Raw genomic sequence first — 72,089 nt, 5'->3', positions numbered from 1 at the left:
GGTTCGGTAGCCCAAGAGAGAAGCATGTTGACCTTCCATTGGCCGTGCCCTTCCAATGGGATATTATTCAAGGCAAGGGTTTGCAAGTGATGAATTTCGGCATGTGCCTCTGCAATCAAGGTTTCTTTGCGGAGGAGGAGCTCTTGGTAGGCCGCTTCCCTCTAGCATTTGCCATGGGTATCGTACACCCCCTGGTAATAGCCAAGGAACTCTTGGGTACCCATGCTTTCTTAGTGATCTTCCTTAAGGGTTGCTAAGGTTGAGGTTTGGGAGGTGGTATTCATCTTCGTCGATGAGGTTTTGGATCTCCATAATGGTTTGAGGGGGTAGCTATGTGACGAGCGAGAGGGTGGTTACATGAGGTGGTGGTTTGTAAGTGGAGGTTTTTGAGTGGAGGACGAGGCTTGGGATGTCGCGATACGTTCAGGGTGCCCTTATCCACCAAGGGTTGTTTAGTGCTAGTGGGTACATGAGGTGGTGCGGATGAGGCTTGGGATGTTGATAGGTTTAGGGTGTCCTCATCCAGTTTGGTAACCATTTCAAAGGGGAGCTCGAGCGTCGTGGTCTGGCGAGAACGCTTTGCCTAATGGGATGAGTCTTTGGTTTATCTTCAAGGAGTGGTTACTCTTGCGTATGTAAATGTTTCCCAATCATAAATCAGCCTTGCATCTCTCATGCAACAAGGCCTTCCGAGGATCATGGTGTATGATCCTCTTCTCTAAAAATATATCACTATAAATGTGTGGTGGAAGCTTAGCCCAAAGGTCATAATATTTGTATCCGGAAGGATGCCCAAATATTTAGCTGTGTGCCTATTGGCAAGCTTGACCATGACGCTTATGCCTAACAAGTGGCGGGCTTCCCCAGGCCTCCCAACAATTCTTGGTGATTATGCTAACACCAACATAATCACCAACAATTCTTGGTGATTATGATAACACAATCACCATGATCCAAGATCGTGGAGACCGTCATTCCTTTATAAACGACAGGTAACACGACGTTCATTTCATTGCTTTTGAAGTAGTGTCCCATCTTGTTCATGGGTACTTTTGGTTGTCCTTTTATCTTGGGTATGGAAGCAGAGTGCTCACTATGGCTCCTCTTCAGGCTGAGGTTCAACTGTGTGGCTCTTAAATTCCCATTCATCCAGTGTCGATGACTGTGATGAACAAGGGAAGGCCAACTTTCATCTCCCACTGAGTCCTCCTTCATTAAATCTAGCAATGCATTATTTGGTCACATAGGTTCTAGAGGCAGGCTCTTTTTGTGGGGTTATAGCCTCGATCAAGGCCTTAGGGGAAAACACTGAGGGTCTCTTATTTGTTCTATGATTGGATCTGGGATGGGATCATGGAGGATAAGCTCAGGCAGGGTCAGTGGTTCATACTCAACCACTTGCTTAAGTACAGCAGCCTATACCTTTCTCACAAGCTCTTGGGCTTGTTTCATTCTCTCTTTCTTCAACATATGGGGTTGGGATACTCTTTGAGTTTCTTTGGGAGGTTTTTGTAGTCAATCGATTTCTTCTCCTTGGGAAGAGTGGATTTGAGCAGGAGATCACTGGCTGTCTCTGCAAGGAATGTAGCTTCGGAGCTATCGTCTAAACCACTTTCAATGGTCATTGTTGGAATTAGGGTTGCAGGAATGCACACACAACTTCAAGAAGATGAGGAAGCTTGAGCACAACACAGTAGTGTATTATGAGTGCCAAAAATGAAAGATAACCAGCCCTAGAAGATAATGGGCGTATATACAATGCACGGGGGAAAAAACCTCCTAGTGAGGGAAAAAGTGCCCCGGCGGTCCTAAGTGTGTTCACACACATCACTACTATAATATGGTAACAAATCCCCCCTGGAGTGATGCGGTGAACAAGAGCTAGCACTCATGTATAGGGAAGTGTCTAGCTATGTGGACGAATCCACAAAAGGGAGTAAGCCCAAAGCTTTGCGAAAAGCTTCGAACTTCTCACGAGGCAGAGCCTTTGTGAAAAGGTCTGCAAGGTTATCCTGTGTTGGCACATAAGCCAAACTGATCTCTCCTGCAGAGAGTCTCTCCCTGACATAATGGTAGTGCACCTCAATGTGCTTCGTACGAGCATGGAACACTGGGTTCCGCGCAACTGCCAATGCGCTCTGACTGTCAGTGAAGAAGGTGGTGGCAGATGGTTGCCCAACACCCAAATCAGCCATAAGGCGTCTGAGCCACACACACTCAACCGTAGCTGTGAAAGCTGCCCTGTACTCAGCTTCACAACTAGAAGTGGCCACAGTAGGCTGCTTCTTGCTCAACCATGATATGCATGAGCTTCCAAGCATGAAGCAAAAACCACTCGTGGACACGCGTGTGTCATAACAACCAGCCCAGTCAGAATCTGAAAAAGCATGTAAATCTGGCGGCAATGATCCCCCCTTGGGATAAAACAACCCAAGATGCCGAGTACCACTCAAATAGCGAAAGATACGCTTCACTGCCTGCCAATGTTTAATGCCTGGGCTATGCATAAATCTGCTCACCTGTGAGACTGCAAACTGAATGTCTGGCCTCGTAATGCATACATAAATGAGGCAACCAACAGCTGTCTGATAGAGTGTGACATCAAAGTGATCTCCAGCATCATGAAGACTCAACTTCAAACCTGTCTCCATTGGAGTAGCAATAGGCTTGCAGTCTTCAAGGCCAAATCTCCGCAACAATGTTTCAATATACTTTGTCTGACACAAAGCAATACCTCCATCACACTGCTTAAATTGTATCCCCAAATAATGATGCAAATGCCCCAAATCTGACATTTCAAAAGAGGCATTCAAATCAGCCTTAAAATCAGCAATATGACTCTCATTTGGTCCTGTGAGCAGCATGTCATCGACATAGAGAGCAATGATTAGATGTACACCATCCACACGTTTAACATACAAAGTGCTTTCTGTTGGACTATTCTGAAACCCATGTGCAGTCAAATATGCATGTATTTTTTCATACCAAGCTCGTGGAGCTTGCTTTAAACCATATAAAGCCTTTTTTAACCTGCACACTTTGTTTTCCTGCCCTCTTTGAACAAAACCACGAGGCTGCGATACATACACCTCCTCATGCAAATCTCCATTTAAGAACGCAGTCTTTATGTCCAGCTGATGTACATTCCAACCATTATGAGCTGCTAATGCACAGATGCTACGAACAGTGGTCATACGACATGTGGGAGCAAAAGTCTCATCAAAATCAATGCCCTTCTCTTGAGCATAACCTTTTGCAACAAGCCTAGCCTTATGGCGATCCACTGTGCCATCAGGCTTACGCTTCAATTTGTATACCCACTTAGTGCCAATGGCCTTCTTGCCAGGGGGCAAGTCACATAAAGACCATGTACCATTCTTCATAATAGCATCGTATTCTGCTTGCATAGCAGCCATCCAATTTTCTGAACTTTGTGCCTCATCAAATGAAACAGGCTCACTTTCATCGCACATACTAGAAACAGCCAATGCATAACAATCTGACGCATAAGAGGCACCATGAGAGCCAGAACGAGTGCGACTAGACAAAGGGGCATCCAACTTGCTGTCACGCAAAGTCTGCACCAGCCATCTAGGCATGTTCCTAGAGCCCTCAATCTCTTGTCTCTCATCCTCAAGTGCATCATGCACATCTGCATCAGATATAGGCTGATCTGTGCCATCATTTAAAACCTGCATAGGCTGAAAAACTGCCTCATGAGGTATTGCACTTGACTGTGCACCACTGAAAAGAGGCAACAATGTATCATAGACATCACGTGAGCTGATATCTGTCTCCTTAGTACATGAGACCAAGGGCTGAACTGCATCTTCCACAAATACAACATCACGGCTAACCAAAATGCGCTTTGTCTGTGGATGATACAAACGATAGCCTTTGCTCTCAGCACTATATCCAACAAAAATACATTTGACAGCTTTGTCATCCAATTTTCTGCGATGTTGCACAGGCACTAATGCATATGCCAGGCAACCAAAAACACGTAAATGGCCAACAGATGGCTTGCGGCCATGCCAAGCCTCATATGGAGTGACAACCTGTAATGCTTTGGTGGGACACCTGTTTAGTACATAAGTGGCACACATGACAGCCTCAAGCCAAAAACCATGTGGTAGACTTTGACTCTTAACCATACATCTTGCCATTTCCATGAGAGACCTGTTTTTTCTCTCAGCCACACCATTTTGCTGTGGTGTATACGGCACTGTACATTGGTGTTTTATCCCACGCTCAGCCAGAAATGCATTAAATTCTGAAGACATATACTCCCCCCCTCGATCTGAACGGAGGGTGCCCATCTTACTTTCTGACACATTTTCAGCCATAACCAAAAACTGTTTGAAGCACAAAAACACTTCGGACTTTGCCTTCAAAGGATATACCCATGCATGCCTGGTAAAATCATCAATGAAAGTCACGAAGTAAAGGTAGTTTCCAAATGATGGAGTTTGCATGGGACCACAAACATCACTGTGAACAAGCTGCAATCTGCGTTCAGCTCTCACTGATCCATCTTTGGGAAAGGAAGCACGCTGCATTTTACCCAATATACAGCCCTCACAAACATGCTTGACAGGTGCCTCAATTTTAGGCAAAGAAGACACCATTTCAGATTTCTGCAGGCGCAGCAAACTTGCAAAATTCAGATGACCAAAACGTGCATGCCACAGTTTTGCATTTGAAATAGCCTGCGTATCCATAATAGCACATGCTGAATCCTCTACACATTTGCCATCCATATTGAGCTTATACAGCCCTCGACATAGTGAACCAGATGCTACAATGATGTCACCACAAGAGAGATCATGAACAGTACATCTGTCATCCACAAATTTTACAACCAAACCTGTTTTGGCAAATGCGGAGACTGACAGCAGATTCTTTTTGATCCCTGGCACATACAATGCATCAAAAAGTGTAAAGGTGTTGCCATTTGCAACATTCAGCACAATCTGTCCAACTCCTTTAACGGGATAAGAGGAGTTATTGGCACAAGTGACAGTATTCCCTGTGGGAGCAGACTCAAGGAAAGTGAATAAACTGCGCTGCGAGGTGATATGCTTAGTGGCACCACTGTCAAAGTACCATACATCTGAATCTACTGCAGACATACATGTGTCATGCAAAGATGGGTCATAACTGCACTGCGCATTGAATGCCCATTCTGTATCTAGCACAACATTAGCAGATTCATTGTTAGAAGGAGAGGCATCTGCAACAGCCATACCAGCCTCTTTCTTCTTAGCCTCTTTCGCAGCCAGCTTAGGACACGCTTTGATGACATGATCATTTCCCTTACAGTACTTGCAAAATGTCTTCTGTTTGTCACCCTTCTTCTCATCTTTGTCTTCCTTCTTTGGTTGCGCAGCATTTGCAGATTTCTGCTTACTAGAAGAAAAGCCAGCTTTACCTTTCCCGCTTCTCTGATTAGCAACGAAAGCTTGATCTGCGACACGCATAATATTCCTGTTTTGCCTTGACTGGTCTTCTTGCAGCAAAACAGAAACTAACTCCTCAAATGATAAGGCATTGGGATTGCCTTTCATCATCAAGCGAAGAGTGGAAGCAAAACCCTGATAAGAATCTGGTAGACCATTCAAAACAGTCTGCACAAGTGAACTGTCTGACAGGATTTCATCTGCAGAAATGAGCTGCTCTTTGAAATCCTTGATCTTTGTCAAAAAGCTATCCATAGAATCACCTTCGTTCATATGCTCATTCTCCAACTGTTTTCGGAGATAAGCAACACGAGCCTCATTTCTTGCCTGATACAATGTGGCAAGTACATCCCAAGCATCCTTAGAAGTCCTGCAGGAGCGAATATGTGGGATAATGGTACGTTTGACAGACAGCGCAATCAAGGCATGAGCCTGCGCATCTCTACCATCCCAACGAATCTGCTCTGCTGAAAGTGGTGGTTCTCGAACAGCTGCAACAGCACTTGTGCCTGCACCATCATCAACAGTACCTGTTTCTGATGTGTTTGCAGCATTCCCAGCCACAATAGGACGTGCATCAATACCCTGCACAATGTTCCATAACCCCTTTGCTACCAATACATGTCGCATCATATATGCCCACAATGGATAGTTGGTGCCATCCAACTTATCCTCAGCAGCCAACATGCGGAATACATCATTGTTGTCAGCCATGGCCAATGACTGTACTACTAGATGTAAATGCTGTCTGTAAGAGGTAAACCTGTATAAAATCGACCTGTGCTATGTAGCACAGCCCAAAACAGACGAATGGGCACCTGTCCTGCAGATTTTAATCTTGACAGAAAATCTGCACAGTAGGACGATTTTGCCTGCGCAGTACTTGGAATGCAAAAACGGAGGGCGAAATGACTTCAGATCAAAATTCTGAAACGACCGAGCCCTTGGGGCTCACCCACGGCATATACTAACCTGCAGACGCTCGTGAAACCTCGTCGCAATCGGAGGAGATGAAGCGGCAGGTGCCGGTGATGCTGCCCGGGAGGAGGAAGCCTGCTCTGATACCAATTGTTGGAATTAGGGTTGCAGGAATGCACACACAACTTCAAGAAGATGAGGAAGCTTGAGCACAACACAGTAGTGTATTATGAGTGCCAAAAATGAAAGATAACCAGCCCTAGAAGATAATGGGCGTATATACAATGCACGAGGGAAAAAACCTCCTAGTGAGGGAAAAAGTGCCCCGGCGGTCCTAAGTGTGTTCACACACATCACTACTATAATATGGTAACAGTCATGATGTCGTTGATCGTACATTGCGTTTTTGTGAGCTTTGTGAGGTCTTCTTCTGTACCTGTGGGTCTAGTTCATTAGCCTTTTTAGGGGCTGATGCAGCCTTTTTTGGGGGTTGCACATGTGGCTTTTGGGCTACTGGCTTTAAGGTCAAAGCTTGAGCTTTCTTCTACTTTGTTTCCTTGGATGGCAACTGCTCTTGACTTGTGGAGCCTTGTTATAGCATTAAGGGGGAATCTATGAATAAGTCCTCCTTGTACACTTGACAAGTTGAGGCTCGTTAATGTGGCTAATTCTTTGGCCACTTGGGTGATTGTCACTTTGTTGGGACAATCCTTAAAAGCATGTTTAAATTCACACTTGTAAACATGTGCCTCCATATGGAATGACATCAGGGTTTAGCACTGGATTCGGGAATGGAGTTGGGGCACTAGTAGTGCGATGGTTCTATGAGGACACTTGGCAACACGGTGCGGCCCTACAATGGAAACACTGAAGAGGTGGCTTATGTGCCATATTGTTGAGGTCCCTTGCTTTGGGTATTCATATAAATCATATTTTTCATATGACTCATTAGGTCTGGTATTTTGGGCTCTCTCAGTTTGCTAGCAAAGTCACCAAGTAGTGTTGTATTGGTGTGGCTCCAAGAGAAATCGATTGGGGTGGTAATACTGGAGGTGGGTATGGCATTGGTGGTGGTCTGTACATACCTCTCGACATAGGGTTGTGATGAATGGGTGTTGGATCATGCACCGAGATTGAAAAGCATTTAGTATGGGCATTAGGGCTACTTGTTGGGAGTAAAGATGTGGTGCTAGGCTTCCCTGGTACCAATAATGAGCTGTGTGATGGTTCTCATGGCATTGGCAAATGAGCACAATATTGTTGGTGTTTAGGAATCATCAATGGATATTCTATACTTGTATGATTCTTAAGGTGAATTGCATAACAAACCATATCTCTTTGTAGGAATAAATGTGGGTGTCCTACTTGAGGTGATGGCTGGGGTTGGCCTTGAGGTTACCCTTGGGGCTGGCCCTACCACACTACTAGAATAAATGGTTAAGCAGATTCTCTGATAACTCGTCCATGCTCATGTCCTTGACTAGGACTCTAGCTTGTGCTGTGATTGAGCGGATTCTTTGTTAACTTGTCCATGCTCATGTCCTTGACTAGGAATCTGGCCAGAGCGCATTGGGTACCCTTGGTCAACGATGAGACTTTGGATGATGTTCCCTATCTTGGGTGGATGACTTCGACATCCTTATCTTGCATGGTTTCCACTAGATCTATTGCCTCGTTTGCAACACTCATCAAAGATGCAGTGTCTTGACTTATAGAGATGGTCACGAGGCCTCTTGCTCTATTGCCTTGTTGGCAACACTCATCAAAGATGCAGTGTCTCAACCTATAGAGATGGTCATGAGGCCTCTTGCTCTTAAGATTGGTAGTAAGTGGAGTAGGTTTGGAAGAAGTCGTACCATGATTTCAGATATGGGGGGATCTTTGAAAGGCCTTGTAGCTTGTGCAAAAGGCCATCTCCATCATATCTTCAAAGGTCTTGAGATGCCAAGCGGGCATCCATTGGATGTGCTTGTAGTAGCCAAAGAGATTCTTGAAGGTGGGGCCTTTGTTGAGGTCAAAGGAGAGGCCTTGAGGTCCCTCTTGGCACTGTTCCCACTATGGAAAGGTGTTTAGGAGTGTGATGATGAGGTTAAAAAATTTGATGGTTGCCCCATGATTGTTGGATCGGGAACCTAATCATATCTAGTGATGAAGGTATTAATCTTCATTATCATTGTGGCCTTCGTGGAGCCTCTGTGCATGAGCTCTGGGACATAGGTGGAGCAAATGATGGGAAGTTGGGGTTCTCCTTTTTCTCTATGTTCGGAACAGGTCCCAAGCCTAGGGTCTATGAATGGGGAGGTACATGGGATTGATTTGGAGTATGCAAAGGGCCTTGCAGTACTCCACCCAGATGTACGGCTTGAGGAGGAAGGGCCATCTCTAGATGGTTGGTCACCCATGATCTTGAATGTGATGGGCCGAGCATCTGATTTAGAGTGCACGAGGGGCCTTGTAGTACTCTACCGAGTTGTATGGCTTGAGGAGGAAGGGGCCTTGCCAGATTGGTTGCTCACCCACCATGAGCTCGAATGTGATGGGCCAAGTGTCATATTGTTGCCGTCTATACTTGCCGCATTGTTTGTGTGGGTGCTAGCACTACCATGCATCATGTTTGGTGTTGAGTTAGGGCCGAAGGACATGGATGTCCATGCAGTTTGTGAGCCTGGTGATGGGTGCTTGCTAGAGTTATTGGCCGAGTAGGATTTGGATGGCCGATTTGAGCTCCGTGCAATCCAAAGGGTCATGCCAATTGAGGGGGTTGAGGGGTGGATCCACCTCTTTGTGCTCTTGCGGTTGTTGTGAGGGGATCTCACCTTCCTCCGATGGGGTGGGTGAAGGAATGTCAGTTGGAGGCGCAATAGTTGACAAGGAGATAACTATGCCGAGAGAGGCATTGAAAAAAGAAGGGTGCTGTGTTGATGAAGAGGGTAGATCCATGGGAGGTACAGTTAGTCCCAATTCGAGATTGAGGGATGAAGGGGGTGATGGTGGATTGGGTGAGGGGGGTGGGGAAGGTACATGAGGGGGATTCGTCTCAAAGGTGAAGGAAAAAGGGGTAACATGGTGGTTGGAGGGGAGGAAGGAGGAAACCTCGTGCTTGAGAGAATTTTGGTGTGGAGGGTGGGAAGTTCCAAGGCGTGGTGGTGGGCACTAGTGGGGTGGCGGGTGGGGGGGGGGGTTGGAGGTCAAGGATTTGTGGAGGGTTTTACGGTGGAGTGGAGAGGGTGGGAAACCCTATTGCTGTGTCCACATGAGCGCGTCCACCTTCTACTGCATGGTGCTTGGTATTGGTTCTGGGATAGATAGCTTTTTCTTTGGCTTCTTGCAGAGCTAGGAGTCCTTCTGAGAGAGTGCCTTCTCAGCCATCTGTTTGTAATTGCCGAATTGGAGGTGGAGGCAATTGCAATTGTGTGTGTGGGCTCTATGGTGGCTGAGTGCCTGGGCTTCATCGTGTGCGATAGAGAGGGCATACTTTGCGTGGCAGGCTTCTTCTTGGGCTGCTTGGAGTTTTGGTGTTGGAGATTGATGATGGTGACAAGGGCAGTTGCAACGGTAGCTTCACAATCCTCTAGGGAATTGGCGAGGGTAGCATCCTGGAGGTGCTCTTAGGTTTGCTGTTGGTCAGCTTTGGCCATGAGCATGGGGCCTACTGGGCCAGCTGTCCATGTTGGTGCTCCATATAATTTATCATGGAGGTAACGAGCTCTCTAGAAAGGTTTGAAAAACCTCCCCCACAAAATATCTGATGGCACTGTGGGTGGCCCGAATGACCTCGGAGTAGGCTTGTTGGGAGTGGAAGCGCTCGGCATGGACCCATTGTCTTGCAAGGTGTCCATGGTGTGGAATCGGGAAGAAGAGGGTGAGGATGAGGCCCTTCATCTCAGGAAAAATGGGAGGTGGCAACAAGGGCTTGGGGTTTAAATGAAGTTCTCTTCTAAAAATTGGGCAGTCTGGCAAAGGACTTCCCCCTCTTTTGCTTTGCGTTGGGCTTCCTCCTCTTTGTGTTGTGGGCGGGGATCCACCTGGAGGGTGAAGAGGTTGGGGAGCGTTTGGGGTCTAGGAGAGGAGGCGAAATGGAGGGGGTGCCCTGTAGATGGATGGGGGCGATCGGTAGGTCCTCCCAGTCCGTAGCATGATAGATAACTTTGGTGAGGAGGGATGGAGATTTCCCTAGGGGTTTGAGCATATTGCATGGAGTTCCTTATGCAAATACTTGGCCCAATTAACCTGTACTCCTTGGTGGACGTGGGCTAAAGTGGACAAGTTGCATCTGTTGAATTTATCTGTCCCAGGTGGTAAGGAGAAAAGTCAGTGCCCGGGCAGGCATGATGAGTTGGGGGTGAGTAATAATTTACCATTTGACCCCATCCTTAGTAGTCGGCCCCTGGAAAGCATCGCACATGTGGTGCATCACATTGCTGTCGGACGTAAGGTTTCTCAACTCCTGGGAGATGGAGTGAATCCCGAACAAGATTAAGGGAGAGATGGATGGTTTGGAGATTGCCCTCGTTGTCTAGCACATGCCCTTGGCATCGTAAGTCTCGAGGAAATATAAACAGTTCAGCAAGTCGGGCCCCCAAGGCTGCAGTGTGGGTAAGCTGCCAAGCCCTATCTGCTCCAAGCGGTTGTGATGATGATGGGGTGGTCGGTTATGGCCCGATAGCAGGGTTCTGTATAGTAGAGCAATTTTTGCTCAGCCTTGTGGGTATTCTTCAAGAAGCTCTGTATGGTGTGGCCCTCGACTTGCTTCATCAGCGCCTCGCCAAAGTGAGAAAGCTGTGTCGGATGTTTCCCATATTCCTCAAAGTGGTGGCCAGCATGCTTGTGTTTTTTTTGTGGGGTATGAGTGAGTACCTCATAAGACGAGTCTGATTATGTGGGGGTAGCCATGAGAGCTAGGGTTGAGAACTGATGCAAGAATCTGAGAAATTGGCAGGGGGGATGGCAAGAGTTTAGCTAGAGAGCAAGGAGAAAAGTGAGTGAAATGAATGTGGGCGGGCCCTTTTATATAGATTTTCCAGGAAGGTGCGGTCATGGCTTCATAGAGGTACAACCATGGCTACAGAAAGAGTACGGGCATGGCTTCAATGAATGAACAAGTGTAGATGTACAAGTGAATGGTCGTGGCTTGACTGGGGAACGGCCATGGCTTCATGAGGAAATGGCCGTGGTTTGGGCAAGGGAATGTCTATGGCTCTTTGAAGTGAACAGTTGTATGTTTGCCTGGGGAATGGCCATGGCTCTTTGGCCATACGTTTGACTAGGGAACAGCCATGGCTCTTTGAAGTAAACGGTCATGGATTGACCAAGGAATGACCGTACATTTGGACTTGGATTTGTTTTTTGAGAGCACCCTATGAACAGGTTTTGTACCCTAAGACTAAATTGTTAGCACCCCATTATGGGTTTTGTACTGACACCGTGCCCAATTAGCAATAGTGAGAAGATGGGTCCAATGAGGTTTGGGCAAGGTCGGCAACTCATCAAGTTGTGGTGCTTTTCACAGAAGGGAGCCGCTCGAGGAGAAGGGGTGGGAGAGTTAAGAGGTTGAGTAGGGGGTGAAGAGAGAGTCGGATGATAAGGGTGAGTGGGGTAGCCAAGGTTGATGTGATGTCAGTCGTGGAGACAATGGACAGGGGTTTCATAGCCTTGGCTACTGCTGGATTTTTGCTTTTCCTTTATCCTACAGAGGGGCAGTGGGGGCAATGGCTGGGTTTTTCTTTGGCAGCCACCATTAAACTTGTTTCAATGTAGGGATTTTGGAAAGAGGGGGTGTGGGAGTTGGTTGTCGCGCGGCAATAACCTGATTTATTGGTTGCCCTCATAGAATTTTTTGGCAGTGAGAAGAGGTTTAGGCACCCACATGTAGGTAGTTGGGGGAAAAGGGTGAGGTGGGAGGGGATGAATTCTTTGCATGTGCAAGGTTCTTTTTGGATGTTCTCTTGGTTTTTGTGGGTGTGGGATGCCTTATCGAAGGCCACCGTGAGAGTCGGCCCTTATGATGAGGAATTGGAGCATTGGGGTTTGTCGAAACTTTGGGTCTTGCCAAGGTTCGAGGGGAGAGATTGGCTCTTCGGGGGATCCATAGAGTTGACACACCCTCATAATAACCCTAGGCAATGAGGATTTTCTTGGGCACCCAATAGTAGTGAGGGTAAGTGGATTGGGTGCAACGGGGGTGAGTGGGTGCCTACTGGTGGAGGTTGGGGGTGTCAGTGGAGTGAGTAGTGTTAGTGGGCTTGGTTGTCAAGGGTTGAGTTGCTGCTATGGAGTCTGGTGCAAATGAGGCCTTTGGAGTAGATGGGGTGTATTGGCAAAGGAGAGGCCTCTTTTTGGGTGGCATAGTTTTATGTTAGTTAGGAAGTGCGGTGGTTGTGATTGGGGATAGAAAGTAGTCACCTTGTGGAGGGGAATTGGGTGGCTCAATCTCTTCGTCTTTCATGAGGACCGTAACTTGCCCTGAGGCTCATTGTAGTGTTGCCATTCTTGCATCCCAATCGATTTGACATTGGTTGTGTCCCATCCATCCGCGTCCTAGAAGGACTTCTTTGTGCATTGTTCCTGTAGGCATAACATAGAACCTACCTTCCAAGAGGTTATTCCTGGCATGAAATAGAATTGTAATAACACCTAAACATTGGACCGAATATGGGAAGCGACAATTGTTGGGGTTTTTAAAATGGATGGTTGCCTGAGAGAGTGCCATGTGTCATAGGACATTAAGTTGTGGTTAGCACCTGTAGTATCAACAAAGGTGAGTTTTTGTGTGAAGCCTGTTGGGTGTGGTCATTCCTAGCCACAAATGCGCAGGTTTTACTTCTAGTCGTCTTCTTCCAGGTCAACTACTTAGGCCATGTTTACTATGATTTGTGTGCCCCTAATCTTCGCGTGCCATTCCTTGGCTATGCATTGTGCAATTTCTTTCATCTCTTCATGTTGATGTTTCTTTTGGTTTTGAGGTGAATGGCTGTTAAGGTGTTTTGTGTGAGTGGACTATAGTAGTTCTTTAAATTTTCTACCATTGAAATAACCTACCATTTCGACACCGTCAAGGGTTTTGATGCGCACTGTGCCTTGTGGGGTTATTTCAGTCACTCTAGGAAAGGTCCCAGTCCTCTGTATTTGAGTTTCTTTTTGTGATTTTAGTGCTATAGAGGATGAACATATCCCCTTTGTTCATTTCTTTGTCTTTGAGTTGGTCATCAAACCACTGCTTGCATCGAAGTTTTTCTACCAACATTCCATACACGACTGTGAGACATGTTTCATCAAGCTTTTCAAGCTCAATGCCGGGCACTCAAGATGTTCCTAGTGAGTTTTTCTTGTACATCCACTCTTAAACTTGGCACCAAGAACTTCATAGGCATGGCCGCTTCATCAGTGGCATAGGTTATATGCTGTTCAATAAGCCCAGAGTGTTGCTGTCAACTTTTGTTCCCCAGTCGTGGCTTTGCCTCTATTGTTTTGGTTAGGATAGCATATATGGTCTTATTTGTGCTCTTGGCTTGGCCATTGTCTTAGTAGGGTGAGGATTTCCGGTGTGTGACAAATAATTCTTATGACAAAAATTGTATGACTTCATTAATGAAGTGTGTACCATTGTCACTCACTAGCTTAGGAGGGCACCTAAAGTGAGTGTCAGTGGTGGTGGTTGCTATGATGTACCATGCCTAGGTATGTCAGGCAGCTTGACTAACGGGTTCCATAAAATCAATGCCCCATTTCTCAAACGGTTATATAAGAACATGATAGGATTAAGGGGCATTCTATCCTTATGGTGTGGAATCACTACTCATTTAGCATTCATCGCACCGTTTGACGTACTCTAGAATGTCTCCAAACATAGTCAGCCATCATAGTCTAGCCAGTAGGATTTTTCGAGTAGTGATATCTACTGCAAAGTGTCCTCCTATGATTCTATAGTGGGCTTGCTGTAAAATAGAGATGTACTCATCCTCTCGGACACATAGCCTCATGATTCCTTCATTTCCTTGCCTACAGGGTTTCCCTCTATGATCAATTGATAGGGGTTAGATTTTTTGATGAGGCATCTTGGTATGTCCTTGTTAATTGGCGCTTTGGTGGGTAGGTTGTTAGCTAAGAAGTGTGCAACTTCTTCTCCCCATTTAGGAACCAAACAGAACTGGAATAGAGGGGCATCTAGCATATCGTCATTGACACCCACTAGTGGCTCTCCATTAGTAATGCACGACATATGGTCGGCCAATACATGTTATGAGACTTTTCGTACCATGTGACAATAAAGTCAAATTCTAGTAGAATTAGGAGCCATCTGATAATTCTGATAGTGGGACATGGTTTATTTACCAAGTAGAGAAGAGCTTGATGGTGGTCAACAAAGAAAATGAAGTTGGTCTCGCAAAAGGTAATGGCAAAACTTTTTAACAGTGTAGACCATGGCTAACCCTTCTCTTTCCATGGTGGTATAGTTCCCCTCCGCATCATTTAATTGGTGACTAACAAAGCTAACAAGGAAATCCCTATTATACACTCCGGGTTGAGCCAGTATGCAACCAATTAGGTAGAGGCATCTATGTGGACATGGAATATGATCTCCTAATTAGGGGATCTCAAGATAAGAGAACTTGCTAATGATTTTTTAAGGGTGTTGTTTGCTTGTTGGCACTCCTTTATCCATTTAAAGGAGTGTCATAATCACTAGGAGTCCATAAAGGGGACGAGCAATGTTGGCGTACATGAAGATAAAGTGTTCAGTAATAACCAACATGCCCCATGAAGTGCTAGAATCCTTTGAAATTGATAGGGGGCGACAGCTCGAGAATGAGTTGCACCTTGATGTCATCTATCCATGTTCTGAGACAATATGTCCTAATATCACTCCATGCTTGACTCAAAATTGACATTTTAGAGGGTTAAGAGATATCCTGTAAAGTTAGCTTCTCTCTAGCACTTTCCTTAGGCACCCCAATTGTGCTTTCCAAGCGAAGTTGACACAAAGGTCATCCATGAAAACTTCAAGAAAATTTTGGAAATATTAGGTTGTGCACATTAGTCGTTGTTGGAAGGTGCCTGGGGAATTGGTTAGGCCAAATGGCATGACTCAATATGCATAGGTGCCCATTCTATGGAAAACGCCATTTTATGTTGATCTTTTGGGTCAATCCATCAAGGAAACTGTAGGCTTCTTGTCCTACCACTCATTCGAGTACATGTTCTGTAAAGGGAAATGGATAGTGGTCCCGTAGTGTGGCGGTATTGACATTTTTGAGGTCTATGAACACTTTTACTTTACCATTATTTTTGGGACTTATCATTATGGGTGAAACCCACTCTATGTGCTCTATTTTGTATATGAATCTGGCATCTATGAGCCGTTCGATTCTTCCCAAACCATTTTGGAGTATTTGGGATTCATAAGGTAGGCTCTTTGCTTTATTGGTCTTGCTCCCTTAACTATGTTTAACCACTTTTGGAGGCAAACCCTTCATATTTGTATACTTCTATGTGAAGAAATCTTGGAATTCTAAGAGAGATAAGATCTTCTTCTTCTTCTTCTACAGAGAGGTCTTCCTCTATGTGGATGGGTTTAGAATCTCCCTGGGCCTGCCAAGTTAATTTCTTTGACCTTGGACGCGAACCATCATAAGATGTTCCTATCTTCCCAGCATGGGTTATTTGGGCCTTGTTGTATTGCAAAAATGGTATCCACCAGCCTTATAGGCCTTGAAGTGTTGGGGGACTTGTTTAGCCTCTTCAACCTTAATGCTTTCTTCCTCCATTAGCCTTTTTGCTTCTTTTTTTAGCTAGTGCCAATTTTTTGTTTTATGCTTTGCGTGCATAGCGGAAAAGCTTTTGTGGTTTAGGCTAATGATTGGTTGTTCCTTCCAGTTTTGTGGTTACCTTGTTACCTAAATGGGGAACTCGTCGAGCTCCTTTTGCCAAACTTGGCACAGAAGTAGGAATGCGTGTCGATAGCTTTGACGTACCTTAGCCAATGTTCTTCTGACTCTATCGGGAAGACATATGCTTCTTTTCTTGGGAAGCTATCTGATTTATTTGTTTTGCGGGGATGATTTATTTGTTTTGTGGGGGTGGTTTCCTTGCAACAGTATTTCCTCTTTGTTGCTCACAAGTTCTTGGCTTGTAGCATCGGGCATGCATGCGGTGCTGAGCATAAAGAGGGATGTGATGTCTTGCTCTCATCAGCCGTGCAAATTTGGTACCATTGTGTTTTGGAAGTATGTCCAGGGTGGCAAGGATATGCATCCGGATCTCAGAGTCTTCCATCTCTCAGAGGGGTGAAAATTCCACACTATCCCATTCTTCATCCAACATTTTATGGCATGTTTGACACAAATGGATTGTGGTGGATTTGGCCATTGTTACCAAGTCCTTTGTTAAGGGCCTTCCACTCATAGGATGGATCTTCCAAGTGCGCATGTTGCCTTTAACGTTTAGTCTTTCTTTCGAATGTAGATATGATCCACTTCCCAATCATGGGTCATTTTGGTTTCCCTCTTGAAGGGAAGTCCTAGGATGTAATTATAAGAAACAGGTTGCTGGCCAAAGTTCATCACCACCACGAAGGTGTATCGGAAGTTGGTTTGTGAGAATATTTATCTTCAAATTTTGCAAAAGTTATATGGGTTTTGCAGTGGCTACCTTTTCCGAGAATCTTTCCACACCCCTATATTCACTCATGCTACTCTTGATTCTCTCATCAGTAGATTCTTCTCACCTTTTCACTGCTACCTACTTAATTACAGACTCCCTTTTATAGTCTCTTGCTAAGGGCTTGTTCCCACACACCCATTCGCTTGCATATTTCAACACCTCCCCTCAAGTGAATAACTCTAGCACACTTGGACCCTATACCAAGTTTCCCTCTTACTTGGTAGCCCGTGACTAGTGCCTCAAGTCCCTAACTCATAGTCCTTGACACACTCTCTCTCTATGTGTCTAAGGCTACTACAAGTGCCCGTGACCTTGACTAAAGTGCTCACACATACATCTACCACATGGCCTACATCATCGGTGGCTCTCAGAGGTGGTTTTACTCTATTGGGACAGGTTACATTGGGTTGTGGGGTTTCTCTCTCTCTCTCTCTCAGAAAAGATGTCCTGACTCCTCTACCTTAGGAGTCTCCATGAAATTTGCCGATGTCGATCCTTCTTCATTTGGTTTGCTGTAGAGCACTCGCTAGCCATGTGTCCTGGCTTCCCATAGTTGTGGCAAGTGAAGGTCCTTCCTCCTCCCTTTCCTCTTCCTCGTTCTCGTCCTTGTGCAAGGCCTCCTTGGGTGGTATAGAATGCTTTCTCCTCTCCTGTTATTGGTTCCAATCCTTTCTTCTCTTTGACCTTGTTCTCTTGCTCTAGTAGAGCTGCTCCTATCTCATGCAGCTTCAAATCTGGTACATTCTATCTCATGCAGCTTCAAATCTGGTACATTCTTTAAGGTTGCCCCACAATGTTCTCATACTCTCCCTTGTCCACACTCTTTAGAAGCACTACTAGTGCCTTGTCATCTTCTACTTTCTTCCCAATGGCTACCAGTTGTTGCTTAATGCTTTTGTATTTGTTCAAGTGTGTGGGTAGAGGTTCACTTTCCTTCATGTCAAGTTTGTAGTATTGCATTAGCAGATTTATCTTTGAATTTTTTGCTTGAGTGCCAAATAATTTGTTAAGTTCATCCCATGCATCTTTAGCTCATTGTATCCCTGCAATGTGGTGAATGATTTCATTATTTAAGCTAAGTGCAATGAGTCCTAATGTTTTCTCATTCCTGATCTTTCAATCATTCTCCCAATTCTCCTTTGGACATTTATCTCTTCCCTCAACTAGTCCTCATAGATTTTTCCTCATGAGAAAATACATGGTCTTTGTTTGCCATGTATTGAACTGCTCCTCGTTAAATGTAGCTGTTTCTTGTTCACTGCTCCCCGTTAAATGTAGCTGTTTCTTGTTCACTGCTCCCCGTTAAATGTAGCTGTTTCTTGTTCACTGCTCATGATAATGTGAAGGGGGTCTTACCTCTTGATCCAATTCAAGATTCAAGGTCCGTGTCTACCCTTTTACAACTTCAACCTGATGATTACAACAAGTTTTGATCACTAATGATGCTTAGAAAACTAGGTGTACTAGTTCACAGTTTGTGTGTACAGAGAATACAGTGATTTGGAGGGATTAATCGGGGTAGTGATTGTGACGGAAAATTCAATTTGAACACATAGACTTGTGTATCACCTTCCCAATGTTGGATTAGATCCACCAATACCTAATTAACACCTTGATTAGGTGAATTAATCAAGCAATTTGCCAAGATAATTCACTGTTCATGTGCAGAAGGCTGTCCCCACTTAGAGTCTTCAATTGATCCACTTGCACAAATCTAATCTCAAATTGCTTCAATATAGTCATAGATAAATATGTCTAGATATGTTTTGAGCCCACAAACATCAAGATTGAAGCTTTATTGAAGAATTAATCAATTGACTAATAGAGGCACTTCCTTGACTGTGCACAGTGCTGGATCTCACTGTAGACTTGATGAAATCAAAAACTGTCTTCACCAGCTTGTAGAGCATGCTTGAAAATCCCCAGGTCTAGTTGGAATTAGAAGGATTCGAAGCGAGCTCATCGTATGGAGCATTTTTCCCAATTCTACTGGTGCCTGATAAACGCGCTGCCGCTGTCGATCTGCGCTGAAATTCGTTGATTCCTTCGAGCTGCGTGTGGAGCCCTGAGTCTAGTTTGTGCCTCTAAAAGGGATTGGGCAATGGATGTGTGTGAAGGGAGAGGGAGCTCCTCCACCAGCTGGGGGTACAGAAGATAGTTGAAAGAAGAGACTAAAGGAAAGGTTTAATTTCTAATCATGATGAGTAGAGTAATTGGCAAGATAATTAGGCTAAAAAATCAGATGAATCCTAAGCTTGGCTCTGATACCATGTTGAAATGCAAGCAAGAGTGGGCTATGGTGGATCAAATGCAAGGATCAACATGATTAACATATAATTAAGAGGTGATTAAGATGATATTAGTGCACAATTAATCTAATAGCTTAAAGTAGGCATGGATACTCAAAAATAGCAATTTCTCATTAGGCAAATGCCTCAATTTATAAGTTTTACATCCACAAGATGCCAAGCATCTAATCCCACTGATTTCTCCTTGATTTGTGCTACCTCCCCTCCTACATCTAGGGGCACCTTTTCCTAGAATCTTTCCACACCCCTATATTCACTCATGCTACCCTTGATTCTCTCATTAGTAGATTCTCTCATTAGTAGATTCTTCTCACCTTTACTGCTACCCACTTAATTACAAACTCCCCTTTACAGTCTCTTGCTAAGGGCTTGTTCTCGCACACCCATTCACTTGCATATTTCAACATAACAACACGTGTGTTTGGATAATTGCTTCATTTGTGCTCTTTCCTACATTTATACTAGAATACTGATGGTAACCTGGGGTAAGAATCTAGTCCTCTAGGTCCACTTGCCTTAGAGCCGTGACTTCGGTCCTGTCCCCGATTTTCCTTTGGTTTAGGTAACCTAGAATTATTTGCTCGAGTTGAAGTTCTCTTTGGGGGTGGGGGTGGCAAAGATCTCTATGGATTTTTTTCTTTGGAAAAGCTCATGCGAAATCTTCAATTGTTCTTACCGCTTTTGCTATGGATGAGGGCATCACATTCTTCACTAGTCTATTTAGTGGAGGATCCAAACTTTTGATGAATCAATGAAGAAGAGTTCATCATCCATTATTATGGGAGCATAGTGGGCAAGGCTTGCATAAGACTGATGGTACGCTTTAATGGATTTTCTTGCCTAAGATAATTAGGAAACCATTCCTCTTTTCCTCTTGGAATCCTGGGAGACCAAATCTCTGTTAGAGGTAAGTATCTTCCCATGTGAGTTGATCTTGATTCAAATGGTTGGACTTAATGTAATTTCTCCAACTATTTCGGGTAATACTAGTTATCTTAAGCCGAGCAAGGGCCATCTTGTTGCGGTCATTGTACCTTGCTATGCCAAAGTACTCATCCATAGAATCAATCCAATTCAAAATTGTTTCTTCGAGATTATTCAATTCTCCTAAAAAAACGAACGTGGTTGTGATCTATGGAGCGCTTCTTTGACATCATTATCTAATGCCTTCAAGTATACCATTTTGTGCTCGATGTCCGTGCATCATGATTTATTCTGAAAGAAAAGACTCTTTCTTTACAACGATTAAATAACAAATTTCTTGGAGATAAGAAAATACTTCTTTTATTCCTTTAAAGTTTATTACATGTCTTCTGGGGGAAGTCTCAATCCTGAGATCTAAAAAGTTGAAAACGCCTATGATTAATTTTTTTTTGAGGAAGATATAGACTGAGCTGATTAAGCTTGGCTAAGTATTCATCTAGGGTAAAGAGGCTTCTACCAACGAATCCTATAGTCCTTTATAAAATTCAATCTTTCTATCATGGATGGCATAATACAAAAGATAGAAAGATAGTATATATCTATCTCCATGATAATTTTTTTATCTTTGCTCTATTGATGTTACCACATGAATGAGGACTAGTAAGGTTGACTGAAGTAATACTCTCTACAAGTGAGATAGTAGGTTGCGTCCATTATTCCAATCAATGGCCATATGCTCAAAAGGCAAATTGGATGGTTTAAAGATAGACATGCCATAACAAATATGATCAAAAGCATGGTTGCTAGTTAAAATCATACGATGGGGAATAAAGTTCCTAAGAGTTCTATACATCAATGGAGTCTAAAATCACGCCGTAGAGATTCATAGAGAGCTATCCCTCCAACTGAATGACTATCGTGAGAGCAATGTGCTCTGCCAACCTCTCATCCTGGCTACAGAGCGCCTTGATCCACTGTCTGGAGTACCATATATGTCTCCGATCAACTATAGTTAAGAAATAGAGGTGCTCGAAGTGTCTCACCAAAGTGATTATGTTTACACAACAAGCCGAAGAAAGGAGATGCTTGAAGGGAAAGGCTATCATATCATCCTCAGTAGATAGTCTAGGGACTCTGGATAGATGTGGTCTCGTCATCTGCTACTCCATCTGAAAGAGAAATCCAATAAAATACTATAGGTTTAATTTCAATATATAAATCACACGATAAATTACATCCTGGCATCGTACACTTACATGTAAACTTGGCTTAGCTCTAATACCAATTGTGAGACTACTTCCCCTCCATCTATATAATATTCTAGCAATCAAAATCACACCATGGATAGAGCGACTCACTCAAAGCCTCATATCACAATATCTTGACGCTCGACTAGTATTTTGACATGTCAAAAAACATCTATGGGTTGAGCGACTCACTCGGAGCCTCCTATCACAATATCTTAACGCTCGACTATTCCCTCAGCTCCAACAATCCTTATTGAAGGGAAAGTGATTGATTCCTCAAAGTGTTTTTCCTTCGTAATTCTCACAAATATGTCATGTGCATCGAGCGGGTCCCAGAAGCTCAACAAGATGTCGTGACTCCTTGAATTTCTCTATCCTCGTTCATGACTATTGATCTAGATTACACATCCCAAGGTTCTCGCTTCGAAAATACAATTTAGTCTCGTTTTGAAAAAGTATCAAAAACTCATCACATGGGTCAACTTTCCATCCGACCACTAGACCTATGGAACTGGTGTGAACTCACACCCCCATAATTGAATTTTACTCCATCCAATGAGCCTTAGTGTAGGTTCTTAAGATAGTGGCACCTGTTCCTACTAGATGTGTCTAAAGCCCGTGTGTACATTACAAGTGTTGTGTATGGGCATGGAGCTAAAGGTGTGTCAGTGTGCTTGGCATGTGTGTTATTAGAGCAGAACTAGACCACAAGATAACTTCTTAAGACAAACTCATCGAAACAAGCATTTATCATCACTTGAATGTTTAAAACCAGACATCCAACCACTATGCTTTATATGTCACAAGTTGTGACATTACGAGGGTTGTTTTACTCTAACCAAGCGATTGAAGGATCAATTGACTCATAATTTAGATTAAAAAGAGAGTAACTCGGAAAGAAAAGGAGTGGATGACAACTTCTTATGATATGTTTAATACAAAAGGCCATATGAATGTATGGCACAAGCCATTTTATACCACTTCATAGAGCTTAGCTAGCATTCTTCTGCATAACCTCAAACATACATCCCTTGCATCTATGTATGCAAGTACTGCAGAAGAGCCACTTGATCAGCCAGGCCAAAAATAGAGAGAGAGACCCATCAATAATGTAAAATAGGAGTGTTTGAAGAAAAGGTCATTCAAGCAGAAGGCTGTACTCGAGACATGCAGCCTTGGTACAATGTGCTCAGTGAGAGTGCAAAGTACTTGAGTATGGAAAATGCTGGTATGAGACACCATCAGCCCTATCAAAAGGTGTGTTGCAAATGAATGTTTCCTGCAGACTTCTCTCAAGAGAACATTTGTTACAACCGCCTTCTCTCTACACACAACCCAAAACTACCTAGAATTAGCATTTCTCAGTGTTTCCCTCTGGTTCCTCTGCCAGAACAGCCATGTTTCTTTCCCTTCTTTCAGTCTGATAGTACATATAGGAAGCTTCACTTCACTTTTAATGAACACCTACAAAGCTGTTCATGTGTGCAAGAGTTTTCTCATTTCAAAGCTTGCCCAACCCAAGCCCTTTCAATGGGCAGCAGATCATCTGTAAAGACCCTATAAAAACTTCCAAGAAGAAGAACTGCATATCTCTTATTTTAGAAAATAATGTGTACAACACAAAACATGACAACACAGCTTTGTGTTAATCTTATAGTACCATCTAAAACCTACTGAAAAACCTTGTCCATGTGATGTTTAAAAAAAGGAATCAATCCAAAGACTCCACATTAAAATAACCATGAAAGGTCACACCTAAAGAACACCAACTTTGCAGTTCCTTGAGTCACTTTTTCGGAGATCTTGGGACAATCTTCAATTTTCAAGGATTCCAACTTATAGGAACCCATGAAGGCAGCAAGTCCCTCATCAGAGATTCCAAGGCACTTGGACAATTTCAAGTGTTTCAAGGAAGGCAGATGCCTTATGAGCTGCATGCCATCATCACTAACCTCTTGACACTGAATCAACTCAAGGGTTTCAAGAGAGTGCGCAACGCAGAGTGCTTCCATCCCATGGTCATTGAAGGCGTAAACCCTATCCAGAACCAGAGCCTTGAGCACAGAGCACCCTTCCACCAATGCTAGAATGCCTGCAAGTGAAAAGCATGGCACAAATGGGTAGCATCCGTCTGCGAATGAGATTGATACTTCTTCTAAGAGCTCACAGTACTTTGCGATCGCCTTCAGGCTCTCATCAGTCAGCTGTGGCGAGTAATTGGCTGGCACCGACAGCGAGAAATCTGATGGGCACCTTAATGAGAGGTATCGCAGCCCAGTGCTGCTCTTCGCGAGGCCAATAAGATCCCGGTCTCTGAGACCCATGCACATGTCAAGATGCAAGCTTGTTAAGACTCTGCATTTCGGCAAGATACACCCTAATCCTCGATTCGGGCTGATTAGGCAATTGATGAGCCTTAATTCTTGAAGTGTCTCACAGTTGATCTCTTGCACGTGCCATCCATCAAGTGCCAGGTGCCCATAAGTCTTCATGTATCTGTGATTTACATCCACTTGGAACTGAAACTTCCGGAGGCGGCTCCACGCATGCCCAAGCCTGGAAAGGTCGCCCTCGCTGATGCCCTTACATTGGCAGATGGCAAGATCCTCAATTTTCTCAAGGCGCCCAAGGAAGTAGAGCCATTCAGCACTGTTGACATGCAGGCAAAGGGTGAGGTGCAGCAAGGAGAGGTTCTTGCAGCCAGTGACAAGCGACAGGAGGCCGCGGCCGGTGATACTCGGTGCAAAATTTAGCTTGAGTGCTTGAAGCCCTTTTAGGGAAGCCAGGTTTCCAAGACCCACGTCAGTGATGAAAGTGCAGAACCTTAGCCCTAATTCTCTGAGACTAGGGCAAAGCGTGGCGATAATCTTGAGCCCATTATCATCTAATTGCTTACCGAACTTGGCCATCCATCCGGCATAATCTACTTCGATCTTAAAGAGGTAGGGGAACCTTGTGCAGAGAGATGAAAGAGCAAAATCAACAGGGTGCAGGCCGCACCTTACCTTGATGGCATGCCTGTGCTTCCTCTCCAGCTCGTAAAACCTCCTGCTCACCAGAGCTACTGCGTTGAAATCCGATGTGATCCGCAGACGCGAGAAGATGAGCCATAGCAGATGGTCCGGAAGCTCATCCATGCCCCTAGGAGATTCAAAAACCTCCATTTCCCTGGCAGCTGCTGCGATGGCGACGTTGCTGTGGAGTGAGATAAAACCCTAATCCTAGTCAAGCCCTAAAATTTGCTTCATTTCTGCAGAAACAGGGAAGGGATGCGGAGAGAAAACCCCAATCACAATCCGGCTCTGGAGAGAACCTCATATCAATCCAGCAGGCGAGCTTCCTGCTGATAATACGGCAAACTGAGCCCACCATTAGAGCTTCAACTGCGCACCGCTGTTGAAATGATGCGGAACAGAGTTTTGCTTGCCGTGTGGTTCAAAATACTGCTGTATGTATACGAATCAGCACCGTTGACTTCACTGAGGAGGATTCCCATAGGACTGTGATGAAAGAGAGATGCTAAACCCTAAACCTTTCTTCTCCATTCTTACTAAAAAATATCTTCCCATATTAGAAGTTTATATATATATATATATATGTGTGTGTGTGTGTGTGTATATTATATATATATAATATATATACACACACTGTATCTCCATATTGATTCTTACTAAAATATCTTCCCAAATTAGAAGTTAATATATATTGTTCTTTAGTAACTCTCTTTATTTAAGGGGGCCTTCACAACCGTCCGCCCGGAGTGCCTGGATGGTAGGGCTGTCCGCCCCCGAGGCAATTCACACAAGCAGAGACATACACATTATAGGCGGGCCCATCACATGTCTATGATTGGCCTAGTGGTAAATCTATTGGGTGGGACAGACGGTCGCAAGGGTTCGACACCCAGTAGGAACGATTCATGGCGTATCTTTTGGTGGACACATTTCCATCCGGCCTTTTCATGCCGCCTGCAAAATTTTGAAAAATGCGTCCGTGACTTGTAAAGTTCCCCTACCTGATTGGTCCAAGTAGGATAGCACCCCTTACAAACTTTTTGGGTGGATGGTTGTGAAACCCGGATGTGTGTGTGTATAGAGCCGTGTTAGAAAAAAAAATAAAAACTGTGTGTTGAGAGACACTTGCCCTTACCCTTAGCTTATAACCCTCTGTGTGTTTGTAAAGATGGATGAGGTGAGGTGTAGGCAACAAGGAGACGTGGCAAGAAGGTGAAGCATGAATACTCGCGAAGGGACTCGAAGTTGTGCATACGTCGTATAAGGCCATTTGCTAGTTGTCCTGATAGCAAGGAATGAATACAACTATTACTTGATACACTCACCATTACAAAAAGGATGAATATAAATATTGCTCCCATTACAAAAGGATGATCCATTGATTACTACACCCATCACAAAAAAGGATGAATATATTACTCCCATTACAAAACTTGCGGTGGCACCACCAAAAGCCACTTCAACACCAAATTCCTCCCTTAGGATGCCAATGCTACACCCATTGAATATATATACTCCGATGACAAAACTTGTGATGGCACCAAAAAGCCACTTCAACAATGCTACACCCATTGAATATAAAATCACATGTAGGGAGCTTGGATAAATTCCATGGACAACTCAATATCCTCAATACTCCTCCCATGACAAAACTTGTATGGCACCAAAAAGTCATTTCAACACTAGATTCCTCCCTTAGGATCCCAATATGTAAACTTTTACTCTCTCTCTCTCTCTCTCTCTCTCTCTCTCTCTCTCACACACACACACACACACACACACACACATTAGAAAAATATACTCCCATTAGAAAATTTGTGAATATATAAATATACTCCCATTACAAAAAGGATGAATATATATACTCCCATCACAAAATTTGTGAATACATATATGTCCTCCCATTACAAAAAGGATGAATATATATACTACCATTACTAAACTTTTGATGGCACCAAAAAGCCACGTCAACCCTATATTCCTCCTTTAAGAACCTAATATATAAACTTGTACTCTCTCTCTCTCTCTCTCTCTCTCTCTCCATTTACCTAGCTATGGCATTAGGTAAGCATATATTTTATGTGATGGAGCCTAGTAGAGCTACAAAAGTGAGCTGTAGACGAAGGGATCAATAAACCCAAAAGGGTACATTCCTTTAGGGATTAAGGTTACAAAAGTTATAAAAGTGCAATCAAGCCCCTAATTCTACTGGGTTCCAAGATGCACAAAAATAGTAAACGAGAGCATCAACATGTTAACCCCATTTTGGGATTAACAAAAGCACTCCCTACTACACCCAAGAGTAGCCATAAGTGTCATGAAAAGACACTATAAAGTTGTAAAGATTATGAGAAAAGGTGGCCAATGACCTAGCTTATTAGTAGTTACTTTTAAATTTTGGGCACCCAATTGTGAATAAGGGCCAGTTGTATACAAGACACTTTCTCATAATAATGAAAAGCCACAATTCCCCTTTGTGCTAAGTGAGTTCTTGCTATCTCCTTGGTCTCTTGCTCTTGTGTATGTGTCTTAGAGAGAGAGAGAGAGTTGAGAGGAGATACTTGCTTGCTCCTAGTACATGTGCCTTTCTATATGTGCCTTTCTATGCTTTGTGAGAGATTGTAGAGAGTGAGAGAGGTGTGTCCTTGCAAGGAGGTGTAGCAAACCTCTTGTTGATAGCAAGAGGGAGGCTTGACATAGCAACCACTGGTGGAGCTTCGAGTTCATGGAGATCCTAGGCTTGGAAGCAAGGTAAGTATCCCACAATAGTTGTTGTCTATTTCAATACTTGCATGAATGAGAGAGAGTTCTTGAAAGGGTAGAAATCATCCATAACATTTGTGAGGGAACAATCTTGCTTCTTCCATCTTCTTAGAGCACTCAACTCCTTCCTTGCATGCTTAAAAACTCTACATTTTCAGTTTTGGTGAAGTTCTGTGTGAAGAGTTGAGTGGATAAGGTTGCTACAGAATGGTGAAAAGTATGGTAGAAGTTTGATTTTTTTTTTGGTTGTTTTTGGTTAAAAATTTGGTTTGTGAGTACTTGGCAAGCATGGAGGGAAGCAATCCAATCAAATTTTTATTTGATTTATGTGTTTGCAACATTTTTGCTTTTTCACATGAAAAATCAGGGTGGTGTGCTTACAACATTTTTTCTTTTTCACGCGAAAAACCAGGGTGGCGTACTTGCAGCAATTCTTCCTTTTCACATGAAAAACTAGGGTGGTGTGCTTTATCGCCTCTTTTTTTTTTACAAAATCATAAAATTTATAAAAAATACTGTTGTTTGAGTCTTGCTAAGGTTTCCACTACCTTAGCTATGGTAAGCAAGCTCAAACTGTGAGCAAGTAATTGGACCCCCCCCCAAATATGATCAAAGACAAAACTGGTTTTTCATACCCGAGAGTTTTTCACCACGGCTGTGAACAACTAGAGAACTTCATGCGTCTTGAATATCACTCCATGATTTGAGGGATTGCCTTGCCCCAAAAGTAGAAGTTCTTATTCTTGAAATCTTATCCTCTTATCTTTTTTTAGTGTAAACCATAGTTTTTCACACGATCATGAGCAGTTTGAGTTTTTCATGCATGACTATCTCCTAGATATTCATGCCATGAGTTTCTTAAGAAAACCATGCTACAATAGATTCATCTATTGAGGTTGTTAAGAGGACTACATAATCTAGATTGATTGTTTAAGCTCATTGCAAGTGAATTTAAGCTCATTGTTGCAAGCGAATTTAATCCTCCCAAAAGAGCAAACAAATTTGGTGTGAAAAAACCAAGATTTTTCACGACTGTAAATTTCTTGAGAAAATCATGCTAAAATTATTTCATTTGTTTGGATTACTAAGGTGACTAAAGATTAGACCTTAACTGTTAAAATCCATTGATAAAGAAATTACATTCAAAAGATCAAGTCCACTTGTGGCATGAAAAACCATAGTGACTATCTCCAGTTACTCACACGTGACTATCTCTAGTTACTCACACGTGACTATCTCTTGGTTATTCATGCAATGATTATCCTTTGGAATAGCTCAATTTTGTGGATGGTGGTTAGTCTATACTAGTCCATGTTATCACCTTGAATTGGAAAGATAAGTGAAGTTTTTTAGAATCTGTGAAAAACTAGAGTTATTCACATCATGATGAATAACTCGGCTCTTGGGTAACCAGAGGCTCATAAATAAAAAAATCAGGTCTAGGCATTAAGATTTGGCCTGTTGAAACATATTTACATGCACTTGAGATTTGAAAAGATTTTAGGAGACAAACTACTTGGAGGATAGTGCATCTAACTACTAAGGATCTTCCTACAAAATAAGTATTAGATCCAATCCTTCAACTACTAGCACATCAAAGTGTGTTTGTTTGGAAAGGTTTGAATCCAAGTGACACCAATAGTGAAGAATCCATAGAAGAAGCTCAAATGATTGATGAGCAAGTGGAGGAGAGGGTTTCAAGCTTCCCCACAATATCCGACAGTATGTAAACATTGCCAAAGGTCTCACTCAGCCGACAAGGGTTGCACAATAAGCAATCCTCAAAGGTTCCCAACAGGAAGAGAAGTTTCACAAGTAGCACCTCCCTTACATAATTTTGTATAGGGGAAAACCTTTACCTATCATAATGAGAAAATTGCTTTCACTCCTAGGATTAAGAGGGATGCGACGAAAGGCATCAAAAGGATTGGAGAGACCTTTTTCTCAACGAGTGAAGAGATGGAGTAGAAATGAAATTCGCAGAGGCCCAGAGGTAAATGCAAATCTTAAATCAAAGGAAATAAGAACTAGATGTGAGAAGGGCCTTAGCAGAATAGAGAAACATGGAAAGAATGCACCTCCCTTACAAGTTTCACAAAAGTAGCACCTCCCTTACTAGGAAGAGAAGTTTCACAAGTAGCACCTCCCTTACATAATCTTGTATAGAGGGAAACCTTTGCCTATCCTAATGAACAAATCTCTTTCACTCCTAGGATTAAGAGGGACGCCGATGGAAGGCATCGTAAGGATTGGAGAGACCTTTTTTTCGACAAGTGAAGAGATGGAATAGAAATGAAATTCATAGTAGCCCAGAGGCAATGCAAATCTTAAATCAAAGAAAACAAGAACTAGATGTGAGAAGGGCCTTAGTAGAATAGAGAAACATGGATAGAGCCACACATCTAGCCCTTGCACAAGCGTTGGTATAGAGGATGCCAACCTTAGAGCCAGTCCGGGAGGATCCCAAGGGATCATCGGAAATAGCTACCCTTAGAGCCAATCTGAGAAGATCCAAAGGGAGAATGGGAACAACTACCCTTCACGAGTTAGGAGGACCCAATCTAAAAAAAGAGGGAGAATCTAAAGAACAGTTCTATACCAAGGAGGACATTAATAGGACGATGATTGATCCCGAGTTCCTCACATACATGTAGTTAGTGCTATTATAAGAACAAGAAAGGGTTCCCTAGGGGAAGATAGGATGATTATTGATCCTGATTTCCTCACATACATGCAATCAGTGCTATTAAAAACAAGAACAAGAAAGGGTTCCCCTGGGGGAAAGATAGAATGATGATTGACCTCGAGTTCCTCCCATACATGCAATGAGTGTTTGTTTACAAGAATACGAAAAGGTTCCCCTGGGGGAAGATACACTGAATAGGGGAGTCGCACCTTTTCTCAAGAACTTAGCCTGGAGAAGAGTATCATTAAGAAATCAACCCAGGGAGGGGGAAGATGCACTAAATAGGGAAGTTGTACCTTTTCTCATGATCTCAGCTAGAGAAGAGTATCATCAAGAAATCAACCCAAGGAGGGGGAGAGGAATACCACATTTCATAGAACAAAGGGAGAAGAATACCACATTTCATAGAACAAAGGGAGAAGAATACCACACTTCACATAACCAACTTATGAGCTAGCCCCAAACTTAACTATAAGTACCCCGACTGAATACCACACTTCACAGAACAAAGGAAGATGAATACCAAACTTCACATAACCAACTTATGAGCTAGCCCCAAACTTAACCATAGTTACCCTAGCTGATTTGTTAAGGATGGCAACAAAAATAGGAAGGGGGTGGCAAGGGAGTTGGAGTGCCCAAGTTCATGCCCCAAGGCAAAACACCATGAAGCCATACCACATTGCAAAACTCATGCAAACCTTCAATGTAGATGGTGATCCCATCCAACACATGGAAATCTTTGAGTCCATTGGTGAAACATGTGGACCCATTGATGAGCTGACAAAGATCCATTCATTTTCTATAACATTGGGTGGGAAGGCACGCCAATGGCACATGACTAAAGCCTGAGGATAAGGTCAATTTTACTCAGTTTAAGAATGTATCTGTGCCAAGCTTTATAAGAAACAATGATACGGGGAGCCCAGTGGTACATCTCTACAACATCAAGCAACAAGAGCATGAGTCTATGAGGGACTATGAACATTTGAAATCTCGATGTAAGCTTTGGGAGAGGCTAACCAACATGCTTCTGAAAAAGGGAGTATGAGATCCAAGAACGCATGACTATCTACTCTTATCAAGACTAGCTACATTGGATTTGTACTACAAGATGGCCATTGAATTTGAAGATAACATGTTGGAACCAACCCATCCTGAAGAGAATAAGACTCCATCTTTGGTTGTGCCATCTTAGGTGTCAGGTCGATAGCATGACTCAGACACTAGCGAAAGGTAAGTAAATAACATTATTTGAATTGACATCAATCATCCTAAAAAAAGTCAAGTTAAAAGAGGTAAGGGAACCTCCAAACAATGTACACCTTTACCCAAGGAGAGATCTAGTTTGGTGTTTAATATACAGACAAAACTATAAGAGTAGGGAGTGCATCCTATCTGTGACCCAAACCAATTCTGAACATTGCAAATGCTTGTTGGGGAGCCATGATACGTCCATGTGGTGCTCACAACCCCTAGTGCAAATGCCGATAGCTAGGCCAACCCTTTACCAACACCACCAGTATAACATACTAGAAATCAAGGACCACCACAAACACAAGGACAAAGTTATGCATGGGGAATGTTATAGGGGGTACTCGACGTACCTTTACCACCACCAGTCCTAACACCTCAACCACCTCCACAGAAGATCTCACCTATCATGTTTTTCTTGAAGGACCACTAGAGAAAAGTGAGTATCCTCACATGAGTCAAAGCTAAATCACGACTATTATGAGGAGCCACATGATATTGTGCCCAATTTTTACATTATGCAAGGAGCTACGCCAGTGTCCACATTTCAAACCTCTATCCAATGGAAGGTAAGAGAAATGAATAAAATAGCTCAGGGGTCCCTTTGTAATGTTATCATTATCAACAAGGACCTCATCGAGAGTGGCAGAGTGCCCACTCAAAATGGTTGCTTCTACTTAGCACAACAAGCTCCTCACCAAGCAATAATTCCTCCAATATTTACATGTACAAAGTGTGGAGTAGACCATCTCATCAAGGATTGTTTATACAAGTTAAGTGACAACTTCCACTAATCTTGTAATAAGCCTTCGCTTGATAAGTATACAATCTGGACGAATAGTGGCCCACTAATGTGTTAACCCAAGCCCACACCCACCAGTTGAACAAAGAAGTGGATGTTCATCAGTTAACGACCTTTATCTTTAAAAAAGATAGGAGAAGACGACCAAAGAGGGCAAAGGTAAATTAGATGAATGGACTATAGAGATAGGATCAATAGGATCTAGCCAAGATAGCATCCCAAACAGAAACCTCTTGAATAAACAACCCTAGTAAGGCTAGTGACCCCAAAGGAGGTTGGAGAATATCCTTACACTGAAAACAAGCATGCATGTGGGAGATCATCCTCTATTCTAGTTGCAGGTCCTTTTCTCACAGTGTTTGTCAAGTCAAATTCCAAAAGTGATAGAAACCATCGAGTAATCTGTCCCATCGTGCAAGGCTTGTTGACAAGATATAACAATGCCTCGTGGTCCACAAAGCATATAAATTTATTGGCCAAAAGGTAGTGTCTTTACTTTTTCACACCATCATAAACCGTGGCCAATCCTTTTCTTTTTGTAATTGTATAATTCATCTCTACTTCATTAAGTCACCTACTGGCAAAACAAATAGGGTAGTCCAATTTGTGTTCCCTTGGTTGTGCCAATACACAACCAATGGACAAATTTGAAGCATCAATCTACACATGGAAGATTATGTCCTAGTTTGGGGATTTCATGATAGGTGCAGTTGCTAAAGCCCTCTTTAGTTCATCATCATACACTTGCTAACATTCCTCAATCCATTTAAAGACTACCAAATAGTCTAAATAATGGCCTTGCAATCTCCGTATAGAATACAATGAACCTTTTTTATAGTACCCAAAATGTCCCATCATGAACCTCGTTGGTGGAGGTAATTCCAAAATCAATTTAAAACTGCTCTCATCTGTGGAATTACCATTTTTATACATAATGTGTCCCAAGATAGCCCCATGCTTCACCCAAATTGGCATTTCAAAGGATTTAAAGGTATTTGATACAATTAACACCTTAGAAATGCTTTTGTTAAGCAAGCCATGTTGTCCTTCCACTTCGAATGAGCACACAAATTTTCAATGAATACTTTCAACCACTTCTGCACGTAGTCCTTAATGATGTGGACGTGAGCTACTAAAATGTTGATGGGGCATTGGTTATTCCAAAGGGTATAATCTGATAGGCAAAAGTGCCACCCATAGTGGTGAATGTTGTTTTGTGCTGCTCTTCAGGTGCAATGGACACTCCGTTATAACTAGAGAAACCATCCTAGAAGCTGAAGGCTTCCTCACCAACAACTCTCTCTAAAATGTTTTAGAATACAACAATGGAAATGATCTTTACTCATGGCCACACGCACTCACAACTTTCTATTTTCCTTTGGCATGCTGATAATGGGTGATACCCGATCAATGTGATTGATTTCATAAATGAATCATGGAGAAACAATAAATTTGTCAAAATTTCTTCTTGTACAATGGTTGAATACTTAGGATAGGTCTTTGCCTTGTTGGTCTTGATCCTTCAATGATAGGGATTGTGTGTGCAGTAATCCCTTCATGTTTGTGTATTTCTAGACAAAGCGATCCTTAAACCCTTTTAATAGATCCGCAAGCTCTCTTTCCTCATCTGGAGTCAAATCTTAGAAATGAACACTTGTTTGGGCTCCTACTCCTCCCTAGGCTCAGCTAAGTCTACCTCCTTGACTTTCGTGGGGGTTCGTCATATGAAACACCTTCTTTCTCTATGGTAAACAACTATTTAATCATCCAATGTATATGCTTTATAGTGCGCAAGAACTAGTCTTAGGTTTATTCCACCATCTTCTTTTGCCTTGGTTTGGGCTAAAATCTTCTTGGCTTCTCATTTAGCTTTCGCTAAGGCTCTATTTCTCCTATGTCTTTTTGATCTAGAAAGCCACGGCTTAACCTTCTTTGGAGATTAGGGTCTCTCTTGTGCCTTACCAAAGATAGCGACTTTTTCCAATTTCTTGCTCCCATTATTTGAAAACTCGCCATCTCTATCAAAAAATTTTAATGCAAGTATCAATTGTAGAAACTACTATAAGGAGTGCAAGGCCATGTACACCACTTTATCTACTCATACCAGTTGTTGTGAAGAAGGTGGCAGAACACCGAAGAAGTGAAGTGCCTTGTGCCATTGCGCATGTGTAGTACACAAGAATAACAAACAAGAAGAGGAGAAGAATCTCAATGAGGATAAATCTAAGGACACAAAGGAATAATGACATAGAAACTGGTGTCCTAGCAAAGGAGTCAAAGGAGTCAACAAGCTCATATTCAAGCTCATAGAAACTGGTGTCCTAGCAAAGGAGTCAAAGGAGTCAACAAGCTCATATTCAAGCTCATAGAAATTGGTGTCCTAGCAAAGGAGTCAAAGGAGTCAACAAGCTCATATTCAAGCTCGTAGAAACTGGTGTCCATGCACATTTGTAGCCTCAACGTATCTTAGCCACCACATTGGGGTATCTATCCATTTACTCAGTAACATGTTACGTCTAGATTGATAATGCTTTTGCCTTAACCATTTTCTAATGCGCTTCCCTTTTAGTGATGATTTGCTATTAGAGCTTGTTAACAACTTTGATTCTGAAGCGTCAACAACAACAATCCCAACTCTTATCATGAAGATAGAAGTCAAAGGATCTTGCTTTGTTGAGTCCAAGTCAATGTACTTCATACCCCCCTCCCTCCCCGACTAGGGAGTACATCAATTGTTGACAACACATGTATCTAGTTTTCACTAAAATCTAGAGGAGGAAGAGATGCATACACCATATCTTCCTCTCCTTCTTATCTAGAACAATTTTTGGTTCACACACTTGTACTAATGTGATGTGGTCAGTGGTAATAAACTCATTTCCAAAGAGGTTACCCTCCACTGGATGAGTCTTCCATGTTTGTAGGCCTACCTTGAGAACTTGGGCGTCTTTTCATAAATAGACTTGATATAAGGCCCAAGCATGCACCAACCTGGCCCCCCTTATGAAAGGTATGCCTAGTATCACATCATATGAATTTGGTTGGTGCAAGAAATTCATCACTAAAACGTGTTTTCAGTTTGATCCGTTTTTTGTAAGACTCCCATGGGTCTTACTAATGTTCCATCGGCAAATCTATTTGCTCTAAGGATGATTTTGACCATTTTTCCTAGCATTGTTTTATAATGATACTCACTCCTGCTCCACCATCTAGGATTGCAGTTGCTTGATATCTGTTATGGTAGATAGAATGATAGCTTTTTTGTCATCATTCTCATAGTAATATCCCAATTGATTGATCGAAATATGGATGAATCTAGGAGCATTACTATTCTCTCTCAAATGTTGTGAGGCATCGATCTCTAGTTCATTTCTTGGTTTAGCATGTGGTTTTGAAGTTCCCTCGATCCATTCTTTTGCATCTCTCCATAGCATAGGGTTGCTACACAACAAGGGCCCAATTGGCATTTTCATCTTTGATGATAAAAATGATATCAAGCTTATTACATCCCATGGTCTGCATGCTACTTCACTCTCCCCAACTAGCTGTTCAATCCCATTTTTTGATCTAGGGGTATAAAGCTCATCCCTTGTTTCAAACATCCTATTCATGATGCCATCTCCCAATTAAGTTATTTCTCCTCCTCTTATTCTCAAATGGGTGCTAGAATATCCAATATCTTGTTTTATGTAACCTCCTCATGGGTGTACACTGTTTTAATAGCCTTACTGCTCCTTAGTTTGAGCTCAAACTTTCACTAGCCTTCTCTAAGTAAGGCCTTTGTAGTTTCTAGTTTTTCAATCACATGGTGCTTGATTGGAGTGAAGAAATATCTTGATGTACCTCGTTTTCCACAAGATCGACCCCTGAACAAAGCTAAGATGCAAGACGACTCATCAAGCTAAAGGCCCCTTATCTTGATGTACCTCACCTATGTTTTTCCATAAGATTGACCCTTGAACAAAGCTAAGATGCGATGACTCATCAAGCTCATGGCCCCTTATCAAAACTGATAGAGCAGGACAACTATGTAAGCTAGGTAAAGATGATTTTTCATACATGTGCTAGAGGATTCACACTCAAGAATGCAAGAGGACATTTTGTTGGGGAAGTGGCAGCACAAAAGGTCCTCGAAGTAGGACTATGGTGGGGCAAGCATTGTTTAGCGACGTAGTAGAATTTGTTAAAGGTTACAATGAGTGTCAATGATTTACCATACCACAGTAGACGGACAGGATGACCCTTACCCTAGTAATAATCAAGAAACCTTTTGAGAAATAATGGGATTGAGTTTTCTTTATGGAAGCCCTAAGCATCCAAGAGACTAGAGCCATTATCGATAACAACATGGGTTCTTTGTGGCCAATTCTTTCTAACAAAAGAAGTTCATAACAAGAGAGAGTGTGAACAAGAAGATCTTGATTTTTAAGTCATGGAGAATTCCCATAGGGATAGTGATTGTACCATTTTCCATTTTCACAATAAGATTAGTACCCCATTTCTCCCAATAATGCACAGTGATGTGTATAGTTGTAACACCAACACTGTCATCTAGAATCACTGTGGCTTCCAACCTTTGAGACAACTAGAAGTGTGTTACCACTTTTGTAATAGTCTCATAAATTTTTCACTAGAATACTTGGTAATTCTTTCCTCAATTGAATCAGGTCAGAATTGTTCATGTAGGTAATTTCTCGATAAGACCTTTACGTCCTACTCAGAGGGCTATCCATCTAGTCCCTTGAGATCTATCTAGACTTGGATATCGTTGGAGCAATATGCCAATAGGCATTTTGGTTTTTAAGAGAATAGAAATGCAGATAAAGTAGCTCTTTTATATCTATCTGGTGGTGATTGAGGCATCTCCACCTCTTCAAGAGGTGTATGCCATCCTTGTCAAACATCTTGTCAAAGATCTTAGGCATCAAATTAGGTTTTGAATCCCTTTTTTAATTTATCTTCATAGGTTATTCAAGAATTTGATCAGTAGGTATATCTAATTACTTTAAATGCTATTGGGCTAGCAAAATTTTTGGATGTATTGTTTCAGGCCCTTTTCTAGCTTTCAATCTAACAAAACATTTTTGGATGTATTGTTTCAGGCCCTTTGCTAGATTTCAATCTAGCAAAATATTTGGATGTATTATTTTAAGCCCTTTACTATCTTTCAATCTAGTAAAATGTTTGGACGTATTGTTTCAAGCCCTTTGCTAGTTTTCAATCTAGAAAAATGTTTGGATGTATTATTTTAGGCCCTTTGCTAGCCTTCAATCTAGCAAAATGTTTAGATGTATTATTTTAAGCCCTTTGCTAGCCTTCAATCTAGAAAAACATTTAGATGTATTGTTTTAGGCCATTTTCTAGCCTTCAATCTAGCTTTGAACTTCTCTTCACACTCACATGTTCTTTTTCTTCTTCTAATCCTCTCATCTCTTGTTTAATATTCTCCTTTTCCCTTTAAAGTCTTTGGTTGAGTCTCTTTTTGAGTAGCAAAACAGCCTTGTTTTCACCTTTACCACCTTCTTAGCTTGTCTTATTTGTTTAGATTTTGATCTTGAACATTGGAGTCCCCCTTTTTGAACCATTTTAAACATTGGAGTCCCCTTTTTTCTTGCATATTATTGAGTGAGAGCTATTGAGTGAGAGCATACAAAGGTATTGGGTTCACCTTTTGATTTTGTAAACTTAATATGCTGATACTAGCACTAACATCATTCAGCTCATTATTTGTTGGTTCCTTGATCATCACTTGATTGATCTTAGTGGCTCGGTGTTAGAGATTGAGGCAGTAAGATAGGTGGAGGTAAAGGTACCTCTACTCTCAAGCTTGGGTGTTTGTGGCACCTGTGCATACTCCATGAGCTTTGTCAATTTTGAGCTTGAGTTCTAGTCATCCCAGCAGTGCTATGGTACCCACAAGTATTTAAGCTTACATGAGAGCACCCTCTATCACCCAGATTACATGCTATGCTACCCATAAATATTAATTTAGCCAATTTGAGCTTGAGTTTTAGTCATCCCAGCAGTGCTATGATACCCACAAGTATTTAAGCTTACATGAGAGCACCCTCTATCACCCAGATTACATGCTATGCTACCCATAAATATTAATTTAGCCATATGGGATCATGGCTTGATCTGGTTTTCATTAGGCTCTCTTGATACAAGTCCAACCTCTCTCACCCATAAATATTAATTTAGCCATATGGGATCATGGCTTGATCTAGTTTTCATCAGGCTCTCTTCATACAAGTCCAACCTTTCTCACCACTCCCCACCATGCTATTTCTTGTGCTAATATCAAGATATCCTATAATTTGGCCATATGGGATGGCTTGATTTGGTTTTCATTAGGCTCTTCTCTCACCACCCCCACCATGCTATTTCTTATGCCAATCTCAAGATATCCTATAACTAGGGGTGTTGATAAGTCTAATCGTATGATGATAGAGTCTATCCAGGTTCTTGGGGTCCTCCAAATAGTGTTGTCATAAAAGATGGTGGATCAATCATTAGGGGAAATTTGGGGTCTCTTAAGGGCCCTCTAAAAAATCAGCATGAGAATATTCTTTTAAAAAATGGGTGTGTGGTAATTTTTTTGTAAATCAACTCCAAATTTGTCGGAGTTGGTGTATTTAGAATCTACTATTTAACACTAGTTTGGTAGCTCAGTATGACATAAATATGTATTTTTAGGGGTTTGCTAAAAAATTCATATCTTATGAATGGGAGACATATTTTAGCATTTATCTTCTAAGGAATGTCTTTGTGAATGTGGCAAACCTTAGAGAAAATGATAAAAAACCTTAAAAATAATTGATAAATCACCATAAGTAGAGGTATATCCAGCACCATAATCCAAACAGGTTATGGATTTACAAAGTAGGTTCCTACATGCAAGAAAAAAATAACCTTGATTCATTATAAATTTTTCCTAAACCTTACATAATATATAAGAGATGAGAGAGATTTTTCATGACAAAAAAAAACTATTTCATTAATAATTAATTCAATTAAATTATTTCTTAGAATCTCTTTTTAGTTGTTTAGTCTTGGACACCCAAAATATGACAATACTTGAGCTTATATGGTGATTTAATTTAGTTATACTAATAAATCAATGTCTCCACTAAATTAATCGGTCAAGAATACATATCTAAACATTTCAATTTAGTTAGAAAACAAGGTGAGGTGACGGCCTCAACTTTCAAAACTGCCTTGATAATAAAATAGCATATATGAATACTTGCTTGTATTTAGATCATCTAGTGAGAAACTTCTGAAAATAGTGTTTATTATCATATAAAATAACTAGATGTTCCACTTAAAGTCTTATGAGATGTTTAAAAATGCATGAAGTAGTCTCTTATTCTATAGTAATGAATATGGTTCAAAATTTATAAACTTTCGTCTAAAACAAAGTTCCTAAAATGATAGATGTATATGCGATTAGCTCTCACAAAATGCACCAGCAAAGCATAACATTGTATAAAACATGTGTGCAAGATTTGGTCCTAGTCTATGATTGTCTGATTAGCTATAAAAATCCTCAAAGTTAAATTTTTTTGAGACAGTTAAAAACCTTAGAATTTTCATTAAGACCTAAATTTTGGAGTTCTAATTAATTTTTGAGCCTAAGATGGATTGTATTACACCATATATATGTTTGTGAAGCAATGAACATCCAAAAACTTTGGAAAGCTATGAGAAATTGGTTAATTAAAGCCTTTGATCCAAATATAGTCCAAACAACTTTGCATTATGATTGTATTTTGGCCAACCAACTTTGCAATTACAAGTGTAATTTGGCCTATGAATTCTTATAAAATTGAAAAGCCTAGAGGTAAACAATGTGATCCCAAAAAATCCCAATTTTCCTTCACTATGAACTTGATGATATGAAAAAAGAAAACCTTTAATTTTAACTATCCATGTATTCTAAATAATTCCATAAATTTGGCTATAGTAATAAGGACATAAATATGTCCAGACACTTTTTTGTCCCATTACCAAACTAGTGTTAAGAGTTTACCATTGATATATAGCATGAGAAAGGAGTGATACCCAAAAGGTGGCTTTGAGACCCCCTAAAACAATCATAACATATGGTTTTGAGGGTTTCAAAACCACCTTTTGGGTATCACTCCTTTTCCATGGTAGAGCACCATCATGCTATATATCAAAGGAAAGCTCTTGAAGAGAGGATTCCAAATATGCCAACTCTGACAAATTTGGACTTGATTTGCAAAAAATTTACTGCACATCCAATTTTTGAGTTTGAAAAAGGAATATTCTTATGAAAAGTCCTTAGAGGGCCCTTTGTAGACCCCAAAATTTCCCTAATGGTTTTTTGGTCTAAAACATGGTGGAATGAAAGGTGTATGGAGTTGTTGGGGGCATAATGTTACCTTTTTGGAGTCTACGGAGTCTCTCTTACTCTCAGCTATGGGCATTAGGCTACTACAAAAGAGATGATATTTCTAATCGATATGAAAGGTGTATGGAGTTGTTGGGGGCAGAATGTTACCTTTTTGGAGTCTACGGAGTCTCTCTTACCCTCTTCGACTATGGGCATTAGGCTAGTACAAAAGAGATGATATTTCTAATTGATATGCTCATACTATAATGAGATTGTGCTCAAATTGAGCTCTTTCTTCCAACCCTTTTTGCTTCTCATAGATATATTGGTGGTGTTCTTGTTTTGTGTATCCCTCTTGTGTCACTGGGATTGTGTCACTGGGATATCTTTTGGCTATTGAGGCCACAACTCAGTCTCAATTTGCGAGCAATTTGCATAGGTTACGGGTTAAAGGTAGTCATTCTCCTTGAACTCCCTGCTTACAACTGTGGTTATAGGCTAGCTTCAAAGAGTCTCTCTAGGTAGCAACTCTAAGTCCCTTGGCTATCACTAGGTCTTTCATGGTAGGGACTACTACATATATCTCTATGATCCTTAGATCCCTCACTTGTTGATGTATCTCAAGATTTTTATCATCTCAAGAGAGTTCTTGTGTCCCTTTGATCTTCATTTTCAAAACCTCTTAGCTTTATTCTCAATTTTGTAGAACATATACTCCTTATTTTGGGAGTCACACATGGCTTAGAGATACCTCAAGCTGTGACAAAGCTCAAACTTTAAACTTGCAATAATGTTTCATATAGAAAAGTCATTTTTGGTGCATCATCTCTTGTCGAGGCGGTCAGTTTGGACCCCTAGATGTCTAAAATTAGACTTTTAAGTAACTAAACAAATCCAAAAAGATAAAAACTAGTAATGCATGGACAAAATGATGTTGTTGTTGTTGGTGATTGATTCTAATGGTATTTGAACCAATAGAAATGCTTAATGCATGGTTTGGAAAGTATGTGATGTATAATTATAATAGTATGCAAACCATTTGAAATGTATGATGTATAATTATAATAATATGCACACCATTGGAACAATTTAACCTACTATTGTAAATGTACACATACTTTTTGCTTAGCTTTTTTTCGTATTCATACGTGTATAAGTAGAATTACATGGCATACTATTAGAAAAAGCAATGCCCAAAATTAGACTTTTAGGTGACTAAGAAGATCCAAAAAGACAAAACTGGTAATACACAGACAAAATGATGTTGTTTGTAGTCAATTCCAATGGTAAGTACATGTACTATTTGAAATGTATTATGTATAATTATAATATTGTACATACCATTTGAAATGTATATGTATAATTATAATAGTGTACATACCATTTGAAATGTATGATGTAGAATTACAATAGTATGCATACCATTGGAATAGTTTGACCTACTATTATAATAGTATGCATACCATTTGAAATGTATAATGTATAATTATAATAATATGCATATCATTTGAAATGTATGATGTATAATTATAATAGTATGTACACCATTGGAACAGTTTGACCTACTATTGTAACAGTATGCATACCATTTGAAATGTATGATGTAGAATTATAATAATATGTATACCATTTGAAATGTATGATGTATAATAAAAAAAATACCATGTATATAATTTGATCAATTTTTTAATGCAATCCAATGTGGACCACATATTGTTTCAAATGGTCTATGTACCATTTTAAAGAGATGAAACATAATTTTGTAAGTTTTTTTAATTTCTAAGATTTTCAGCTAAATTAGAGTTTTGTGTAGGTTTTTGGGGTTCTTAGTGAGAGATCAAATACTACACACGATTTTGGTCTCAATTAGGAAGTGCTCATATTTTTTGAATTTATGTAATTTTCAACATAAAGAAAATAATGAACAAAAATGGAAAAAAAACACAAAAAGGAAAACTTATAAACATACTTAAAATTGCAAGTATTTACTCACAATCATTTAATGTAATAAAAAGAACAAAAACATGAAAAAATAAGAAATATTTTGAACAAAAAGATAATATTTTCTTCTTTCCTACAAGTAAAAAATAGGAAAAATATATACTTTCACACACACACACATACACACCACCACCACCATGCTCCCAAGGGTCATGGGTTATATTTTTTCATCTATTAAGTTAAGTAGGCAATGCAAAAGAGGGAAGACAAAAATGCACTAACAAAGGCTAAAATATAAATGTAACTATCATTGGGAACGTACTTGTTACTTCCACCCTAACCTAAGCTAAAATATAAATGCAACTGTCATTGGAAACGTACTTGTTACTTCCCACCCTAACCTAAGCTAAAATATAAATGCAACTGTCATTGGAAACGTACTTGTTACTTCGCACCCTAACCTAGGCTAAAATATAAATTCAATCGTCATTGGGAACGTACTTGTTACTTCCCACCCTAACCTATGCTAAAATATAAATCCAATTGTCATTTTGGGAACGTACTTGTTACTTCCCACCCTAACCTAGGCTAAAATACCAACACAATTACTATTGGGAACTTACTTGTTACTTGCACACTGAGACAAGATACAAAGTGTTACTTATTTTTGGTTCTTCCTCTCCTCTACATGCTCCATTAGTGTGTCAATCACATCACTCTATTTATTCTACTTTAATAAATGATTACTCTCTCACTCTCACTATCACTCTATTTATTCTACTTTAATAAATGATTACTCTCTCACTCTCACTCTCACTCACTCTCACTATCACTATCATTCTCAAAGAAAGAGGCATAATGCATAACCTAATCAAACTCTCTCAAGCTCTCACTCTCAAAGCAAGAGGCACAATACATAACCTAATCAAACTCTCACTCTCACTCTCAAATCAAGAAGCACAATACATAGCCTAATCAAAATCTCTCAAGCTCTCTCTCCCTATCTCACGCACAAGTTGAGCCAAGAGTATTTTTGCTTTATGAAAAGATGCAGGGAGGAAGAGAGCTTAAGATCATACAAGCACACACACACTCACACAAACCCTAGAGAGAACACACAAGATGAGAGGCTGAAAATTCTTCTTCTTCTTCTTCTCCATAACAAAAGGGTTCTACCAAAATATAAGAGAAATACAACATAAGTACTAAAGTACCATGTACATGCCCACTAGATGAGCTCGATATCTCAACACTCCCCCTTGAGCTCAACTCCATCTCATGTACACCAAGCGAAGCCCTGAATCTACGGAGTTTCTCTGTACCCAATGCTTTGGTGAAGATGTCAGCGACCTGATCCTGTGTGCTGACATAAACAAGGTCAACGTCTCCTGCCAAAACCTTCTCTCTGACAAAATGGTAGTGGACCTCTATATGCTTTGTGCGAGCATGAAAAACTGGGTTCCTGGCCAACTGTATACTGCTAATGTTGTCACAAAAAATGACAACTTGTCTATCCCCACTGATAGGCCCAAATCCAAGTAGCTTTCTCAACCAAGCTACCTCACATGATGCCATAGTAGCACCTCTATACTCAGCCTCTGTACTAGATAAAGCAACCGTAGGCTGCTTCTTGCTGCTCCAAGTCACAGCAGCACTCCCCAAAGAAAACATGAAGCCACTAGTAGATCTCCTATCTGAGATACTACCAGCCCAAGCAGCATTTGTGTACCCATGTACACATATCTGTGTCGTCCAAGTTTCATAAAATAGTCCACAATGCAAAGTAGACCTCACATACCTCAGTATGCGTCTCAATGCATATCTGTGTCGTCCAAGTTTCATAAAATAGTCCACAATGCAAAGTAGACCTCACATACCTCAGTATGCGTCTCAATGCATCCAAATGCGGTTTTCGAGGAACCTCCTGCATAAACTGACTCACCATCCCAACAGCATAGCTCAAATCTAGCCTAGTGATCGTCATGTAGATCAAGCTTCCTGTGCCTATACATAGTAGGATCCTCCAAAATCTGTCTTGAATCTGCACTCAACTTGCCGTTCTGCCAATGGCACCGAGATAGGCTTACAGCCTGTCATACCATACTTGGACAACATGTCCAAGCCATATTGTCTCTGCAGTAATCCAATACCATGTGGTGACCTAATCACCTCAATGCCCAAGAAATATCTGAGCTCCCCCAAATCCTTCATCTCAAACTTCTGTCTAAGCAAGATCTTTACATCAAAGATCTCTGCATCATGGTCCCCGTAATAATGATCAGGTCATCTACATAGTTGACAACAAGCACAACCCCTCTATCACTGTGTCTCACATACGGTGAGAAATCTGCATTGGCTACATGAAAGCCAATAGTGGCAAGATATTCAGAAATCTTGTCAGACCATGCTCTTGGTGCTTGTTTTAAGCCATACAAGGCTTTCTTCAACTTGCAAACATGCTCGGGGTGACTCACATCCTCATAACCAGGAGGTTGCAACATATACACCTCTTCCTGCAAATCCCCATGCAAGAATGCATTCTTTACATCCATCTGATGTAAAGACCATTGCTTTGACAGAACCACTGCTATCACAACTCTCACTATTGCCATCTTGGCAATTGGGCTGAAAGTTTCCTCATAATCAATGCCATATGTCTGGTATATCCTTTGGCTACCAATCTAGCCTTGTACCTGCTTATGCTTCCATCATTGTTATGTTTTACTTTGTACACCCACTTGCATCCAATGGCTTTCTTCCCTTCAGGCAATTGCACTAAATCCCAAGTCTCATTTCTATATAGTGCATCCATCTCCTCATCCATAGCTTTCTCCTAACACACATTTCCAATAGCCTCATCAATGCATGTGGGCTCTACAACCTGTACAACTTTTTCCATGTATGTATATGATGTGCCACATAACCATCATAGGTAAACCTTTGCACAGGATTCTTCACTCTCCCAGATCTTTGCAGCTTTGCATTCATGGCTTCCATAGCCTTCTTTACACCAGGTGTTCTCATAGTAGCTGGTATCCCAAGATCCTCATCAAGGCTCATCTCTGAGCCACTAGACTCTCCATCACAACATGAGAATGCCCTGCAGAAATGTCAGGCATACTAAGGGACTCAACCACTTTCTCTTTGCCTTTATGTGATGTACTAATCACATTTGCCGGACTGGTATTATGATGCAGCCTGCCACTCCATGGTCTATCAACTGGACAACTAGATGAGGACTCTCCTGGTCCACTCAAGGACTATGATTGCTGACTTGCATTCTGTGCAACCACATTTCCACTCACATCAGCCCCAACAGCTTCTTTTTAAGCAGCATACCAGCTGCTCAACTTATCAAAAACAACATTCTTGCTTACCCTCAACTCACGTGTAGCAGGGTTATAACACCTGTATCCCTTTCGCTCAAGGGAATACCCAATAAACACACATTTTTCAGCTTTTAGATCCAGCTTAGTTCTCAACTCATCTGGCACATGCACATATGCAATGCATTTAAGATGAGACGAATGAGATTTTCTGCCAGCAGTAAACCTCTCCTCTGGAGTTATGGCTGCAATTGGAGTCCTGTTCATGATGTAAACTGCTGTAGAAACAGCCTCAGCCCAATAGCTATGCGGCATATTCTTCTCTCCCATCAATGCTCGCACAATCTTAGCAATGTGCCTGTTTTTTTGCTCAGCAACTCCATTTTGTTACGGAGTGTATCTGCATGTAAACTATCTCCGAATACCATTCTTCTTCAAAAATTCAGAGAACTCATTGGAGAAGTACTCTCCCCCTCCATCTGACCTTAGGCACTTTACATATTTCCCTATTTACTTTTCAACCATAACTCTGAAATTCTGAAAATGAGTGAACACCTCACCCTTCTCCTTCATGAAGTATACCCACACTTTCCTTGTGTGGTCATCAATAAATGTCACATAATACCTGTAGCCTCCCATAGAGGTGGTCTTTGTAGGACCCCATACATCTGAATGCACAACATCTAGTGCATTTCTGCTCATATTTCTGTCACGTGGAAATACATGCTTTGACTTCCACCATATCATCATCATCTATTGAAACGCCAATAGATGCAAGGGATTCCACAATACCCTTGATCTTCAATGCATCGTCATTCACAGACATACTCTTTTTCTCCATAGTATGAAGTTCATTCTTCAACTGTATCTTTCGCGCCTTTGGTATTCGTTTCATAGAGTTTTACCAAGGTGTCCCATGCCTCCTTGGGGGACTTGGCATCCTATATGTGCCCAATCATGGTGTCCTGTATACTGATAGAGAGCCAATACATAACTTTTCTGGCTCCTTGGTTCCAATCCTTGAACTCTTTCACATCTGCAGCTGTCGGATTGATCTCCGGTATCTTCGGTGCCTCTTCGTGCTCACCTTCTATGTAGTCCCAGTAACCCTTTTCCATCAAGAAATTTATCAACCTGAACCTCCAAGCATGGAAGTTGTTCTTATCAATCTTCTCAGCAACAATCTGGTTTATGCCATCATTTGACATCTTGCCAGACACACAAATTTACCAGAAACAGCACTCTGGTTTGTCCTGCGCACAAACTGCTGTATTTTCTGCAGCGGTATTGTATTACACTCAAATGTCACAACCAGTGACCTCAATGTGCATACACCCAATGGCAATTGTTGACCTCCTTGTAGCACACACAATGTCTGCATAACCAATCTCTCTTCCTACAGTTCTTAAAACAGGGTTCTGCTCTGCAGAGAATCGATGACTTACCCGCAGTGCTCGAAATCGCCTACTCAAAGGTCTTAACGCGCCCGAAACACATTTTTGGCCGGAACTATATTGTCTAATAGGACAGTATAGTTGCCCTATAGCTTTACTTCTACGAAGAAAGCTCCACAATCAGAGATCATTTGCCGGTGCCTCCCGTAGAGCTCCCCGACAAGGGTGTAGTCGCCAACACAAATAGGGAAGAGTAGTTGAATCTCTTACCCTCGTACTGCTTCCTGTGCTTCTCTTGCTTGTAGCTCAACCCTTAGCATGAACTAGGCTCTGATACCATGAAAAGATGTAGGGGAGAAGAGAGCTTGAGCTCTTGCAAGCACACACACACTCACAAAACCCTAAAAGAGAACACACAAGGTGAGAGGCTGAAAATCTTCTTCTTCTTCACACAACACTCAACACACCATATACAAAGATAAGAGTACACACACTATGAAAAGGTACTCAGCCAAATACATACTAGGGTTCTCTATAGTGTGAACCCAACTAAATGAGCTGGCGCTATAACTATGCCAGTCTCTAGAATGGCTGTTACTTACATAGCCTGTCATCCCACTGACCGCATATCACCCATGATCTCACCAACCATGCCAATGGTGTAAGTGTGGGGCCTATCCCCCCCCAGGCGGGTCAACAGTGTCCACCGCCTCACTAGATGAGCTCGATATCTCAACAGAACTTAGGCAGGCAACCCTATTATCACCACACATGCCATCCCCAGATAGTGTTTTTAGCTGCAAAAAGTTCATATATCCCATCCTCAACCCATACTCTTATGCCATATTTAAATGTCAAAAAATTCCTCATACCTTGGGCAAACATAACGACTTGTAACTTTGGAATACTCACATCTAGGGTGAGAAATTCTACCAACTTTCAAGCCTTTTCTCATAGTAGCTTTTACAAACATGGCCCAAATCCTCCACAAGACAACCCTTTGAGTTGAACTTAACTTGTAAATTATTCAAGTCAACCATGTGATTTTTAAAAATAGTTTTTTAGTGATCCTAGGCACATACAATACATCTGTGCTTGACACCACTATTGAGAAATACGGATGTAGTATCCATATATCCTTAGATTGTGTAAAATCCTTAGTGTGATAACCTTAGTGTGGTAGTGTTCCTTAGTTAAGGTTGCATATGTATAAGGTTAGTATAGTCTTAATTTACTTGAGTAGACTCAATGAAACTCTAGGTGGAGTTCCGTTGATAAGCACCTCCCATTGATGTCAGTGAAGTGGAGCAGATAAAGGAGAGGTGGAGAAAATGTTACCATGTAAAGTAGCCCATACTTTGGCATGTGAATGATGTATCACATCCATCCATATCATCTAATGTATGGGACATAATTTCCATGTCATAGTGTCATGCCATAGTGTATAACCTTGCTATGTAGCCTATGTATGCCACATTACCAAAGCTTTTGCAACTAACCTCCAGTATGCATATGTCCAACATGCATCAAACAAGCCTATGTATGCCACATCATTACCAAGCCATTTGAAACTAACCTCCAGTATGCATATTCTCTACATGTATCAAAACAAGTCTCAAACAAAAACCATGAGGCTAATCTACTAATGTGATGGGCATCTACGCATATGTGTGACATGATTGGCTTGATCTCATATGTCTAGTGGTTAGGACCATGTATGTAAACATCATCTTGGCACATCATATATGTCCTCCAAGATGGCATGGTTCCCACTTGAGAGCTTACTTTTTCAACACGTGCATTGATGCTTACAACCACCTTGCTTGCAACCCTGTAACACATGCACTTGTTCACCTAAGTCACAAGTAGGGAAAAGTAAATATACAAATCTTGGATCTTGGTGGATTCATGCACTTACTCCAAAAGACTCCAAGTTGATAGATTAGTCTCATTAGCTAGTGTCGGTAGAGGACTAGGAGTGAGAAGGAAAACAATAGGATAATTGTAGGTAGATTCATGGTTTTTTCTTTTCCCTTCTTAATTTGGTGCTAGCTCTTCTAGGTGAGAGCTAGTAGAGGGAGGAATCAGTTGACCAAGCACCCACTAAGCTACCTTAGGCCTTGTCTAAACTACCTTAATAGATGTATGAAGTTGACATCCAGTGTGATAATAAGAACTATGAAATGTACAAATCTTGGATCCATTGGCAAGAACCTCACAAGTTGAAATAAAGCTTCAAGACTAACTAAGGCCAAATTTCAAGAGTTTATTGAAAATCAACCTCTTTTATAAACTTTTGAAAGGACTTCTCTTAGGTAAATATTCAAATAGAGTGAGGGGTAGTAGGTGGTGACTTAAAAGAAGAAGACCTAATGGCTTGGCATACGTGCCAAGGCCATTAACCATCACAAAGGACATGGAGAAATATATAGGCAAGGGGATAGACTCAAGTACATGTGCCAAGGCCATTAACCACCACAAAGGACATGGAGAAATATAGAGTCAAGGGGATACACTCAAGTATCCAAAACACTTTGAGAACACAAGAATGGATGGATTTAACAAAGTTCTCACTATAGTAAAAATGAGAGAAAACTTGCAAAGGCCATTCCCAATGTCTTTGACAGGTATGGCTCTCATGACGATGGGTATTAAGGTTTACCATCCAACACAAAGGAATATGGATGATCTATGTCTAGTATTCAGCAAGTTCCAACCCTTAGGAATTTCGAGAATTAGTTCTCCATAATCTTGAGAACTAAAGAAGAAGAAGCATAAGTTACAAGACATGTCATGAAATTCTATAGTCTTATTGCACAATGTCTGGGATAAAAGGCTAAAGAACCATCATTAAGAAGAATTCTTTATTTTTTATCTCAATTATAGGGTTTGATAAAATGAATCAAGATTGGGAAAAGGGAAAATTGTGAACCATTATTTCCAAATGGTTATTTAGATGGAAGACTTGCTAGATTACAACAATGAACCTAACACAAATGATAAATCATCTCCCCACTTAGGAAGATGACGACTCGAGGAGGCAGAGTTGTTGGCTTTCATGGTGGATCGAACATGATGATTGAACTCATGGTGAAGGTAACATTAGCACTAAGCAATATGATTAACTTAATCACACAATGATTAGCATATGCAAGGCATAATGATGAGAATGAGAGAGTGTACTTTTGTGAAATCCCTGCCCTCTCTGTGCATCGAACTCTGGGGTGCTAGCAACAGCGGAAGTAGCAACCTCATGCACAGGGCAAAGCTTCCCACTCGAGGCCTCGCCCATCCGACGGCTCATCCAAAACTGAACTCGAAAAAAACTTCTCTCGCCTAGAAAGCATAGGCAATTCCCCAGGAAAAATCTTCTAACGTAGTCAAGGGCCTTAACTAACCTTTGTATTTTGACCGAACCCGTAAGTCACATGGCCGAATCAAGGGAGGAACTTGCACTTGGTTCATAGAGACCAACGCTTTTTTTCCAATCAAAGAGGCACAGCCTTTGATTCTTTTCCATAGAACAAGGATTATCCTGTGACTTACTTCAACCTATTGTAACTTGAACAGAATTGAATTTGATTATAGCAATCCATCAGTCCAGCCTAACCCCATCCAATCCCATGGGTTAGCCAACTGCCCAACCACAGTATTGATAGGATCCATTATGAAAATCTGGCTATGTTTTGTCCCGAGTACCAGGGAAAAGAGTTCCTAGGCCCCCTAGCCGGCTCGCATGTAAAACTTAAATAGACACACCACTTACGCACCCGACATGAAATTTCCTTTTCTTAGATTCATCTAATTCCAAAACAGCATTGCAATAAAACCACAGTGTTTCCATCATAATTCTCAGTATTCCATTTCCAAGTCCAATTTCCAACTTTTCCACTTTCCAACCATAAAATCCAATTTCAGTCATTCCTTCCTCAACGTACCTATGGCATCATTGGCAACCAGAATGCTCACCACCTGCTCACTCAGGGGCCTTTTCAATAGTTCCTAGCCCATGGTACTAGGAGTATAATCACATAAAATCCATATGGACTCTCCGTTGAAGATCAGCTAGATCAACCAACAAGATCCATGTAAAAGAGCCATGAACTCATTTGTTGAAGACCAGCAAGGCCAATCAACCAGATCCATCCCCATGTTCAGAAAACAACTCCAACTCATTTTTCTTCCTCATTGTACGCGTGGGTATCGTGGGCAAGCACCCTCTAGGCTCCTTCACACACAGCGCTTCACTCATAGGCCACTTCCTTGGTCCCTCATCCACCGTACCGGAAGCTCACCATTTTAATCAAACCAAGGCTGGTCAAAGACCTCGGCCGACCTTGCCACGCGAAATATCCTTCATTGACTCTTCGTCAGCTATTTGTTGTAACCTTTTCACTTAGGTCCCCACCACGACCTCATTCCAGAAGATAGTCAAAATGCTTCCCCAACATTCTTGACATAAAACAATCTTTAAAAAATAGGTTTCACATACAAATACAGTTCTAAACAAAATTCCCATCTTTCCTCATCATTCAACATCCTCCCACATTTTCCCACATCAATTCACATCATCCCACATCAGTTCACACATCCATTCACATCATCCCACATCAATTCACATCCATTTATATCATCCCACATCAATTCATATCCATTCACATCATCCCACATCATTTCACATCCACTCACATCATCCCACATCAATTCCATCCATTCACATCATCCCACATCAATTCACATCCATTCACATCATCCCACATGAATTCACATCCATTCACATCATCCCACATCAATTCACATCATTCCCACATTCATTCACATCATCCCACATCAACCAGATTAAAAGTACAGCTACTCTACTTTTTATACTGACACGACTTTCTAAGTCTCGACCATTACTTGGCTCAGTTAAAGATAACTTTTCTCGACTTAATTCAGTAAAGTCTAAATTTCCATTCTCTTTTGGATCCTTGATCCTTTCAAGAGTTTCGAATTCCTTTCACAGAGGGGAATCTAGGAATAAGTCAGTCCACAAGTATTCATATTCATCCAACTAAGCGTGTTTTTGGTCTTTTTCTAGGAAATCCTTTTCCCATTCAGAATGTACCCCAAGATTCTATTTTTTGAGAATCTAGACATATACTTCGTAATTCCAAAAGTTAATTATGTTCGTGATTTCTCTTTCTGATTAAAAATTTATCCATGATTTCTCGATACATTCCCATGAATATTTTCTCATTCTTATCTCAATTTTCACAAAATAAAGTATACTAAATATTCCTCTTTTTGAATAAAATATTAATGCATACGATCTCATGGGATTTTTTAGAATAAAAATCAACGTACCTATGGCATCATTGGCAACCAGAATGCTCACCACCTACTCACTCACAGGGGCCTTTTCAATAGTTCCTAAATATTCCTCGTTTTGAATAAAATATTAATGCATACGATCTCATGGGATTTTTTAGAATAAAAATCAACGTACCTATGGCATCATTGGCAACCAGAATGCTCACCACCTACTCACTCACAGGGGCCTTTTCAATAGTTCCTAGCCCCCATAGTACCTAGGAGTAAAATCACATAAAATCCATATGGACTCTCCGGTTGAAGATCATCTAGATCAACCAACAAGATCCATGTAAAAGAGCCATGAACTCATCCGTTGTTGAAGACCAGTAAGGCCAATCAACCAGATCCATGCGTGTGTTAAGAAAACAACTCCAACTCATTTTTCTTCCTCGTCACACGCGTGGGTGACCCAGAGCCAGAGCACCGTATGGTCAACACCCTCTAGGCTCCTTCACAGGTCACCTAGCACTTCACTCATAGGCCACTTCCTTGGTCCCTCATCCAACGTACCAGAAGCTCACCATTTTAATCGAACCGAGGAGGTTGGTCAAGACCTCGGCCGACCTTGCCACGCGAGACGTCCTTCATTGACTCTTCATTTGTTGCAACCTTTTCACTTAGGCCTCCGCGACCTCATTCCACAAGATAGTCAAAATGCTTCCCTAGCATTCTTGACATAAAATTTAACAAGGCGATTTTTTAACTCTTAGCTTGTGTGCCAAAGAGATTTTCTAGATCTTCCCGAGCCTCAAATGAAGTGTCGTTACCATCTAAGTGATGGATGAATTGTTCATGCAATCCCAAGGAAATAATGGTGAGGGCCTTCTCATCTTTGGCAATCCAAAGTGCTTCAACATCCCTAGTGATAGGTGTCTTCTCCTTGCCATTTTATACACTCCACAAGAACTTTTTCATTAAGATGAATTTAATTTTAGTTTTCTATGTGTGGAAATTCATCCCATCAAACTTAAAATCCACTTGTGTGTCCATGATTTGTGAATGAGATAGGGTGGCCTTACCACTTGATTTAGTAGACCAATGGTAGTGTCTAAACCCTTTATGAATGGTTTTGATTAGTTCTAAATAAAGATTATTCAATGAATGCCAAACACACTCCAAAAAGCATAAAAACAAAGAATAGACTGACTTAGAGTGGGTATTTGGAGCACCAACACCAAATCCAAGAGCTTTTACAATGTGAGATGATAGAGAGGTATAGTAGATCCCCACCCATTGGTATGAATAAACCCTCAATGGTTCCAAAAAATGAGATTAGTGTTGATTAATCATCAATTAGTGAAGTTAATTTTTTTGTTTGCACTATAGAGCATGGGTCAATGAGGGGTCAACCTGGAGAGTGAAATCAAAGCACCAAATGATGGAGCTTTTATAAAATGAGCATAAACCAAGTAATAACAACAACCATTAATGAGATTTAAGGTTATAAACACAAGATTGACCACTCTTAATTAATCTTATAAACATAAGATTAACCACTCTTAATTAAGCTTAATCTTAACTTTACCAAAGATGCCCTCTATGAATGCCACAGGCGTGCAGGCCACTAATAAACAGAGCCCATTATCATGTTGGGCATGCTTGAAAACCCTTAGGGGGGATAAGAGTAAATAGCTAATTTTGAAGGATAGAGCTCAGGATCTATGTTTTCCTAAAAAAGTGTTGTTTTGAACACGTGTTGTCCCAGTGATAGGGACCTCAATTGTTCAACGAAAAGCTTTGAGCTACATCAAGTGCATTGAGAGAGTTTCCTTTTAATGTAAAAATCTTGGAAAATTCTACTCTATGGAGTGAGAACCAAAAGCTCTAGTGACTATGGTTTTTTAGGTGAAGAGAAAGAAAAGCTTAATTAGGGATTAACTAATCATTATAAAAAAGATATGGATAAAGGAGATTATTTGGTGATGAGAGAAGACTAGTACACGGCTCTGATACCATGTTGGCTTTCATGGTGGATCAAACATAATGATTGAAATAATGGTGAAGGCAACATTAGCACTAAGGAATGTTGATTAACTTAATCACATAAGATTAGCATAAGCAAGGCATAATGATGAGAATGAGAGAGTGTACTTCCATTAGATGAGTGCCGAATTATATAGGCTAAGTATAAGAGTGATTAGGTCAAGCTAATCAAGCTTAATGCTAATAAAGTTTCATGATTCTCTCTATAATTCTCTCCATGATTCCGGCCTTCATATTCTCCTCCACTATTCTAGGTGAAAAAGTCAACATAGGTGGACACATTGAATGATGTCTTGCTCCTTCTACAACTCATAGATGCTTCCATGTTTAATTTAATTACATGGCTTTATGACCTTAGAACCTAATGCCCTTATCCCTGTAATATTTTGGTGTTTATTTCAATAAGAGTCAGAGGATATGCTAGAGTACACTTATCACCTTCACTTACCCCTAACTACTAAACTAGTACCTTCTCACCCCATTCCTCAATCACCCGCCACTAACTCCCATTTTAGAGGATATGCTAGAGTACGCTTACCTTGTTCCTAACTACTGAACTAGTAGCTCCCATTAGAGGATATGCTAGAGTACACTTATGTTGTTCCTAACTACTAAACCAGTAGCTTCTCATCATACCATTCCTTGATCACTCGATGTCACTAGACTCGCTAAACTAACATTTCTTATTCTCCTCCACACGAGGACTTTCCCACTCTAGTGCAGGCTCAAGATACAATCAATTACTAGTGGATTAGATCTTAGTAAAAGATGCCCAATCCACTAGAAATGGTCATAGCACGCAAGCTCATGAAGCTATTTGTGGTACTTATGTGCTACAATTTTTCATACTTTTAGCTTTGAGTGTTCAAAATAGTACAAAATTGAATGTAATAGATGCTACTATGGATTAGATCTTAGTAAAAGATACCTAATCCACCAGCAAGGGTAACAGCACATGCAGGTTCATGAAGCTAATCAAGGTACTTATCGACCAATAAAAGGAAATACATGAAGGCTATGATCCTAAGATTCTCTCCTTGAATCAAGGCCCCACTAAATAAGGGTCTAACCTTGAATTACTCGGATTTTATCCTAGATTTGTTTCCTAAAGATTTTTCTTCTATTTACCTCATAAAATAACTATGATTTTCAATCGTAATAGTAAAAATCCAAAATTATGAAAATTCATTCTTTCTTGGACATAATAGAATTATAAATAATTCTATTTCGTAAATAATGGAATTTAGCAAGAATATTTATTTTTCCAATGATCCATTTGTGAATATGCATACATAATTTTATTGAATTATTCTCATAGAATTATTCTAAATTATTTTTTTCTCCAATTGAAACTCGGCATCAACATGCCCTAAATTTCTATGTTGAATTATGGTGAAACCTTCTCTTTTAACACCGAAATTACTTTAGGCATTTTCCTAATTAAACATACGATGAAAATTCCTCTAAAAATATCCATGTATATGAAAATACCTATTTTGAATTATGACCAAAATTCCTCTTTTAGAACTGGGGATCCGAAAATTCTAGTTCCTTGAACTTGATTCCCACGTGAAGGTCGAGGAATGAGATGGTTCAATTGTGACAGTGAATGTCAGCACGATTCTTATGGAGCCAATCCATTCTAAGGATGGAGTCATAGATTCCCAAGGGGGGTAAGACTCTGAACTAGCAGTCTGTTAGATTCCCATCTAGATTAAACCGAATGTGGTCTATCTCATGGTGTGTGAAAAGAATCTTCCCACTGTCCAATTCTACTTGCATAGGTTTTCCAGTTTTCTGATCTAGGACTAACTTACACAAGCATCCAGGAGAAATAAAAGAATGTGTACTGCCTGAATCAATCAAAAGCTTAAGTGCTTGTATCCTTGTATTTTGCTTTGTACTAAACGAGTTGGTTAAGCTTTCTACTTACTCTTTGTGCTTGTTTGTGTGTGTGAGAGAGAGAGATTTGAGAGTACAAGTTAGTCTGATTCTTAATATATGTTCCTATCTATAGTTTGTATGAGAGAGAAATTTGAGAGTATAGGTTAGTCTGATTCTTAATATATGTTCCTATCTATAGTTTGTATGAGAGAGAAATTTGAGAGTATAGGTTAGTTTGATTCTTAATATACATTCCTATCTACACTTTATGTTGAGAAAACGTGGTGCTCATGCTAGATCAAGTGTGTGGAAGAAAAGAGCTCACAAAATACAAGAACAATATCTTGCTTATTAAGTTGTTTATGAATACAACTAGGCCTTGCTCAATACAAAATGCCTCATAGCTCCACCTTTAAATAGGTGAGCTAGTGGACCTTAAGTCCATTCACACTCACACCCTTCTCTTCCCCTTCTACTTAACCTTAGTCTCTTAACACCCTCTCTCAATACCAACTATGAAAGAATGGAATAGGTGGTATTGGACATAGGATGCCTTTATAACATTAGGCGTACAAGGTTTGGAATATAGGTGTGATTACATTGAGATTTAAAACAATTTCTCTCAGCAGAGGTAGAGGCTGATACAAAGTTGGTCTTTGACTCTTTGTTAGGACATTTAGAAGTGATATGTCCCGTTTGTTTACACTTATTACATTTCATTTTGTTGGGATATTTGATCCAACAATTATTTGCCAAATGACCCACCTTTTTGCAAATTAATGGGCACATCTTACTTTGACCACTTGATGTGACAAAGCTTGTTCGATAGTCGATGAAGTGGTTGCATTTAAAGATTCAGCTGCTCCCTTTGGCCTCTTTCCTTCATCAAGACATGATTGAATGACTCCTTTGAGGGTGGGATTAGGTATATTCTTCAGGGTGGTGAAGGTGGGGTACACCTTCTTGACGGCTTTGAGCAAAACAGCCACTGCATCATCTTCATCCATTCTCGCATTCACTGATGCAAGTTGAGCCATAAGGCCCTTCAAGTGAGAGATGAAGGCTCCAATGCCATCTCCTTCTTTGAGTTCTAAGCTAAAAAATTCAATTTTGAGTGAGATCTTGGAATTCTTACCATGAGCTCCATAGAGCTTATCAAGCTCATCCCATTTCTCCTTAGCAGTCGGAAGCTGGTCCACATGGTGGATGAGTGTCTCATCAAGATGAAGCATGATGATGGCTTGTGCCCTCTCATCATCTTCAACATCTTCAGCCTTTGCTCGATCAATAACCTTGGTGCCAAAGATGAATGGCCAAAAGCCTTTGGACATCATCTTGTACTTGACAAGAACTTGCCAAGTGTGGAAGCCCTCCCCCGAGAACTTCTTGATTTGAGTGTCCTTTGACATTGGGTATTGAAAGAGATTATGAGAGAGTAATGGGCTGATTATGAAGAAGAAAAAAAACCAAAAATTTATGATGTTTAGGTTTAATTAGAAAGAGAGAGGCTTATGAGAGTGCAACAACCCTAATCAAGTTGAGAATGTTACATAAATAGGAGATTAAAATAGTAATTTTTATGGTTTAGCACTTAAGGTTTGTACTTAATTACTAATTTTGATGGGGATTGGCTTTATTAGTGTTAATGAATACTTTGGTTGGTGATTAAGATCACCATTAGTGTGTAGAAAACATAATTAGTGCTTAAGAGCACATTTTTTGTGTCAAATGACACTTATTTTGGTAATTAGTTCACCATTAGTGTTTAATAACACTATTAGTATTTAAAAACACTTTATAATAACCTCCCTTTGTTGGATTAATAGATTAATTAGTGTTAAACAACACTATTAGTGCTCATAAGCACATTTTGAAAGCTTTGAAAGCTTGAAAGTTGATGTTGATGTTGATGATGAAGCTTGTTGAGAATGAGGTTTATGAATACCTCATGTGGTTGGCCACTCTTCAAAATCAAGATGAAGGTTTAGCAACACTCATTCAAATCATCACTTGAGTGATTAGAGCAAGGGAGAAGTAGATTAGTGAAAAAAATCACTATTAGCAAAGCTTGAGCAAGCTTTCATGGAGTTTGAAGAGAGGGGCGCCTGGTTTTTTGACTGTAGTCGGCACGTCAGTGGATGGAATGAGCTCAAAACTGAGCTGTAGACTCCTCATTGAGTGGGCTACCAAAGCCCTTAAGCCTTATCACTAATGGTGGCCTACAGCCAGCGTATGGCTGTACGGTCAGCGCTGCAGCAGCAAAATGGCGCCTGCGCACTACAGAGGGAATGCCACGATGATGAATGAAGCATTTAAATGATTGACGGTATGACCAGATGCGCCCGGGTATCCTCCACGTTTTTTATGTTGAAGTCACCATGAGATCTTGCCTCTACAAGCTAGTAGAAAGCCTCCACCAGCAGAGGGTTGAGCTCCACACAAGGGAAGATAAGAAAAAGTGAAGATTTTTGACCTATTCTACACCACAAGGGGTTCTAATCAACCTAGGCTCTAGATACCATGTTGAGAAAAAGTGAAGATTTTTGACCTATTCTACACCACAACAAGGGGTTCTAATCAACCTAGGCTCTAGATACCATGTTGAGAAAACGTGGTGCTCATGCTAGATCAAGTGTGTGGAGGAAAAGAGCTCACAAAATACAAGAACAATATCTTGCTTATTAAGTTGTTTATGAATATAACTAGGCCTTGCTCAATACAAAATGCCTCATAGCTCCACCTTTAAATAGGTGAGCTAGTGGACCTTAAGTCCATTCACACTCACATCCTTCTCTTCCCCTTCTACTTAACCTTAGTCTCTTAATACTTTGTGTGAGAGAGTAGAGATTAGTTTAATTCTTATGTTCCTATCTACATTTTGTATGAGAGAGAGCAGTGAGGGAAGAGTGAAGGTGAAGTAGCTTCCTTGATGACACTAAGAAAGAGAGAGCTTGAAGGAGAGGAGCTGGCTATCACAAGCTTAGGTGGCTTCAAGAGACTTGAGCTTGGATGTAAGATAAGTTTGGGCATGATGGTTGTTACTTGTTTTTTACTCTCTTTGCTTATGAATAAGGGAGTTCTAGAGAGAGCCAAAATGGGCCATAATAGGCGTTATGAGCTCCATGACTTCATCTACATATGAGACTTGAGGGTGGCACATAGGGAAAGGGGATCATGAGTTGGCGACTTGACATGGGAAAGTCACCTGCTACCTTTGATTTTGCTGCATTGTTCTTATTTCATGTTGCATTTTCTTGTTATCTTAAGAAATCTATGTTTAATTTTTCTTGTTGTCCTAAAACTACGTGTCTTTTACAATTCCTGTTTTGGTGAATTTTTACATTTTTTGTTTTTGTTCATTTTTCATTTTTGCACAAAAAAAGTAATTTGGGCTTGAAATTGAATGAATTTGGTTAAATAGACGTGAAAATTGGTTTCCATGCATGAGGTTTTTGACTCCTTACAAGAGAATTTGGGATGAAAACAAGGATTTGTAAATCGGATGAAATTCTGTGTTTTGCAAGTTTTTTTTTCATTTTTACATTAGTACTAATAACATCGATTAACTTGGCTTAATCTCCTTGTAATTTGGGCCACTAGTTGTCAGCCTTTCAGTTGGCCCTATTTAATGCATGTAGCCTTTTAAGCCCCAAGCCAAAGAGGGAAAAATTCCAAAAATCCTAACACCACTCTTTTTCGAGTAATCTATGAAATCGAAAACTGAAACTGAAATCGTTTAAAAAGTAAAAAATTTAAAAAATAAAAAATAAATAAAGAAAAGAAATAGTTGTCGCCTAGCAGCCAAAAAAACATGGAAAATTTTAGAAAAACACATGCACAAACTTTCTAGATACTCGTTTTAGGCCATTGGGAATTACGTTGGTACAATCCCAAAAATTTTGAAATTTGTAAATTAACACTTGGGTACCCTAAAAAAAGTGCATACACAACCCTTTCCAACGTGTTTAGGATTGTCTGAAACCCACTTGGGACAAGTTTCCCTAACACCCCAAAAAAAGGTCATGTAATTACTCCCAAATTTGGACATTTTAGAGGCCAATTTTAGAGGCCAATTTAGAGGCCAATTTAGAGGACAACACATCTATTGAGTTAGGGGCGTACTAGCATACTCTAGGCTATGGACGTTCAGCGGGTTGGAAAACCCAATTTAGCATAGTACAAGGTTCTAGACTTGCTACTAGTGACATCTCGTTTGAACTTTTAATGGAAGTTTCTTAGGATTTAGTTAGGGAGAGAAAGCCATGCCCCAATTGCGTCAGCTAGACCGGCTTCCGGCGTGTTTGGTCATATGGCGAGTTATCTCAGAGGTTCGACTTCGGCTTTTCTACCTCTGAACCACTCTACAATACGTACCAGCCTATCGATGGTTAACTGCAGAGAGCAACACCAGATGTAGCCTTGTTTTTGCAAGGATGAAGCATCCACGTTGATATCCCTAGCTAAGCAGCTTCTACTGGACCTATTGTGTTACTCTATCCATTGGCCCACCTCCTACACAAGTGCTTATTGTTGACAGTAGAACATTGGAAGAAGTGCAGGTAGTAGTAAAGGCACTAATTCAAGCTGCTAAAAAAAGAAGAGACTTTGCGTTTAGCACAACAAGAATTAGCAGCCCAAGTAGCTCAATCTACCCAAAACTAGTCCCAAGCTAGGACTATGCAGGTAAGACTGGACAGCAGCCAAGACATGAGTGATGACATTGCACATGCCTCCAAGAGGGAACTAGGTGTGAAAATCCTAGACCAACGTCTACTCACAAAAGATTGGGAGTATGATGTAGCAATAGAAACTCTTATAAATTTTGGGAGTGCATAAACGTAATGCCCAAACGTATGATGTTAGTTGGGAAGATATTGTTGAGATAGTCTCTACTGAGGAAGAACGTTTACGGGGCATCTGTGAATGCATATATAAGATCATGCAACATGAAAGGATCCAACGACCTATGGAGCAAGTTAGGAAATCCAAGGCTAGAGCCCCCATAATGAGTGAAATGGTAACACCTCTTGTAAGCCCACAAGACCTTACTATTATAGTTTCACCCAACTAAACCTCAAACTAGATTACACGCTCTATCTTGCAAGGCCATATAGGAACCCATGAACCAGCCTAGCATGAGCTTCACCTTCCTAGATCCTAGAGTTCTCTCCTTATGAGACAATGCTATCACACTTCTTGGCCCAATGATTGGTGCCACACCACTAACTACTACACTCATGACTAATGCAATCTCATTGTCTCTTAGCCGCATGCCCATGGTTACCATGGTAGCCACCACCATAGTTTCTTCCACCCCTAGGCATACAAATCATGCTCCTAGTATAGATGTCATTGCCAAGAAACCCATGGGAGGACCATCCACTTCACAACCTCCATTTCCCATGTTCCACTCTAGTACACTCATACCACACTCACATCCTAGGGTGAGAATGATACTGTCAGCTAGACCAATGCCACCACATACTCACTTAGCTATATTACTAGTGGGACCCATGCCACCTCCATATGCTACTTGCCTAACCTTGCTAGGATATAGACCACTATGCCCTCGTATTCGACCACATGCACTTGCACCTGTACCAACACCCTTTGTTGCACCCCTTGTACCAGCACACCTACTCTACCAATAGACCTAGTTTCCTTTGCACAAGCCTTAGGGAGAGCGGTAGCTGAAAGCATGGCACAGATAGCCAAACTGGCTCATAACATCTTGTTCAATCAAGTCTATGAGGCCTTAGGAACAAAATGAGATTGCCAAGACCAACAATTTTATCCTTAAATTAGATGGTAAAGCTAGGGATCGATATAGAACTCTCAAGTATGAGGAACACATGAACTTCATAGCTCTTAAAATTATTTCTAAAGAAATTCGTGCATGAAGGGGAATTATGGAGTGTAGCTTCACAGCTTCACAAAGTAGAGAGAGAGAGAGAAAGAAGAGCCAGTTAGAGACTTCATTAGCCAGCTTAAACATTTAAACTCTCATTACACCCCCCCCACCATGAATGCTTTTCGAATAATCAATCGCTTTTGACAACCTTCATCCATGGGCTAAAATATGAGGAGTTTTATAATGGCTTAGTCATTAGAGGAATCACCACATGGGATGAAGTTACAACTAATGCTATCCAACTGGAAGATAAACTCATGAAAGGGGACAAAGCCTTTGATTCCAAATATGTTGCTTCCGAAGCTACTGGGTATAGCACCACAACTATCAAACCCATAGCTAAAGGTAATATTTTTGCAAAGATGAACTTCACAGATTTCATAAAAGCACTCCAAGAGGGGATTCATGAAAGCCAGCAAAGCTCCTAAGAATGTACTTATGTACCCAAGGAGGGAGCTACAATGGTGTTCAACCTACCGATAAGGTCATACAACAAGTGAATGTTCAGCCCTGAGTTCGCAGTACAATGGAAATTGCACTTTTTTGGAAGCTATGGTCATGAAGCTTCACAATGCCAAACATGCCTACAATACAAGCTCTCACTAATGCTTCTTGACCCCAATTGACTTTACCAACACCCCCACAACCACAAGCCATGGTGTCTGTTGCCACATCTCAACCCACCGTTAAGCATCCCGGCACAACTTATCTCTAGGGGAATTTATAATACATCAAATGTGTCATTACCCAACCATTTTTAGGACCTCAAACCCCACCTCCAAGGACTACACCACTTAATCAAATAGGTTTTAAGGGACTTATTGAGATTATCTTGAGTATGAGGTTGAGTTTGAGATCACATCTCATGTCAAGACTCCACAGACCTTTACCATGACTACTATGTAGATGATGCTAGAGGGGGAGTCAAACTAGTGTACCAGCTAGCTATGGTGGGAAGAGGCCGAGACATCAACACTACCACTAAGAGAATGCCTCTTCAATGCTATCACTGTTTGGACCACACAGAAACACTGAATGTCACACAACAAGCACACAACCCTCAAGCTGCATTTTCTAGCATGCCGCCTACAACCTGCAATCGTTGTGGCATAGATCATTGGACCAAGGATTTCCCAATGAGGTCAATCACAAATCAAAAAAATGGTCCCATCACACCCCTCAACATGATTGGGGTGAGAAACCAAATTCAAAAAAATAATCTTAAGGAACCCTAACCTGTCTATAACTGTAATAACAAGACTCATGGCTCAAAACACACCAATTGTAGAAAAGAACACAAGAACCCATGCTACGTAGGATCCAAAAAGAAGAAGAATAATAGAAGAAAGAAATCTTTAAAAGAGAGTATTAAACCTGCTAAGAAAATAGAACGGATAAACTTAAGAGCTTCCAATGAATCAGTCTACATCAATGAGTTTAATGAGGGTTCTGATTTAATCAACACATAGACTTGACTCTGAGAAAACCAAAAAAACCCAAGCAAAACAAGGGAGATGAGACACAAACAGTCTATGTGCTGATTAAATCAGCACATAGACTGACTCTGAGCAAACCATGAAAACCCAAGAAAAACAAGGGAGACCAAAAAAGATGAGACACAAATAATCAAAAAATCAAACAAACTCAAGCTTGGTCCATACCTTGAACCTATACAAGAATTGAGACAACTTCGTGAGCTCAAAGATATAGTTACAAAGAATCAAGATGAGTTAGAACTGAAATCAAAACTAGTGCAAGTCTTAGACATTGTTCATCTTGACAATCTAAAACCAGTTAGAACCCACAAATCTTTGGACATTCCTAGTGTCATCTTGGAACAAAATGAAAACTCACTTGTCCCAACAAGCATGGATTCTGATCTTTTTAGGAGAATGTTCAATTATGAGACCCCTAACCCCATCACAAAGAGGTGGAGATTCCAACCTCACCGGTGCTCTCGTATGGTAGAGAGGTGATGGGTACTCCATTGTGAACATTCCCAAATTGATGGAATTTATGGCTTCAAAAATAGAAATCACAAGCGCTACACGTTTGTGTGGAGACTCGAAACTTTTTGCTACATTGAAATCTCTCCTCAATGGGAAACTTCACATTGGATTACCACCATTCCAGACATGTATAAGCCACACCCTTTTATGGGAGTGTGCCAGAGCCTCAAGTGGATGATGACCAGACTAAATCTACAGTCAAAATTCCATTAAACAAATTGGGCCAATACTTTGAGAGTGATGAGACTAATTCAACCCTTTCCATTACTTCCAAAGGAATCGCAATCATGGGAGTCTTAGATGATGACACAAGAGTGAGTCTAATCACCAAGAAGTGTTAAAACATCGAGTGAATCATACCTTCATTTTGTGATGGATTTTTCCAAATAACTGGACTCCTATGAGATGATCTTAGGAAGACCTTTTATGCGTGAAGCTAAGACGGCGGTCCATGATTGGGCATGAGGAACCATGTCTACTTGTAGTTTGATGAGTAGATCTTATGACTGGCCACGTACATCCTATGGGTAGTGGTGGAATTTTTAGAAATCAATCTAATACCACAATCCATTATGTTCCATTGTAATATTGCTTCACTTACAAAAAGGATACTGACACAAGCCTAGGGAAGGATTCAACCTACAAGCCACAAGCCATAGACACGGGAGATGTTTGAATCGGATTCAAATCATGACCACATTAGACACATGGGTAAGCAAGGAACAACATGGGTGACTCCAAATAGCAAGGAACTCCCTAAGGTTATACCATCATGATTGGGCATGAGGAACCATGTCTACTTGCAGTTTGATAAGTAGATCTTATGACTGGCCACGTACATCCTATGGGTAGTGGTGGAATTTTTAGAAATCAATCTAATACCATAATCCATTATGTTCCATTGTAATATTGCTTCACTTACAAAAAGGGTACTGACACAAGCCTAGGGAAGGATTCAACCTACAAGCCATAGACACGGGAGATGATTTGAATCGGATTCAAATCATGACCACAATAGACACATGGGGTAAGCAAGGAACAACATGGGTGACTCCAAATAGCAAGGAGCTCCCTAAGGTTGTACCATTGCAAATGATGAGTGCCATACACCCAAACACTAAGGAAATTAGGGAGTGTAATAAGCTTGAGTCCACATGGAAGAAAGACTCTAATTCAACCACCTCTAATTCATACACCTCTGATGAAGAGGCTGAAACTGAGACCACAATAAACATTGGAGATTAAAACTACCACAAATGGCACAACTGAAACTAAACCAAAAGAGGAAGCTTCTCAATGAAGCTGGAGATCACTGTGAAAGCAGAGAAAAAGAAAATGTTATAAGGTAAACATACACTTGAGACTGAATGAAAGAAGGGGCAGTAACGTTTACTTTCACCAAAATTTTATAGACAATTGGGGAGAAGAATTACAAAAATTTATGTATTTTAGACCACCCCCAATTGATATAGCCCAAGTGAAATCTCTAATGAACCAAAACTTAGTTATTCCCTATCACAAACAAAACTAATGAGATTTTATGTAAAGTACACTAGATTGATGTATACCTCTTGCACTAAGGATGTAACAGCCAAGGCAGAGGAAGAAAAGGAACCAAAACCTAACTTGTGTCCAGCACTTGAACATTATGTCTACACGGTTGGGGATCTCAAGTTAGTGTTTAAGACTCCAAACATAATAGCGAGGACAGAGAAGTCTATGATGATGGACCTACAAAAGTCAAAGGAGTAGTCTTGGCTGATCTTGGAGAAGATTATAAGCCAGTCTAGATTGCTAAGGATCTCTCCAAGGAACAGGAAGCGGAACTTATTACTCTTTAGGAATACAAGGATTGCTTTGCTTGGACATACCATGACATGAAGAAATTACCCCATTGACGTTATGCAACAAACAATCCCTATGGTACCAAATGCTAGACCTGTCCACCAACAATGAACTTATCCAATGAATCCCAAATATGCCAAAATTGTGAAAGAAGAGATTGACGAACTCATTGATTTTGGATTCATCTATGAGATTAAACACTCAGATTGGGTTCACCCATTGTAACTGTGCCCAAGAAAAGTGAAAAACTTTGAGTGTGTATTGATCTCAAGAAAGTGAACGCTACCACAGAGATCACTACCCCTTACCATATTTAAAACATGTGCTTGAATGAGTCATGGGGCAAGGAGGCCTATAGCTTTTTAAATGGTTACTAGGGCTATAATCAAATTTCTATTGCACCTAAGGATTATGCTAAAACTTCTTTTGTCTCATTGAAGACGGTGTGTATGCCTACCACGTGTTATGCCCTTTGGCCTAACCAATGCACCAGCCACATTTCAGAGACTCATGAACACTACATTAAAATATTTTCTAAGGAATTTCTTGGAAGCTTTCTTATATGATTTTTGCATTCATTCGTATGGAAGGAGAACTTATCTTGCTTATGTAAGGTATGTGAATGATGCAGACTTTATTGCACATCCTTAAACCCTTACAAGTGCCAGTTTTGGGTAAAACAACCCAGAGTGATTCTTAGGCATATAGTGTCCAAGAATGGGATTCCAGTAATAAAATCAAGGTCAAACTTATTTTGGAATTACCCCCACCAAAAAACTACAAGGGAGTCTAGAGATTCATAGGCCATGTCGACTATTACCGTTGGTTTATCCTTTTCTATGCAGAGATAGCTTGTCCATTGTACAAGCTATTGGTTGTATTTTTATGGATCAAGGAGTGTCAACAAGATTATGACACATTAAAGCAAACCTTAGCAAGTGCTCTGATCTTACAATCACCCAACTAGGACATCATCTTCCATGTGTACATTGCTGCCTCAAACTTTGCAATTGGATGAACACAAGTTGCGCCCAACTAGGACGTCATCTTCCATGTGTACATTGATGCCTCAAACTTTGCAATTGGATGCATCCTAGAACAATCAGGTGAACACAAGTTGGAATACCCTATTAGTTTTACAAGTCGACAAACTAGAGGAGGTTGAAATGAATTATACTACTACCAAGCGTGAAGGGTTAGCAATGGTTTATACTGTAAAGAAGTTTCAGCATTCCTCTCTTGCTAACAAATTTGTATTTTATGTTGATCATCAAGCCTTGTTGTATCTTGTGAACAAACCATATTCCACAAGAAGATTCACAATGTGGTTTTTGATTCTTCTTGAATTTAACTTTACAGTGGTTATGAGACTTGGTAAGAAACATGCCATGGTTGATCATTTATCTTGCATACCTAATGATGAAGTGCTAGATGATTTACCAAATGCTACACTATTCAGGGTAGAGGCTATTCCACATTGAAGCAAGAAAATTGTTAACCTTCTAGATAATGATTTTCTAGAAGGGAAGGAGTTACAAAAGGATCTAGTAAGGAAGCTTCTAAAAGAGAGAAAACCTTACCAACTTATTACCACCAGAACTCTATATGGAAGAGGTAAGGATGAAATTCTAAGACAATTCCCTTAGGAGGAGGAATATCTCATGATCTTGGAATAGGCAAACTAGGGAGTAGCAGGTGGACATTTACGGTAGAGATCACTGCTAGAAAATACTCCACTTGAGGTACTGGTATATGCTTTTCAAAGACTGTGCATTATTTGTTATGAGTGTCAATGTTGTGTCAAGCCACAATAGAAAGACATGATGCCATTGCATCCGACCAACCATTTGAGAAATGGGGATTAGATTTCATTAAGCCAATAAGTCATGTTGCCCATGGCACACATGCATGCTTTATCATAGTCTCGCCACCACACTGAATAAGTTACAAAATGGGCGGAAAAGTCCTGCTACCCATGGCACATAGGCATGTTTCATCATAGTCCCGCCACTAATTATGTTACCAAATGGGCCAAAGTAAGAGATTCAAGGAAAGTAAATGTTATAGCAATGGCTAAATTTCTTTATGAAAACATCATTACACACATTGGTTGCCCATTTGAGTTGGTGAGTGATCAAGGCAAACATTTCATCAATGACATAATCAAACACCTCACTAGTACTTTCATGATTGCACACCGCAAATCAACACCGTATTATCCACAAGCCAATGGCCAAGTGGAGAGCACCAACAAGGTCCTTAGTTAAATCATGAGAAAGCAAAAGCTCAAGTACATGGGAAAAGAACCATTTTTAAAGTTTGTGAAGTTATGCCACAAGGTACTATACACATTGTGACTCTTGATGACAAAGTTGAAACCATTAGTTTCTTTAATGGTAGTAAATTTAAGAAATATTATGGTCCTCTCACATCGAAGATGCCTTATGCACTTCGCATGACAAAGTATGAGAACGTGCTGTACTAAAAAAGATCCAAGCCCAAAAGGAAGCATGAGAGAGACAAATCAAACTTCAACAATGCCGAGAAGAAAATATCAAACCTATTGCATAAGCATATATAAAAAAAGTAGTATCATAATTTACTCTCTTTTGCTACATGGAATCAATTGGGTAAACCTTAACTTGAAAAAGAAAACTCAAGAGTAGAAGGTATCAACACCAAAAATACCAAAGTGCTTGGCTCGCTTAACACTATCATATACAGTGATAAACGGGATTTTGGTCAATAACTTTTGAGTCATCGCTTCTAGAACCTTGAAAGAACATGTCATTCTTGGATGGACATGGATGAATGTAGCTCAATGTAGAATTAACTAGTGGGCCACAAGGCTTCGTCCTTCACACCAACATCTACTACCAACACTACATCCAAATCTTCCACGAAGAAGAACCAACAATGGCCAATAAGAGGAAGCCACAACCTACCTTCAAATGGATTCCCAAAGCTACTCAACTTGCATTACCTCGACAACCAAAAGCCCGAAATCCTAGGCAAAATTGTCGCTACAATCAAGCCATACCTAAATTACTTCAAGGTAGATTCCCACTCATCTTGTTCAAGCTCTAGGCTTCCACTATGGTAACAACAACTGGATTTGGGTTCCAAAGTGCAATCCAACCATTCCAAGCAATGCTAACGTATAAGCCTCACCAACATCTACTAACTCCAACAGTTCAAAAACAAACAAAGATCAATCTCGTGACGTCTATTCACTATGGTTATCTCACAATGAGCTTTCTGAATAGAATTGTTTTACAAGATATCGAGTTGTAGTTCCAAATTTTATGACTTGAAGAACCCATGTAGTAGACACGCAACATCAATATGGATAAAATTCTTCCACTTGCTCAGGTTTACCCTAACTTAACTTCCACTTCATATTGTTTCTTTACTTCACAAACTTGTATTCATAGAATTATCTCAATGACCTTATGACTGGAATGAACTCCTTTCTAATTGCTGGCTTAGAGAAACCCTAAGGCTATATTATTTCTTATACATAGTAATGTCTCTATATGACCCCATGACTAACCTTATAATATGCTGATAGATTATGCCAAGTACTCTTGCTTAGCTTTTAGTGAACTTTAGGTGAGTAGTAGGTTTAAATAATAATAATATTTTTTTAAAATAGCAAAAGGAGCGTCCTTCACACCAACATCCTACTACCAACTATGCATCCACATCTTCCACCACGAAGAAGAACCAATGGCGGCCAATAAGGACCCAAGCGGGGAAGGCAAACCCTACCTTTTCAAATGTATTGATTCCTAAAGCTACTCAACCTGCTTCACCTCGACAACCAAAAGCCTAAAAGCCTAGGCAAAATTGTCGCTATACAATGAAGCCAAACCTAAAATTACTTCAAGGTAGATTCCCACTCGTCTTCTTCAAGCTCAAGGCTTCCATCATTGGTAACAACAACTGGATTTGGGTTCCAAAGCACAATCCAGACATTCTAAGTGATGCCAACATACAAGCCTCGCCAACATCTACCAACTCCAAGAGGTTAAAAGCAACCAAAGATTAACCTAGTGATGTCGAATCATAGCTTGCTTATTCACTATGGTTATCTGATGATGAGCTTTCCAGATAGAATTGTTTTACAAGGTATCGACTTGCACTTCCAAATTTTATGACTTGAAGAACTCATGTAGCAGACACGCAACATCTTCAATAAGGATCGAATTCTTTTACTTTCTCAAGTGTCCTAGCTTAACTTCATATTGTTTCTTTACTTCACAGACTTGCATTTATAGAATTAACTCAATGACCTTATGATGACTGGAATGAACTCCTTTGCTTAGAGGAACCCTAAGGCCATATTATTTCTTAAACTTAGTAATGTCTCTATATGACCATGACTAACCTTACAATATGCTGATGGAGTATGCCAAGTACTCTTACTTAGCCTTTAGTGAACTTTAGGTGAGTAGTAGGTTTTAAAAATAATAGCAATACTTTTTTTTTAAAAGGCAAGAAGATAAGTATCACCATGTTTGATCCTAGGGTAGGCCTCTTGGTTACTCATGGTATCATCACCATAATTAGGTGATTCCTGGTGGTCCTTAGATACTCTTGGTAGAGATCTCTAGGCCATTGTCTTGATCTCCGTGGCTTGGTGCCTTATCCCTATTTATCTTTATTAATAAAAATAATTAGGAGATTCCTGGTGGTTCTTAGATACTCTTGGCAGAGATCTCTAGTCCATTGCCTTGATCTCCGCCGTGGCTTGGTGCCTTATCCCTATTTATGTTTATTAATAATTAAAAGAAAAAAAACTTTAAAAAAACAAAACAAAAGTCTAAATACATTCACTCTTACCACTAAGTACACAAGGATCTAAGTATCTTGAGACTAAACCATAATCGTAGGCATGTGACTAAGACCAGTTTAGGTGTAGCTAGGCTTATTACTAACCTCTAAGTTAAATTGGCCTTACCTTTCCTCTTCTTAGCACAAGTTAAGTTCACCCAGTCATAACCAACAAAGAAACATGCATGCATATATGTTTTTCAAATCCATGTTTCATGTTATTTTTTAAAAGGAACATTTTACTGGTTGGATTGTTTTTCACATAGGTATTACAAGACTTGGCTATCCGATCGTCACCTTCTATCATAGGCGGCATTGACTCATCTTCATCAACAAATTTCGAGGACAAAATCTGCATTAGGAAGGGGGGAATGTTAACCCTTTTCAAAGACCTCTATGGCATCGATGTCTGCCACCGTATCATTTTCAACTTCATTAGGCCATAGGCACCAAAATGTTCGAAATTCACTTAAAAGCCATATAGTATTGTATATTTTACATGTGTGCTCATTGCTTGTATATGAAAGGTGCACCACAGGATCAAGGAGTTTGGGTTACTGCATTTTGATGAGTGTTTACACTAGCCTAGGTGGACTAGAGAGCCCGAGAACCTTATTTTTAAGTTTGTCCACCCAAATGGTGTGAATCCTAGAAACGAAGGAGATAAGGTAAAAAGAAAGCCAACCTCTCATTGTTTGGTATTCTCTTATGCTAATTCAATAGAGTCCTCTTCTTCTCTACTCTCCTATGTTGTTGCTTTCTTGCTTGCATCTTTTGGAAAACTCATCAAGGGAGGAGGAAGCTACAGATGCCACTGTGGGTATTAAAGTTGTCATTACTATGGCAAGGGAATGGAAGAAATGTCATCGGATGATCGGATCGCTCCACCATGAGTTAGGCATTTACTAGTTGGGTGGCCTTGTCTTGGAACTCTTGCAGGGTTACTTGGGGAGAAAACATTTCTCTCAGCAAGGCTCCTACTTGATCCAAAATAATGATTTTGTAAATTTTAACAGGTATGGATCAAAAATGTACCTGAAAGAAATGTTGCCTACTATGGTTGAATTTTCATCATGCCACATGAACTAGGCACAAGGCTACATGGTTAGGAATCTCAAATCGTATTTGCAAAGGATATAATAAAAACATGGAGACCCCCAACATCTTTTTCTCACTTGGAAATTCAATAAATCTAGGATTTTGCCTTGAAA

At 40.6% G+C, this 72,089-nt stretch overlaps 1 pseudogene across 1 annotated transcript; it reads right to left on the bottom strand.

The window, feature by feature from the left end:
- Positions 1 to 23,090: 23,090 nt before the first annotated feature.
- On the bottom strand, positions 23,091 to 25,063 carry LOC147608509 (F-box/LRR-repeat protein 14 pseudogene; annotated as a pseudogene). Its single transcript, XR_015264462.1, has one exon. The product of XR_015264462.1 is annotated as an F-box/LRR-repeat protein 14 pseudogene (transcript).
- Between the last annotated feature and the right edge of the window lie 47,026 nt (positions 25,064 to 72,089).

Source organism: Cibotium barometz, chromosome 53 (assembly GCF_041138505.1).
Source record: "Cibotium barometz isolate CiBa-2024 chromosome 53, ASM4113850v1, whole genome shotgun sequence".
NCBI lineage: Eukaryota > Viridiplantae > Streptophyta > Polypodiopsida > Cyatheales > Cibotiaceae > Cibotium > Cibotium barometz.
The sequence above is the reverse complement of the archived record's forward strand: the minus strand, read 5'-3'. Positions and strand labels throughout refer to the sequence as shown.